This window comes from Arachis hypogaea, chromosome 1 (assembly GCF_003086295.3).
Source record: "Arachis hypogaea cultivar Tifrunner chromosome 1, arahy.Tifrunner.gnm2.J5K5, whole genome shotgun sequence".
In the NCBI taxonomy this organism is placed as follows: Eukaryota; Viridiplantae; Streptophyta; class Magnoliopsida; order Fabales; family Fabaceae; genus Arachis; species Arachis hypogaea.
In genome coordinates, this window is record NC_092036.1 from 85,203,112 (window position 1) to 85,275,200 (window position 72,089).

A 72,089-nucleotide genomic window follows, 5' to 3' on the forward strand; every position below is an offset into this window, starting at 1 on the left:
CAAACTTGAGATATTAGCATTAAAGAACACTAAGTAAACAATATTAAGAAATGGACCCTTGATAGGCAAAATTGTGATTTACTCTTTTCATAACTTGAACAATTCTTAGCAATGGCTCCAAAAAAAATTTGGTGCACACTACTATGGTTCACTCACACTCTTCACAACTTTGCACAACTAACCAGCAAGTGCACTGGGTCGTCCAAGTAATAAACCTTACGTGTGTCAGGGTCGATCCCACGGAGATTGTTGCTATGAAGCAAGCTATGATCATCTTGTAAATCTCAGTTAGGTTGATTCGAATGATTATAATGGATTTTGAAAATAATAATAAATAAAGCATAAAATAAAGATAGAGATACTTATGTAAATCATTGGTGGGAATTTCAGATAAGTGTATGGAGATGCTTTGTTCCTGTTGAATCTCTGCTTTTCTACTGCCTTCCTTCAATCCTTCATACTCCTTTCTATGGCAAGCTGTATGTAGGGCTTCACCGTTGTCAATGGCTACTTCCCATACTCTCAGTGAAAATGGTCCAAATGCTCTATCACAGCACGACTAATCATCTGTCGGTTCTTGATCATGTCAGAATAGAATCCATTGAATTTTTTGCGTCTGTCACTACGCCCAACAATCGCGAGTTTGAAGCTCGTCACAGCCATTCAATCCTTGAATCCTACTCGGAATACCACTGACAAGGTTTAGACTTTCCGGATTCTCAAGAGTGGCCTCCAAAGGGTTCTAGCTTATACCACGAAGATTCTGATCAAGGAATCCAAGAGATACACGCTCGGTCTAAGATAGAACGGAAGTGGTTGTCAAGCACGCGTTCATAAGGACGGATGATGATGAGTGTCACGGATCATCACATCCATCAGGTTGAATTACAGTTAATATCTTAGAATACGAATAAGCATGAATTGAATAGAAAACAGTAGTACTTTGCATTAAAACTCGAGGTACAGCAGAGCTCCACACCTTAATCTGTGGTGTGTAGAAACTCCACCGTTGAAAATATATAAGTGATGGTCCAGGCATGGCCGAATGGCCAGCCTCCACAAATGGCATATGAATTTGAAAATAGGGAAAAGGACCCGTAGTACAATAGTAAAAAGTTCTATTTATACTAAACTAGCCACTAGGGTTTACAGAAATAAGTCTAAGTGCAGAAATCCACTTCCGGGGCCCACTTTGGTGTGTGCTTGGGCTGAGCTTGAGCTTTACATGTGCAGAGGCTTCTTTTGGAGTTAAACGCCAAGTTGTAATGTGTTTTTGGCATTTAACTCTGGTTTGTGACGTGTTTCTGGTGTTTTACTCCAGAATGCAGCATGGAACTGGCGTTGAACGCCAGTTTGCGTCATCTAAACTCAAACAAAGTATGAACTATTATATATTTCTGGAAAGCTTTGGATGTCTACTTTTCAACGCAGTTGAGAGCGTGTCATTTGAAGTTCTGTAGCTCCATAAAATCCATTTCGAGTGCAGGGAGGTCAGAATCCAACAGCATTAGTAGTCATTTGTCAGCCTGAATCAGATTTTTGCTCAGGTCCCTCAATTTCAGCCAGAAAATACCTAAAATCACAGAAAAACACAAAAACTCATAGTAAAGTCTAGAAATGTGAATTTTTCATAAAAACTAATGAAAACATCCCTAAAAGTAGCTAGATCCTACTAAAAACTACCTAAACATAATGCCAAAAAGCATATAAATTATCCGCTCATCACAACACCAAACTTAAATTGTTGCTTGTCCCCAAGCAACTGAAAATCAATTAGGATAAAAAGAAGAGAATATACTATAAATCCCAAAATATCAATGAATATTAGTTCTAACTAGATGAGCGGGACTTGTAGCTTTTTGCTTCTGAGCAGTTTTGGCCTCTCACTTTATCCTTTGAAGTTTAGAATGATTGGCATCCATAGGAACTCAGAGTTCAGATAGTGTTATTAATTCTCCTAGTTAAGTATGTTGATTCTTGAACATAGTTACTTTTATGAGTCTTGGCCGTGGCCCTAAGCACTTTGTTTTCCAGTATTACCACTGGATACATAAATACCACAGACACATGACTGGGTGAACCTTCTTAGATTGTGACTCAGCTTTGCTAAAGTCCCCAGTTAGAGGTGTCCAGAGCTCTTAAGCACACTCTTTTTGCTTTGGATCACGACTTTAACCACTCAGTCTCAAGCTTTTCACTTGGACCTGCATGCCACAAGCACATGGTTAGGGACAACTTGATTTAGCCACTTACGCCTGGATTTATTTCCTTGGGCCCTCCTATCCATTGATGCTCAAAGCCTTGGAACCTTTTTACCCTTACCTTTTGGTTTGAAGGGCTATTGACTTTTTCTGCTTGCTTTTTCTTTTTCTTTCATATTTTTTCCCACTTTTTTTGCAAGCTTTTACTTGGATTCACTGCTTTTTCTTGCTTCAAGAATCAATTTCATGATTTTTCAGATTATCAATAACATTTTTCTTTTTCATCATTCTTTCAAGAGCCAACAATTTTAACATTCATAAGCAACAAGATAAAAAATATGCACTGTTCAAGCATTCATTCTGAAAATAAAAAGTATTGTCACCACATCAATATAATTAAACTAATTTCAAGGATGAATTCGAAACTCATGTACTTCTTGTTCTTTTGAATTAAAAACATTTTTCATTTAAGAAAGGTGAAGGATTCATGGAATTATTTATAGCCTTAAGACATAGTTACTAAATACTAATGATCATGTAACAAAGACACAAACATAGACAAACATGAAGCTCAAAAACCGAAAAACAGAGAGATAAGAACAAGGAAGTTAAAGAACGAGTCCACCTTAGTGATGGTGACGCCTTCTTCTTGAAGGACCAATGGTGTCCTTGAGCTCCTCTATGTCTCTTCCTTGCCTTTGTTGCTCCTTCCTCATAGCTCTTTGATCTTCTCTAATCTCATTGAGAATGATGGAGTGCTCTTGGTGTTCCACCCTTAATTGGGCCATGTCATGACTCAATCCTTCTACAGAAGTGTTGAGTTGTTCCCAATAGTTGTTTGGAGAAAAATGCATCCCTTGAGGCATCTCAGGGATTCCTTGATGATGAGCTTCCTCATGTGTCTCTTGAGATCCATGATTGGGCTCTCTTGTTTGCTCCATCCACTTCTTAGTGATAGGCTTGTCCTCTTCAATGAGGATGTCTCCTTCTATGATAACTCCAGCTGAGTAGCTGATGAGCGGATATTTTATACGCTTTTTGGGGTAATTTCATGTAGATTTTAGTATGTTTTAATTAGTTTTTAGTATAATCTTATTAGTTTTTAGGCAAAATTCATATTTCTGGAATTTACTATGAGTTTGTGTATTTTTCTATAATTTCAGGTATTTTCTGGCTGAAATTAAGGGAACTGAGCAAAAATCAGATTTAGGCTGAAAAAGGACTGATGATGTTGTTGGATTCTGACCTCCCTGCACTCGAAATGGATTTTTTGGAGCTACAGGAGTCCAATTGGCACGATCTCAATTGGGTTGGAAAGTAGACATCCAGGACTTTCCATCAATATATAATAGTCCATATACTTTGTGCGAAGATAGACGATGTAAACTGGCGTTCAACGCCAGTTCCATGTTGCAGTTTGGCGTTCAGCGCCAGAAACAGGTTGCAAGTTGGAGTTCAACGCCAGAAATAGGTTACAACCTGGCGTTCAACTCCAGAAACAGCCCAGGCACGTGAGAAGCTTAAGTCTCAGTCCCAGCACACACCAAGTGGGCCCCCAGAAGTGGATTTCTGCACTATCCATCCTAGTTTACTCATTTTTTGTAAACCTAGGTTACTAGTTTATTATTTGAACAACTTTTAGAGATTTATTTTGTATCTCATGACATTTTTAGATCTGAATTTTATACTCTTTGACGACATGAGTCTCTAAACTCCATTGTTGGGGGTGAGGAGCTCTGCAGCGTCTCGATGAATTAATGCAATTATTTCTGCTTTCCATTCAAACATGCTTGTTCCTATCTAAGATGTTCATTCGCGCCTCACTATGAAGAAGGTGATGATCCGTGACACTCATCACCTTCCTCAATCCATGAACGTGTGCTGACAACTACCTCCGTTCTACATTAGATTGAATGAATATCTCTTAGATTTCTTAATCAGAATCTTCGTGGTATAAGTGAGAACATTTTGGCGGCCACTCTTGAGGATCCGGAAAGTCTAAACCTTGTCTGTGGTATTCCGGGTAGGATTTAAGGATTGAATGGCTGTGACGAGCTTCAAACTCGCGATTATTGGGCGTGATGACAAATGAAAAGGGTCAATGGATTCTATTCCAACATGATCGAGAACCAACAGATGATTAGCCTTACTGTGACAGAGCATTTGGACCATTTTCACTGAGAGGATGGGACGTAGCCATTGACAACAGTGACGCCCTACATACAACTTGACATGGAAGGAGCCTTGCGTGTGTGAAGAGGAGGACAAGAGAAAAGCTGAAATTCAGAGGACAAAGCATCTCCAAAACTCCAACATATTCTCCATTACTGCATAATAAGTATTTATTTCATGCTCTTTTACTTTTTACAATTGAAACTAAAAATTATTATTGATATCATATCATGACTAAGAATAATAAGATAACCATAGCTTGCTTCAAGCCAACAATCTCCGTGGGATTCGACCCTTACTCACGTAAGGTATTACTTGGACGACCCAGTGCACTTGCTGGTTAGTTGTACGAAGCTGTGAGAAATAGTCCATTAATATTGGCATACACAATTTTGTGCACCAAGATTTTGGCGCTGTTGCTGGGGAATACAAAGGCAAAATGCCTTATCCTCAGAAACTCCGCCAAGCGGAACAGGATAAGCAATTTGCCCGCTTTGCAGACTACCTCAGGACTCTTGAAATAAAGATTCCATTTGCAGAGGCACTTGAGCAAATACCCTCTTATGCTAAGTTCATAAAAGAGATCTTAAGTCATAAGAAGGATTGGAGGGAAACTGAAAAAGTTTACCTCACTGAAGAATGTAGTGCAGTCATTCTGAAAAGCTTACTTGAGAAGCTTAAAGATCCTGGAAGCTTTATGATACCATGCACATTAGAAGGTACTTGTACCAAGCAAGCTCTATGTGATCTTGGGACAAGTATCAACCTAATACCTGCATCTACTATCAAAAAGCTTGGGTTGACTGATGAAGTCAAACCAACCCGAATATGTCTCCAACTTGCTGATGGTTCCATTAAACACCCATCAGGCGTGATTGAAGACATGATTGTCAAGGTTGGGCCATTTGCCTTTCCCACTGACTTTGTGGTGCTGGAAATGGAGGAGCACAAGAGTGCAACTCTCATTCTAGGAAGACCTTTCCTAGCAACTGGATGAACCTTCATTGACGTCCAAAAAGGGGAAGTAACCCTGAGAGTCAATGAGGACGAGTTTAAGTTGAATGTTGTCAAAGCTATGCAGCATTCAGACACCCAAAATGACTGCATGAGCATTGATATTATTGACTCTTTGGTAAAAGAGGTCAATATGACTGAGAGTCTCGAATCAGATCTAGAAGATATCTTTAAAGATACTCAGCCTGATCTGAAGGAACCAGAGAGAATCATAGAACCTCTGAAAATCTCTCAGGAAGAGGAGAAACCTCCTAAACCCGAGCTCAAACCATTACCACCATCCCTGAAATACGCATTTCTGGGAGAAGGTGACACTTTTTCTGTAATCATAAGCTCTACCTTAGAGCCACAGGAAGAGGAAGCACTAATTCACGTGCTAAGGACACACAAGACAGCTCTTGGGTGGTCCATCAGTGATCTTAAGGGCATTAGCCTAGCCAGATGCATGCACAAGATCCTATTGGAGGATGATGCTAAGCCAGTGGTTCAACCACAGAGGCGGCTAAATCCAGCCATGAAGGAGGTGGTGCAGAAGGAGGTTACTAAATTACTAGAGGCTGGGATTATTTATCACATTTCTAATAGCCCCTGGGTAAGCCCTGTCCAAGTCGTCCCTAAGAAGGGTGGCATAACAGTGGTTCATAATGAAAAAAATGAACTGGTTCCTACAAGAACAGTTACAGGGTGGCGTATGTGTATTGATTACAGAAGGCTCAATACAGCTACCAGAAAGGATCATTTTCCTTTACCATTCATAGACCAGATGCTAGAAAGACTAGCAGGTCATGAATACTACTGCTTCCTAGATGGATATTCAGGTTATAATCAAATTGCAATAGATCCCCAGGATCAAGAGAAAATAACATTCACATGCCCATCTGGAGTATTTGCATACAGAAGGATGCCATTTGGTCTGTGCAATGCACCTGCAACCTTTCAAAGATGCATGCTCTCTATTTTCTCTGATATGGTGGAAAAATTTCTGGAAGTCTTCATGGATGACTTTTCAGTGTTTGGAGACTCATTCAGCTCCTGTCTTGACCATCTAGCACTTGTTCTAAAGAAATGCCAAGAGACTAATCTGGTTTTAAACTGGGAGAAATGTCACTTTATGGTGACTGAAGGAATTGTCCTTGGGCACAAAATTTCGAACAAGGGAATAGAGGTGGATCAAGCTAAGGTGGAGGTAATTGAAAAATTACCACCACCTGCCAATGTTAAGGAAATCAGAAGCTTTCTGGGGCATGCAAGATTCTATAGGAGGTTTATAAAAGATTTTTCAAAAATCACCAAACCTCTGAGTAATCTGCTAGCTGCTGACACGCCATTTATCTTTGATAAAGAGTGTTTGTAGGCATTTGAGACTCTAAAAGCTAAGCTGGTCACAGCATCAGTCATCTCTGCACCAGACTGGACACTATCATTTGAACTAATATGTGATGCCAGTGACCATGCCATTGGTGTAGTGTTGGAACAAATGCATGACAAGCTTCTGCACGTCATTTACTATGCCAGTCGTGTTTTAAATAATGCACAGAAGAACTACACAACAACAAAAAAAGAGTTACTTGCAGTGGTTTACGCCATTGACAAGTTCAGATCTTATTTAGTAGGATCAAAAGTGATTGTGTACACTGACCATGCTGCTCTTAAATATCTACTCACAAAGCAGGATTCAATACCCAGACTCATCAGATGGGTGTTGCTTCTGCAGGAGTTTGATATAGAAATAAGAGATAGAAAAGGGACAGAGAACCAAGTAGCAGATCATCTGTCCCGAATAGAACCAGTAGAAGGGGCGTCCCTCCCTCTTACTGAAATCTTTGAAAACTTTCCAGATGAGCACCTCTTTGCCATCCAGGAAGTGCCATGGTTTGCAGACATTACAAACTACAAGGCAGTGAGATTCATACCCAAAAAGTACAGTAGGCAGCAAACAAAGAAATTGATCACGGATGCAAAGTACTATCTTTGGGATGAACCATATCTCTTCAAGAGATGTGCAGATGGAGTAATCCGTAGATGTGTACCTAAAGAAGAAGCACAGAAGATCCTCTGGCACTGCCATGGATCACTGTATAGAGGACATTTTGGAAGTGAGCGAACAGCTACAAGAGTACTCCAATGTGGCTTCTACTGGCCTACTCTCTATAAAGACTCCCGAGTGTTTGTACTTAATTATGACAGTTGCCAAAGATCTGGCAATCTACCTCACAGTTATGCCATGCCTCAACAAGGGATCTTGGAGATTGAGTTGTTTGATGTATGGGGTATTGACTTCATGGGACCTTTCCCACCATCATACTTAAACACTTATATTCTGGTGGTAGTAGATTATGTATCCAAATGGGTGGAAGCTATTGCAACACCCACTAATGATACTAAGACAGTGCTGAAATTCCTCCAGAAACACATCTTCAGCAGATTTAGTATCCCTAGAGTACTAATCAGTGATGGGGCACTCATTTCTGCAATAAACAACTTTACTCTGCTTTGGTTCGATATGGAGTTAGCCACAGGGTAGCTACTTCATATCATCCACAGACAAATGGGCAAGTTGAAGTCTCTAATAGAGAACTTAAAAGAATCTTGGAATAGACTGTGATTAACCATAGAAGGGATTGGGCAAAAAGCTTAGATGATGCTCTGTGGGCATACAGAACAGCATTCAAGACACCTATATGAACTTCTCCATACTAGCTGGTGTATGGAAAAGCCTGTCACTTGCAAGTGGAACTGGAACATAAGGCCTATTGGGCAACTAGATTCCTAAACCTTGATGCCAAGTTAGCTGGAGAAAAACGATTGCTCCAATTAAATGAGCTAGAGGAATTTAGACTCAATGCTTTCGAAAATGCAAAAATTTACAATGAGAAGGCAAAAGGATGGCATGATAAGAAACTGTCATCCAGAGTCTTTGAGCCAGGGCAGAAAGTTTTGCTGTTTAATTATAGGCTCAGATTATTCCCCGAAAAATTGAAGTCCCGGTGGAGAGGTCCATATGTTATTACAGGTGTATCACCATATGGATACGTGGAGCTTCAGGATAATGATTCTAACAAAAAGTTAATTGTTAATGGACAGAGAGTTAAACATTATCTTGAAAGCAATTTTGAGCAAGAATGCTCAAAACTGAGACTTGATTAAAGCTCAGTAATAGTCCAGCTAAAGACAATAAAGAAGCGCTTGCTAGGAGGCAACCCAGCCATTTACAAAGCTTATTTGTTAATTAATTGATTTTTACAGGTTTATGTCAATTATCTTCAAGGTAAAATAGCAATTGCTTGAGTCCACAGAGTTACAGAAGGATTCAGAGGATAAAACAGCAAAAAGAAGCTCACTGGTGCGAAAAAAAAAGCCAGTAAGAGCTGTTTTGGGCGCTGAACGCCCAAAAGAAGCACTTACTGGACGTTCAATGCCAGTAAGGATAGCCATCTGGGCGTTAAACACCATAAAGAAGCATCTTCTAGGTGTTGAACGCCAGAAAGAAGCACCTTCTGGGCGTTCAATGCCAGATTTATAGCGTCCTAGGCGTTCAGAAAAACGCCCAGTGACAAAGGAGTTCCTGGCGTTCAACGCCAGCTAGAAGCAACAGCTGGGCGTTGAATGCCCAGGAGAAGCTGCAAATGGGCGTTAAACGCCCAAAACATGTACCGTTTGGGCGTTTAACGCCAAGATTATGGGGAGGAGGTTATTTCGTTTTTAATTCACATTTTTCAAAATTTTTATATTCCAATTCATGATTTCTTGCATAAACATGTTACAAACTCTCATCCTTCAATTCCAAAAATTTTAAATCCTAATTTCTAAAATCCCTTTTTCAAAAATATGAAATGTATCTTAATTCATAAACACAAATCCTTTTCAAATCCCATCCAATTCCTTTTCAAATAATTTTTTTTAAAAAAACTCAATTATCTTTTAAAATTTTTTTCAAAATAAAAATTCAGATTTATCTTTTTCAAATATCATTCACAACTTTTTAATTTTAAATTATATCTTTTTCTTATCATAATTATCTTTTATAAATCATATCTTCTATCTTATCTTTCTTCAAAATTTTCGAAAACCCACCCCCTCCCTTTAAATCCACATTCGGCCCCCCTCATCTCATCCACTATTCGATACTAGCTCTCCTTCTACCCTTCTTCTTTCCTTTCTTTTGCTTGAGGACAAGCAAACCTCTAAGTTTGGTGTGTTTATCCAAGATCACTAAACCATATCCACTAAGATCATGGCTCCTAAAGGAAAATAACCCACTCCAGGAGGCAAGAAAGAGAGTATTCCAAAACCACTTTGGAATCAAGGGAAGTTCTTAACCAAAGAACATTCAGACTATTACTACAAAATAATGGGTCTAAGGTCAGTGATCCCGGAAGATAGATTCGATCTGAAAGAAGACGAATATCTAGAGATTCAAGAGAAAATTCGAAACAGAAACTAGAAAGTTCTAGCTAATCCTGAAATAAAGATGGGAAGAAACATGGTTCAGGAATTCTACGCTAATCTGTGGCAAACAGACAGGCAGAGAATATCTGGAACTGCCCTCTATGACTATCAGACCTTGGTCAAAGGAAAGATTGTTCACATTCACCCTGACAAAATCAGGGAGATCTTTAAGCTACCTCAGCTGAAAGATGACCCAGACTCCTTTAATAGGAGAATGATGAGAACAAATAAGGGCCTGGACAAGATTCTAGAGGATATATGCATCCCTGGAGCCAGGTGGACCACCAGCACCAAGGGCGTCCCAAATCAACTCAAGAGAGAAGATCTCAAACCAGTCGCTAGAGGCTGGCTGGACTTCATTGGGCGTTCTATATTGCCCACTAGCAACCGTTCTGAAGTCACAATTAAAAGAGCAGTGATGATCCATTGCATTATGTTGGGAAGAAAAGTGGAAGTTCATCAACTGATTTCATGTGAACTTTACATAATCACAAACAAGAACTCCAAAGATGCTAAATTGGTTTATCCAAGCTTAATTTCTATGCTCTGCAAAGATGCTGGAGTGAAGATGGGAATAACTGAGTATAACTCAGTTGAGCGACCAATCACCAAAATATCAATGGAAAAACAACAAGTGCAGGATGACCCTATCAAGAGGAGAGCACAAGAATTCCTCCCGAAAATCCCTCAAATTGAATAATGGGAGCATCTTGAAGCATCTGTTACCAATTTGCAAGAAGCTATGGACCAAATAAAAGAAGAACAGAATAATCAAAATAGCATGCTTTGCAAATTGCTTGGGGAACAAGAAGAGCAAAGGTGTGACTTAAAGGAACTGAAGCGTCAAAAACTATCTCTTGATGGACCAAGCACCCCACAGACTAGAGGAACATCCAGTTCTCAAAATAAAGGTTTTTGAGTCCTAATCTTAGCTTTAATTCTGTGATAGTTGTTCTTATAGGAATTACCTTAGAAGTTATATAGGAGTAGTAGTAATTAGTATATCTATTTTGATTTTATTTCCAATTAAGCTATAATTTATTTTTCTCATCATCATTAAACATGAATAAAATAGTAGATTTTTAGAATAAAGAGGCAATATTTTTTTTCGAGTTCTTAATAAGAAAAATTCTAATTACTTAGATGTGGTGGCAATGCTTTTTGTCTTCTGAATGAATGCTTGAACAGTGCATATTTTTGATATTGAATTTCATGAATGTTAAAATTGTTGGTTCTTGAAAGAATGATGAACAAGAGAAATATTATTGATGATCTGAAAAATCATGAAATTGATTCTTGAAGCAAGAAAAAGTAGTGAAAAAAAAACAAGGAATCATTGGATAAAGAAAAAGAAAAAGCCAATAACCCTTAAAACCAAAAGGCAAGGGTGAAAAGGATCCAAGGCTTTGAGCATCAATGGATAGGAGGGCCCAAGAAAATAAATCCAGGCCTAAGCGGCTAAATCAAGCTGTCCCTAACCATGTGCTTGTGGCATGCAGGTCCAAGTGAAAAGCTTGAGACTGAGTGGTTAAAGTCGTGATTCAAAGCAAAGGAGTGTGCTTAAGAAATCTGGACACCTCTAATTGGAGACTCTAGCAAAGCTAAGTCACAATCTGAAATGGTTCACCCAGTTATGTGTCTCTGGCATTTATGTATCCGGTGGTAATACTGGAAAACAAAGTGCTTAGGGCCACGGCTAAGACTCATAAAGTAAATGTGTTCAAAAATCAACATACTAAACTAGGAGAATCAATAATACTATCTGAATTCTAAGTTCCTATGGATACCAATCATTCTGGATTTCAAAGGATAAAGTGAGATACCAAAACTATTCAGAGGCAAAAAGCTACTAGTCCCACTCATCTGATTAGAATCTGAGCTTCACTTGAAACTCTGAGATATTATTGCTTCTTAATTTCTTTTTTTATCCTATTTTATTTATCTAGTTGCTTGAGGACAAGTAACAGTTTAAGTTTGGTGTTGTGATGAGCGGATATTTTATACGCTTTTTGGGGTAATTTCATGTAGATTTTAGTATGCTTTAGTTAGTTTTTAGTATAATTTTATTAGTTTTTAGGCAAAATTCATATTTCTGGACTTTACTATGAGTTTGTGTGTTTTTATGAGAAGTCCAATTGGCGCTCTCAATTGGGTTGGAAAGTAGACATCCAGGGCTTTCCAGCAATATATAATAGTTCATACTTTGCGCGAAGATAGATGACGTAAACTGGCGTTCAACGTCAGTTTCATGTTGCAGTTTGGCGTTCAGCGCCAGAAACAGGTTGCAAGTTGGAGTTCAAAGCCAGAAACAGGTTAGAACCTGGCGTTCAACTCCAGAAATAGCCCAAGCACGTGAGAAGCTTAAGTCTCAGCCCCAGCACACACCAAGTGGGCCCCAGAAGTGGATTTCTGCACTATCCATCCTAGTTTACTCATTTTTTGTAAACCTAGGTTACTAGTTTAGTATTTAAATAACTTTTAGAGATTTATTTTGTATCTCATGACATTTTTAGATCTGAATTTTATACTCTTTGACGGTATGAGTCTCTAAACTCCATTGTTGGGGGTGAGGAGCTCTGCAGCGTCTCGATGAATTAATGTAATTATTTCTGCTTTCCATTCAAACATGCTTGTTCCTATCTAAGATGTTCATTCACGCCTCACTATGAAGAAGGTGATGATCCGTGACACTCATAACCTTCCTCAATCCATGAACGTGTGCCTGACAACCACCTCCGTTCTACATTAGATTGAATGAATATCTCTTAGATTTCTTAATCAGAATCTTCGTGGTATAAGCGAGAACATTTTGGCGGCCACTCTTGAGGATCCGGAAAGTCTAAACCTTGTCTGTGGTATTCCGGGTAGGATTCAAGGATTGAATGGCTGTGACGAGCTTCAAACTCGCGATTGTTGGGCGTGATGACAAATGAAAAGGGTCAATGGATTCTATTCCAACATGATCGAGAACCAACAGATGATTAGCCGTACTGTGACAGAGCATTTGGATCATTTTCACTGAGAGGATGGGACGTAGCCATTGACAATGGTGACGCCCTACATACAGCTTGCCATGGAAGGATCCTTGCGTGTGTGAAGAGGAGGACAAGAGAATAGCTGAAATTCAGAGGACAAAGCATCTCCAAAACTCCAACATATTCTCCATTACTGCATAATAAGTATTTATTTCATGCTCTTTTACTTTTTACAATTGAAACTAAAAATTATTATTGATATCATATCCTGACTAAGAATAATAAGATAACCATAGCTTGCTTCAAGCCAACAATCTCCGTGGGATTCGACCCTTACTCACGTAAGGTATTACTTGGACGACCCAGTGCACTTGCTGGTTAGTTGTCCGAAGCTGTGAGAAATAGTCCATTAATATTGGCATACACAATTTCGTGCACGAGTAGCATAGATGGCAAATGAGATGAAGAAATGCTAGCCTTGCCAAGGTGGAGGGCTTTTCGGCTACTTTGTAGAGTTCTAGAGAGATGACTTCATGAACTTCTACTTCCTCTCCAATCATGATGCTATAGATCATGATGCTATAGATCATGATGGCTCGATCCACAGTAACTTTGGATCGGTTGCTAGTGGGGATGATGGAGCGTTGGATGAACTCCAACCATCCTCTAGCCACAGACTTAAGGTCCAGTCTTCTCAATTGAACCGGCTTGCCTTTAGAGTCTCTTTTCTATTGAGCTCCTTCAACACATATGTCCATAAGGACTTCGTCCAACCTTTTTGATCAAAGTTGACCCTTCTAGTGTAGAGGCGTGCATCTTCTTGCATCATAGGCAAGTTGAATGCCAACCTTACATTTTCTGGATTGAAATCTAAGCATTTCCATTGAACCATTGTAAGATAATTCTTTGGATTCGGGTTCATACTTTGATCATGGTTCCTAGTGATCCATGCATTAGCATAGAACTCTTGAACCATTAAGATTCTGACTTGTTGAATGGGGTTGGTTAGAACTTCCTAACCTCTTCTTTGAATCTCATGTCGGATCTTCGGATACTCATTTTTCTTGAGCATAAAAGGGACCTCAGGGATCACCTTCTTCTTGGCCACAACTTCATAGAAGTGGTCTTGATGGACCTTTGAGATGAATGTCTCCATCTCCCATGACTCGGAGGTGGAAGCTTTTGTCTTCCCTTTCCTCTTTCTAGAGGTTTCTCTGGCCTTAGGTGCCATAAGTGGTTATGGAAGAACGAAAAAGCTATGCTTTTACCACACCAAACTTAGAATGTTGCTCTCCTTCGAGCAAAAGAAGAAAGAATAGAAGAAGAAGAAGAATATATGGAGGAGAGGGAGAGAGATGTGTATTCGGCAAAGGGGGAGAAGAGAGAGTGGTGTTGTGTGTGAATGAAGAAGGATGGATGGGTTTATATAGTGGAGGGAGAGGGGTTTGGTTCGGCCATTTAGGATGGGTTTGGGTGGAAAAGCGATTTTAAATTTGAAGGTAGGTGGGGTTTATGGGGAAGAGTGGATGGATGTGAGTGGTGAAGAGATGATGGGGAAGAAAGATTGAGGTGATTGGTGAAGGGTTTTTTTGGGAATAGTGTTATTGGATTGTGTAACGAAGAGAGAGGGTGAGCTGAGGTAGGTGGGGATCCTGTGGGGTCCACAGATCCTAGGTGATCCTGTGGGGTCCACAGATCTTGAGGTGCCAAGAATTTATCACTCCTGCACCAATTAGCCGTGTAAAACACCCTCTGCATGCAATCCTGGCATTTAACGCCAGGTTGATGCTTGTTTCTGGCGTTAAACGCCAGCTCAATGCTTGTTTTGGGCGTTCAATGCCAATCTGTAGCATGTTTCTGGCGTTGAACGCCAGTTCCATGCTTGTTTCTGGCGTTTAACGCCAGCTCTCCTTAGGGTGTAATCCTGGCGTAGAAACGCCAGACTGCTACTTGTTTCTGGCGTTCAACGCCAGATTCATGCTCTGTTCTGGCGTTGAACGCTAGCCAGATGCTCCTTATTGGCGTTTAAATGCCAGTAAGCTCTTCTTCTAGGGTGTGCTGTTTCCTTTACTATTTTTGATTCTGTTTTTGATTTTAGTATTTGTTTTGTGACTCCACATGATCATGAACCTAATAAAACATAAAAGAACAATAAAAATATAGATAAATAAAAATTGGGTTGCCTCCGAATAAGCACTTCTTTAATGCCAATAGCTTGACAGTGAGCTCTCATGGAGCTTCACAGATTTTTAGAGCATTGTTGGGACCTCCCAACACCAAACTTAGAGTTTGAATATGAGGGTTTAACACCAAACTTAGAGTTTGGTTGTAGCCTCCCAATACCAAACCTAGAGTTTGATTGTGGGGGCTTTGTTTGACTCTGTATTGAGAGAAGCTTATCGTGCCTCTTTTCTATGTTTACAAAAGAATAGCCTTGGGCCTTAAACACAAGGTAGTCTCCATTCAATTGAAGGACTAATTCTCCTCTGTTGACATCAATCACAGCTCCTGCTGTGGCTAGGAAGGGTCTTCTAAGGATGATACATTCATCCTTCTCCCTCCTAGTGTCTAAGATTATGAAATCTGCAGGGATGTAAAGGCCTTTAACCTTCACTAACACGTCCTCTACCATTCCATAAGCTTGTCTTATTGACTTGTCTGCCATTTCTAATGAGAATGTGGCAGCCTGTACCTTAAAGATCCATAGTTTCTCCATTACAGAGAGTGGCATAAGATTTATACCTGACCCCAGGTCACTGAGAGCCTTCTCAAAAGTCATGGTGCCTATGGTACAGGGTATTAAGAATTTACCAGGATCTTGTTTCTTTTGAGGTAATGTTTGTTGAACCCATGTATCTAGTTCACTAATGAGCAAGGGAGGTGCATCTTCCCAAGTCTCATTACCAAACAACTTGGCATTCAGCTTCATGATAGCTCCTAGATATTGAGCAACTTTCTCTCCAGTTACATCTTCATCCTCTTCAGAGGAAGAATAGTTTTCAGAGCTCATGAATGGCGGAAGGAGGTTTAATGGAATCTCTATGGTCTCTATGTGAGCCTCAGATTCCTCTAGGTCCTCAATAGGGAACTCCTTCTTGTCTGAGAGACGTCCCATGAGGTCTTCCTCATTGGGATTCGTGTCCTCCCCTTCATCTCTAGGTTCGGCCATTTGATTATGTCAATGGCTTTGCACTCTCTTTTCGGATTCTCTTCAGTATTGCTTGGGAGAGTACTAGGAGGAGTTTCAGTGATTTTCTTACTCAGCTGGCCTACTTGTGTCTCCAAATTTCTAATGGAGGACCTTGTTTCACTCATGAAACTTAAAGTGGCCTTAGATAGATCAGGGACTATATTTGCTAAGCTAGAGGAGCTCTGCTCAGAATTCTCTGTTTGTTGCTGAGAAGATGATGGAAAAGGCTTGCTATTGCTAAGCCTGTTTCTTCCACCATTATTAAAGTCTTGTTGGAGCTTTTGTTGATCCTTCCATGAGAAGTTTGGATGATTTCTCCATGAAGAATTATAGGTATTCTCGTAGGGTTCACCCATGTAATTCACCTCTGCCATTGTAAGGTTCTCAGGATCATAAGCTTCTTCTTTAGAAGATGCCTCTTTAATACTGTTGGATGCATTTTGCCATCCATTCAGACTTTGAGAAATCATGTTGACTTGCTGAGTCAACATTTTGTTTTGAGCCAATATGGCATTCAGAGCATCAATTTCAAGAACTCCCTTCCTCTGAGGCGTCCAATTACTCACAGAATTCCTCTTAGAAGTGTACATAAATTGGTTATTTGCAACCATGTCAATAAGTTCTTGAGCTTCTGCAGGCATTTTCTTCAGGTGAATGGATCCACCTGCAGAATGGTCCAGTGACATCTTAGAGAACTCAGATAGACCATAATAGAATATATCCAAAATGGTCCACTCTGAAAGCATGTCAGAAGGACACCTTTTGGTCATCTGCTTGTATCTTTCCCAAGCTTCATAGAGGGATTCACCATCTTTCTGTTTGAAGGTCTGAATATCCACTCTAAGCTTGCTCAGCTTTTGAGGAGGAAAGAACTTAGCCAAGAAGGCCGTGACCAGCTTATCCCAAGAGTCCAGGCTATCTTTAGGTTGTGAGTCCAACCATGTTCTAGCTCTGTCTCTTACAGCAAAAGGGAAAAGCATAAGCCTGTAGACTTCAGGATCTACTCCATTAGTCTTATCAGTCTCGCAAATCTGCAAGAACTCAGTTAAAAACTGATAGGAATCTTCTGATGAAAGTCCATAAAATTTTTAGTTCTGTTGCATTAGAGCAACTAGTTGAGGCTTCAGCTCAAAATTATTTGCTCCAATGGCAGGGATTGAGATGCTTCTTTCATCAAATTTGGAAGTAGGTGTAGTATAATCACCAAGCATCCTTATTGCGCCTCCACCATTGTTATTGGGTTCGGCCATGTCTCTTTCTTTTTCGCGATTCTCTGTAAGGTTTTCTCTGGATTGTTGTGCTTTATCTTCTCTTAGCTTCTTCATCAGAGTCCTTTCAGGTTCCGGATTTGCTTCAACAAGAAAGTTCTTGTCCCTACTCCTGCTCATATAAAAAAGAAGAGAACAGAAAAAGAAGAGGAATCCTCTATGTCACAGTATAGAGATTCCTTAGAATAAGAGAATAAAAGGAGAAAAAGGTAAGAATCCAAACACAGGGGGGAAGAGTGGGTTCGAATTCTTGAGTAGAAGAGAGGTGTTAGTAGATAAAAAAATAGAAGAAGATGAGTTAGAGGAGTTTTCAAAAATTATTTTTGAAAACAGGTTAGTGATTTTCGAAAATTAAGAGAAGAAATAAAATTAAAATTAAAATTTGAAATAATTAGTTAATTAAAAAAATTTTGAAAAAGAGGGAGGAAATTTTCGAAAATTAGAGAGATAAAATTAGTTAGGTGGTTTTGAAAAAGATAGGAAATAAACAAAAAGTTAATTAGTTAGTTGAAAAAGATTTGAAAATCAATTTTGAAAAGATAATAAGTTAGAAAAGATTTTGAAAAAGATATTTTGGAAAAGATTTGATTTTTTTTTAAAATTAAAATTGATTACTTGACTAACAAGAAACTAAAAGATATGGTTCTAGAATTTAAAGATTGAACCTTTCTTAACAAGAAAGTTACAAACTTCAAATTTTTGAATATATCACATTAATTGTTAGTAAAGTTTTTGAAAATCATGAAATAAAGATAAGAAAAAGATTTTGAAAAATAATTTTAAATTTTTGAAAATCATAAAAGAAAAATGAAAAAGATTTGATTTTTGAAAAAGTTTTGAAAAGGTAGGATTTTTAAGATTGAAAATTTGACTTGACTTATAAGAAATAGCTAAGTTTTAAAAATTTTTGACTAAGTCAACTCAGATTTTTGAAATTTATGAGAAAAAAAAGTAAAAGATATTTTTTTTTTATTTTTGAATTTTTAATGAGGAGAAAGAAAAAGAAAAGATATCATTTTTGTGTTTTTCTATTTTTTTTTCAGAAAACAACAAGATTGACACAGGACATGAAAAATTAAGATCAAAACACATAATGCATGCAAAAACACTTTGAATGTCAAGATGAACACCAAGAACACTTTGAAGATCAAGATGAACATTGATGAGAGGGCTTTTGCGTGGTCTAGAAAAATGCGGATAAATCCTCGTTGCAAGTATAGTTTCTAAACCTTCAAAAGTCCCGTCATACAAACGTTTTGGGTGTCACAAGTAACAAACCCCTTTAGAAATTGTTAACCGAGTATTCAAACCTCGGGTCGTCTTCCCAAGGAACTGCGAGGAAGTATGTTCTTATTATTGGCTATAAAGATTGTGAATTCGGGGTTTAGAAGGCGAGAAGCAAGTGATTTAAATGACAAGTAAAGTAAATGGCAATTAAAAATAAATAAATAACTGTAAAACAACTTTTGGCAAGAGAAGGGAATTTAGAGGTCTAACTTAGTTATCTCTCTCAACTATAATAAAAGTTGAATCTAAACTCCACTTGGTCAACCTTTACCAGGGCAAGGAAAGTCAAGGGACTAATTAAATTGACCTATGAATCCTAATTATTTCCTAAGAAAAGGTTGGGATTATTTAGGTGCAGCTCAATTAGCAAGATAACGATTATTAATTACGTTGAGTTCAATAACTGTTGAGTTACTAAATTCTTAATCAGAACCAAAAGGGGAAAAAGTAAAATTGCTGGAATAATAAAAATGTCCTTAGATGGGAAGCAATGGCAACTTAATTCAAAGAGAATAATTATAAACTGAAAATACCTCAATTATCATTAAATAAAAATGTCATCAACAGCCAATTGGGCAACATCAATCGAACATAATAAAGGCTTCAGAGTAATCAAAATATAAAAGAGAAATTAAATAGTAAAAAGGAATATTAAACCTGGATCGAGAGTCACTCTAGAAAGAGAAGTCCTAAATCCCAAGAGAGAGAGAGAGAGGAGAGAACCTCTCTCTCCAAAACTACGTTTAAAACATGAAAAGTAAATTATGAGAGGCCTGCTTATGAATGGATGCATTCCCCCACTTTATAGCCTCTAATCTGTGTTCTTTGGGCCGAAAATTGGGTCAGAAACAGCCCATAAATCACTTCCAACACTTTCTGGTCCGTACAGGTTGCGGAAAAGTGATGCGGCCGCATCGTCTACGCGACCGCGCGGATTGGTTGTTGGCCAGGTCACGCGTCCGCGTGATCCACGCGTTCGCGTCGCCTGGCATCGGGGCAACTATGGCAAATTATATATCAAATCGAAGCCCCGAAAGTTAGCTTTCCAACGCAACTGAAACCGCGTCGTTTGGACCTCTGTAGCTAAAGTTATAGCCGTTTGAGTGCGAAGAGGTCAGGCTGGACAGCTTAGCAGTTTCTCCAACTTCTTGCATTCCTTTCACTTTTGCATGCTTCCTTTCCATCCTCTGAGCCATTCCTACCTTATAATATCTGAAAACACTTAACACACATATCAAGGCATCTAATGATGATAAGAGAGGATTAATAATAAGCAAATATAAGTCCAAAGAAGCATGTTTTCAATCAAAGCACATAATCAGGAAGGAAATATAAAACAATGCAAATAGTATGAATAAGTGGGTAAAGAGTAGATAAAAACCACTCAATTGAGCACAAGATAAACCATAAAATAGTGGTTTATCAAACATCAAGACTTATTTTTGAAAATTTTCAAGAAAAGAAAAATATGCAAGACACCAAACTTAGAAATTTTCAATGCTTAGACACTATGAATGCAAAAATGCATATGAAAAACAACAAAAAATACAAAACAAGAAAATATGAAGATCAAATAAGAAGACTTACCAAGAACAACTTGAAGATCATGAAGAACACATGCATGATTTTTTTCAAAATTTTTTTGAAAAATAAAAATATGCAATTGACACCAAACTTAAAAATTGACTCTAGACTCAAACAAGAAACACAAAATTATTTTTTGATTTTATGATTTTATAATTTTTTTTCAAAAATTATATTTTTGAAAAACGAAAATAAATAAAAAATTTTTTGAAAGATTTTTGAAAATAAAATTACCTAATCTGAGCAACAAGATGAACCGTCAGTTGTCCAAACTCGAACAATCCCCGGCAATGGCGCCAAAAACTTGATAGGAAAAATTGTGATTTACTCTTTTCATAACTTGAACAATTCTTAGCAATGGCTCCAAAAAAAAAAAACTTGGTGCACACTACTGTGGTTCACTCACACTCTTCACAACTTTGCACAACTAACCAGCAAGTGCACTGGGTCGTCCAAGTAATAAACCTTACATGAGTAAGGGTCGATCCCACGGAGATTGTTCATATGGAGCAAGCTATGATCATCTTGTAAATTTCAGTTAGGCTGATTCGAATGATTATAATGGTTTTCGAAAATAATAATAAATAAAGCATAAAATAAAGATAGAGATACTTATGTAAATCATTGGTGGGAATTTCAGATAAGTGTATGGAGATGCTTTGTTCCTGTAGAATCTCTGCTTTCCTACTGCCTTCCTTCAATCGTTCATTCTCCTTTCCATGGCAAGCTATATGTAGGGCATCACCGTTGTTAATGGATACTTTCCATCCTCTCAGTGAAAATGGTCCAAATGCTTTGTCACAGCATGACTAATCATCTATCGGTTCTCGATCATATTGGAATAGAATCCATTGATTCTTTTGCGTCTGTCACTACACCCAACAATCGCGAGTTTGAAGCTCGTCACAGTCATTCAATCCTTGAATCCTACTCAGAATACCACAGACAAGGTTTAGACTTTCCGGATTCTCAAGAGTGGCTGCCAAAGGTTTCTAGCTTATACCACGAAGATTCTGATCAAGGAATCCAAGATATACACGCTCGGTCTAAGATAGAACGGAAATGGTTGTCAAGGACGCGTTCATAAGGACGGATGATGATGAGTGTCACGGATCATCACATCCATCAGGTTGAATTGCAGCGAATATCTTAGAATAAGAATAAGCATGAATTGAATAGAAAACAGTAGTACTTTGCATTAAAACTCGAGGTACAGCAGAGCTCCACACCTTAATCTATGGTGTGTAGAAACTCCACCGTTGAAAATACATAAGTGATGGTCCAGGCATGGCCAAATGGCCAGCCTCCACAAATGGCATATGAATTCGAAAATAGGGAGAAGGACCCGTAGTACAATTGTAAAAAGTTCTATTTATACTAAACTAGCCACTAGGGTTTACAGAAATAAGTTTAAGTGCAGAAATCCACTTCCGGGGCCCACTTTGGTTTGTGCTTGGGCTGAGCTTGAGCTTTACACGTGCAGAGGCTTCTATTGGAGTTAAACGCGAAGTTGTAACGTGTTTTTGGCGTTTAACTCTGGTTTGTGACGTGTTTCTAGCGTTTTACTCTAGAATGCAGCATGGAACTAGCGTTGAACGCCAGTTTGCGTCGTCTAAACTCGAACAAAGTATAGACTATTATATATTGCTGGAAAGCTCTGGATGTCTACTTTTCAACGCAGTTGAGAGTGCACCATTTAAAGTTCTGTAGAATTTATTTCGAGTGCAGGGAGGTCAAAATCCAACAGCATTAGCAGTCCTTTGTCAGCCTGAATCAGATTTGTGCTCAGGTCCCTCAATTTCAGTCAGAAAATACTTGAAATCACAAAAAAACACACAAACTCATAGTAAAGTCCATAAATCTGAATTTTGCATAAAAACTAATGAAAACATCCCTAAAAGTAGCTAGATCCTACTAAAAACTACCTAAAAACAATGCCAAAAAGCGTATAAATTATCCGTTCATCAACCCTCTCATGTTTTTCTTTCTCTTCTTTTCCAAATATTCATTGAACTATTTTATCAATCCTGTCTTGTAGCTTAATGCTAGATGGCTGTGATGTAGGTTCCAATAAAAAAGATAGATATCAATTAAAAGTATAAATTCTGAAACCAACATAAAGAGAGAAATACTTATAGCATTTCGTCGGCAAGTCATTCATGCTCATATACTCTAAAACCTCACTGCCAATGGAGTTTCCAGACAAGAACATAATAGCCTTAGTAGCAGCTTTATTAGCTTCCGAAAGAAAAGATTGAGGTGGAGTTAGTAAGAACTCATAATCACCCAATAGCTATAAGTTGGAAATTAATTCTCCATGACTCTTCCCCAAAGCTGGGTTATCTTTTCTTTGATTGGCAAGGCTACATTCAGCTTCCTCAATCAATTCGCTTCCCTTTCCATCGATAATATGAGTGACCACAAGGGTTATAATGCTCAATAACATACACATGCAAGTATGAATGCGAGGTACAAGACCTTCAGTTGAATCCCTCTCCTAAAATAATATGTGAAACATATAAGTGGCATGAGTTGAAACGTTTGTAGATTCCAATTGCAAAAACTTTTCGGAATCATTCTTTTCCTTTGTAAATAAAAATATTTAATCAATTAAATGTAGAACTATAACTGCCAATACATAAAAAGAAAATTTAAATGGCTTGCCAGCATAACCTTCCCTTATAATAAAAAACAAGATTACATCACCAGCTCATGCACATGAATAAATTCATGAAGCCATTTTCCAATTTAAAACAAAATAAATAATTAGTTTCCCATCCGTTTGTTGTAATCCATACCCTTTGAACCAACCGCAATGCTGTAATGCATAAACCAAAAAATGCACTATGCCAAATACATCCAACAGCATGTAAAACCTACACCAAAGCTGCAATAACAACTTAAAATAAATTTTTTAGTAAAAAAGACTTGAAGTAAATAAAACTACCAAGTACTTCCATATTCTCCATTAGCCAAAAATAGTCCAAACTAGTCTTGTTTAGCATTTATTAATTGTCACTAGAGCTAGAATTAATGAATGCTAAATAAGTCAAGTTTGGACTGATATTTTATTGTATCATTACCGTTAAACAATATCACAATAATCAGACGATTAATAAGCAATTTAAACATAAATGAACCATAAAACAATGCTGTAGAGCAGCTCAAAAGTAAAGTAAATCACTTCCAACAATAGAACACTTGACTAGCATACTTAAATTAAGCTTATTTCCTATTCCAAAATGACTAATAATCAAACCTCCATGATAGCTTTGAACAAATATTCATACAAAACTAAAACACTACCAAACGTTTTTTCCCTTCCATTTCTATCCCCAAAACAAAACCCCAAAACAAAATACAAAAATTTTAGCTCATTAGATCTGCACAAATCATCATCCAAAATACAAAAATTAGAAGGTGTTAGCTAAGGAAAAACAACTGAATAGAAACATAGTAGTTCTTTTTTCACAAAAAATAACAACAAAAAGCAACAATGGAGCAGTTATAGAGTACAAAAGGGAAGATTTGAAGCGCGCACCTAACGAAAATATATCAAATTCACTAATCCTTCTCTTGAGACAATTATTATTAGAGTCAAATATTTCCATTAAATGAAAATGCATGATTGGTGACTGCACAAAAATGATTAACTGATAACAAAACAAAACTAAATCATCTTAACAAATTATTAAATACTATATATGAAAGAATCCAATGTTTATAATATAACATGATCTAAAATATTTATTATGTACCTCAACAAAAGTACCTTTGCCAATTACTATTATTTGCTCAAAATCATTAACTCTAACTTCACTTCTTTAAAGCCTCATATACTCAGTTTCTCTCTTGTCCGAATTTCTGACCATCTCCTCCCGCTCTTCAACTGATATTTGAATTTTCTACACCTTTTCTTGTAGTTCTCTACATTTGAGAACACACCAATAATAAGAAATTAAGATCAATATTTCTTTTTTTTTCTCTTTCATTGTTGCCATTTGGCAATTAGTATGCGATGATGAAGTTGTAAAATTTACTTAAATTGCTGTACTAATCAACTAGTACAAAATTCATATTCAACATGACATTCTTTTTCTCTTTCAATTTACATAAACCAACCAAAGAGAGATAAAATAAACCCAATTACTTATACATAAAATTAATCCCAGACTCATCATTATAGAAACCATTTAACAATACTTACTAGCAAATATTTGTAAAAATTATTCTAACATTGCAAATTGAAACTTGGTTTAGATATTGAATGGAAAATGCTAGATAGATTTTCTATTGAGCTTTCTCTTCTTTTTTGAAGAAGTAGAGCAATTAGATTAGTGTAGAAACCAAAAGCATATCTAGATTTAGAGTGAACAAAAAAAACTCATAACAAATAAAATAAAAAAAACAAACTAAAAGCAAAGGAACATGGCAGAAGTAGGGAGGCATGAGCACCAAGAACATCTAGGGTAGAAGCACGGTTTCAGAAAAGCAAATAAGTGGTAGATGTTAGAGAGTAGCTAGCACAGATCTAAACCTACTGGAAGTGACGGTGGTTGGACTCTGATGCTTGAGCATCTTTCCTATCTTTTCCTAGTGAATTTGCATTTGAATTTATTAAGTTTAATCAAGATTTAAGTATTTTTAAGCCACTATGAATGTCTCTTTGAGTTATGTGTAATTTAGTTTATTTCAGGTAGCATTTGGGCAAGTTTGACAGAGTTCGTGTAGAAAAAAAAGAAGAAAGTTGATGATGCTGTCAACCTTGACCTTTTCGCCCTCCAACGAGCATAACTTGAGCTATAGAGGTCCAATTGACGTGGCTCTAGCGGCATTGGAAATCCAACTTCAAAAGCTTTCCAATAATATATAATAGTTTATATTTTTCTTCTGGAATCATGGTGCCAAACGCCACCAAGTTGGCGCCAAACTTTGCAACCTCAAGTTTAGCGCCGGGATCATTACAAACTCCCCAATCACGCTGGCATGGTGGCGTCAAATGTAACACACTACCACACGGAGTCTTACGCTTAAGTCGTAAAATAGAGGTGGCCAAGTATTATGACCTCTAAAATAAAAGATATACATAATATAGTTGAAAGGAATTTATATTCAAGGAGCCTTGAAAGAAATGCTTAAGCAAAGTCGCAAAACAAAAGGAGCAACGGTCACGTAAACGGAAACTTTCGTACGAAGAAAAGTAGAAACACATATATAATAAGAGCTGAGAGTCAAAAGATACAAAATATTCAAGCTCCGGGCTTAACCTATAAAGCCAAGGCTGGCCGGAGAATATTTATATTCATAATATAAGCATAAGTATATATCCCAAAATTCTTATAAAATTTCGGTAGCACCTCCCCTAAAACTAGAAATTTGCCACCCTTCTCAGGTCCCATCCAAACCACCTTTCAAAACCTTTTCAAGTCATTTCCAATTCTCAATTCATTCATTAATCAACACACACACACACACACACACACACACACACACACACACACACACACACACACACACAGATATATATATATACACACACACACACAACTTAACCAATCCTCAATATTTCATCATCAATACTCACATTCACCAATAATCATTCATCAACTCCCATCAACAACATTAATTAACACAATTTTTACAACCAACTCAACAAAATCATTATTCATTAACTTATTATTAATATAATTCCACATTTCCATCAAGGTTACTAGCATTAACATATTCCCACATTTCCAACCTATCCTATGGTTATCTAGCCTATATTTTCACAAAATATTATATATTATCTACGAGAAACTAAAACCATACCTTGGCTGATTTCTCCCTAATGCCGAAACACCACAAAATACCTTCGATCCTTAAGTGTCCAAAGTCTCGAATCCTTACCGAACAAAGACCCAACCTCCACGGTCTACTTCCTAGTCACCGATATCACCCAATTCGCCTCCAACATCTTCATTATTGTTCCAATTCACATTTACACAACCTAATTTCACACAATTACATACACAACCACTAATTTTACTACCTAATCTCATTTAATTAAAGGATTCACAAGGGTTATGAGTTCCTTACCATTATCCACAAGCAATTGGGCAAAAATTCGATAATTTTCTATTGTCAGAGTTCACCTAAACCATCAAAATCATTCAGTTCTTCAATTATCAAAACCTAACATTTTCAAAACTGAAGAGGGAGAAACTGGGAGCAAAAATGCAGCAGTACTACCTCATGGTTAGAACGGTTTCGAAGAGGATTTCGAGATGAATGCGTTGCCACTAATGGCTCGTCAATCGGAGCTACAAATTGAAAGTTATGGTGAATTAAATTTGGGCAAGGGTTTGAGTTCTTCCCCCTTTCCCCCACTGTTCTGCACTCTCTCTCCCCCTTATCTATCTTTAATGAGCTGAAAGCTCATGGAAGGTGATTAAATAGGTTGGGCCTTGGGCCTGAGCTAATCGGTTTGGCCCCGTTCAACCAATTTTGGGCCAAAACCTTTAAAAGTAGTATTAAAATTCATATTTTAATTATTTCTACCTTATTAAACTATAAAATTTATTTTTCTAATTTTTTTAAATAATGATTAATTTATTGGTTAATTATTTACTAATTACTCGAAGTTTACACCAAGCTTGGGATATCTAAGTTTGGCGCCAAGATCAAGAAAAGACTACAATTTCGCACGGCATAGTGGCGCCAAAATTGGCCCAGCCTAAGTTTGGCACTAGCTTTAGGATTTTGTAGTGGTCTCCATATCTCCACGAGCCAGCAACGAGATCTTCAAGGATTTTTTATTAAAACTTTATATTATTTATAATAGGGAGAGATATTATTTAGTTTTAGAAGATATATTTTACATTAATTAGGATTAGATATAAAAGGAGAAGAGATCTTGGCCTAGGGTTTCTTCTTCTCGACTTCTGCACTTTACACTTTTCTCTGCTAGGGTTTATTTCCTCCATGAGAAACTAAGCCTCCATTGTTAAGGTTAGGAGCTCTGTTTATTTTATGAATTAATACTATTACTCTTCTATTTTAATTAATGTGTTAATTTTAATTTCAAGAATTTGCTTTCGTTCTTCATCTTAAGGATTTGGGTAGATCAAAAGAATAACTCTTATTCTAATTTTGTTCTTGCTAAATCTTGGAAAAGTAATTTACTTGAACCATAGCTTGAAAATAATTTCTCCTTAATCACTAATTATCTGGGCTTAATAGGATACGTGACATATAATCCTCTTATATTTGGGTAATTAGGGTTTTTGTGGTTGATAAACTAGAATTAGACTTAAACCTCTAATTGAAATCAAGTGACCAAGGAATTTGCGGTTAACTAGGTTAGAGGAGACTAAATTACTAAGGAATTAGGGTTTAGTCAAATATAAGTTGCCATGAATTGAATCTTGCATGTTTAAAATAGTTGGTAAAAAATAGAAATCCAGAAGATAAACAACTCCTAAATCTTGACTGTTTTCTCTAATAGTCTTTACATCAATCTACTGTTTGCTTTCTAATATCTGAATTTATTGTTTAATGCACTTGAACTCTCAAAACATCATTTTCTTCTTGAATCACTCAATCATTATTCCTTGATCCATGAATTCTCGTGGGATCGACCCTCACTCACCTGAGGTATTACTTGGTACGACTCGGTGTATTTGCCAGTTAGTTTGTGAATTTTTAAATTCTGCACCAGACTCACGTGCAATAATGCATCATATTCAAACAAATCACTGTACATGAGGAGATGGTGAGCAAATTGATGCAAGAGATGAAGTAGAGGAGCACGATGTCGATCTCGAATCTAGCAGTAACAATGCTTTTTTCGAAGATGGAAAAAGGGGTGTGTGACAGCATTAGCGTGACGAATGTCAGATTGACAGGATGTGAAGGTTCGGGCCTTCGAGGATAGAGAGAACAATGGAGGCTAGGGTTTACTCATTTGGATTGTCGTGTAAGATAACAAACATGAGAATAGGGAGAAAGGAGAGATCTAGAAGAAAAAGGTAGTCTTGTTTCGGTTTCCACTTAAATCGCCGCCAACTGAAAAATATAACTACTAATGATAGTTTTACTACTACAATCACTGTAAAATTTATAGATCGCTCGGTTTCACTTTCCGCCGCTAAATTGTTGCCACTATTTACCGTTTGTTTTGTATTGTAAAATGTACTACAATCAATACAAATTGTTAAGATGGGTGATTGTCTCAAGATCCAAAATAACCAATTAAAAGCTAACACTATATTAATTATTTATAATGACACTTAGAAGTTTTATAGTATTTGTCAATAGTCATAGTACGTACCAATAGTACTCCTATACCTAGGTATTTCTGTAACACCCTAATTAACCTAAGCCTTACCTCGCGTCGTAAAGCAAAGGTTAATCAAAGGTTGCGACAGTTCTACTTAAGCATAAGGTTCAGGTATAGAATAACCAAACATCATAGTAAAATAGTATAATATCATAAGGCAATAGCCACGACTCACGGAGTTTAAGCCGGCTAGCCATATACAGACCATGAGTGAAACCAGACAGTAAAAACAGCTTATACAAGTTTTGTTCTCTCAACACAAGCCTCTAGGCCAAAGCAAAATACAAAAGTGAGAGACAGCTATATATAATAAAGCAAAAGACTCCAAACGATAGCCCAGATCCTCCGCTCTTGTCACCAATCAAACAACTCACCGAGGTGGGTTGCGACCTGCATCTGAAAAACACAACAAAGATATGGTATGAGAACCGGAGGTTCTCAGTATGGTAACAGTGCCCAGTGATGTAGGATATAAGACCCCGGGATGCCAAAGGCAATCCTAGACTCCATAGCCATCACAAGAATTCAACTTAAAGCATACTAAACCAGAACAATATAATATGTAATTCCTTATCACAACTTAAGTCATAGTAGCATAATAGGGTAATCTATCTTAGGGAATTTCTAATCTAATCAATCACCACAGTCCCACAGACTTCACCAACCGATCCGTCATGCGATCCCATCGCGATCGCCTTCCAAACCTCTTTAGCTCCGGTAAAAGCACAAGTATATACAATACAAGTAAAGTACAAGTAGAGGCATATACAGCAATTAATACAAGTAGCAATTAGACATGCTAAACAGATAGGGAAAACAAAATCAAGTCGGCAAAGCATACAAACAGGTAGAAAATGCATATGATGAATGCCTGCCCTACTGGCTATGATATCACATTGTCGGTTCAACTGCCAACCCGACACATCTCCATGGAGATGTTGTCCTTTGGATTCATGGTGTGGGAACCCCCGAGATATAGTGCTCAGATCACTATCCAGGATTTTGCGCTTGTACGCTCTGATGATCCGAAGGGATGCGAGCGGGATCTATTGCCACCGACCTCACATCTAAGCGCAAGCGGGACGAACCATCGCCCTTACGCCGCCGCCGCTACCTCGACAGGCGGGATCGAACCTCGGCCCCTACCGGGCGCATAGTGTCTCATAATCTCAATGAAAAGTGATACAATGGTTTTCAAAAACATTTTTAGTACAAGATGGACCCATTATTTCATTCAGAGTCCTCAACTCTTTCCAACCACTGTTCTTTCACATTTTAGTTCCTAGCTTTCACGTTTCATCCATCAGCCATTCATCACACATCATCAGCCTTCCTGGTACAACAGAAACCTAGTATTCCATTTGCTAACATTTTCCCAATTAATAGTCTCTAAGACCCTTAAATTGTTTCACATATTTGAACACCCAAAAATATGCCCAAAAGTCTTAAGCATGTGTTATAGAAGCTTACAACCTCGTCGGGAAGGTGAAATAGTTGAAAACAAAGCAAAATTTGAGAAACAGGGCGTGTGCGTCCACACAGAGGTGTGTGTGCGCACGCCCAGGAAATTTTTAGAAGTGTGCATACGCACAGGGGTGTCAAAACATAAAAGGGTCTATTCACTCGCACAACTTGTGCGAGCGTCCCCAACAGACTGGCCTCCCCAACGTGTGCGTGCGCACAGGTCTGTGCGTATGCACAGGCTGCAATTTTTCCTTTGATGTGCGTGCGCACAAGCTGTGCCAACGCTACAGGCAGATTGTCTGCCTCTGCGTGTGAGGACGCACAGGTCTGTACGTGCGCACAGGTCGCCATTTACGCAGAGTGTGCGTGCACACAAGGCTGTGCGTGCGCACATACCAGAACACTCAGAATTCTGTAACTTTGCAAAATTTTCAGATTTTCAACACCAACTTTGAATGATCATAACTTCCTCTACAAAATTCTAAATTTCACAAACTTTATATCAATTTAAAGGGTTTTCAAGGATCTTTAATTCTAAACAAATTTCAACAAGTTTTGAAAACCGAGACAAGAGTTATGATAAGACAAAGTTCACCAAAATTCTATTTTTACCTGAAATCACAATTTTCATAGTTACTTGCAAAACACAATCAAAACCAAACCAAACTATTCCCAAACTCCACCCTTCATCAAAATCAACCCTCTATGTCTTACCATACTAAAATTACCACATTTTGCTTCACTTTTCCCCATCCACAACATCCATATCAATATATCTCATATATCAAACTTTATTAACAAATTCCAACTACATTACCAATCAATCAACAACCACATCTCATTTATTAACATAGCTTATTTCTCAATTTCACAATTCATTTATCTCCATCATATCACTATTAATCATCATTTCATCAAACATCATCATACAACCACATCCAACAATTCAACAACCATTCAAATCCAATCCTATCCTATGGGTCACTAGCCTAAGTGTCCATGAATATTATATACTACATAGAGAAAACTGAATCCATACATTGGCCGATTCCCAATATAAACCAAATGAGCTTTCAATCAAAATGCAACCACCAAGGTAGCTCCAACAAGCACCAATAAGCTCCAACTCACAAAAATCAAGCTATATACACATAAATCACCACAAAATCAACCTAGGACTCAACATAAATCAAAGTTCACAAGAGATCATAGCCTCTTACCTTTTCCAACAGATTTGGATGGTAAAACCCAAAGCTAAGCAAGGATTAGAGTGAACCAAAACATCAAGAATCACAAAAACTCACTTAACTAGAGACCCTAGGTACCCGAAATTTTGGAGAGAAGAACTTGGGAGATTTCGAGCTTACCTCTAGAGATTCTTGAATGGATTTTCTAAAGCTCTTCAAAAGGAATGCGTAGCCGCTGACGGCACGCAAATCGAAGCTCTAGAACTCAAGATATGAGCTTGAGAAGATTGAAGTGATTAGGGTTCAACCTCTTCTTCTCTCCCTCTTTCAAATATGAAGTGTGTGTGTGTTTATGAGGCTAGGGTTCATTAAATGAACCTTTATATATGTTGGACTTGGCCCAACTTGGGCCCGATTCAACCTGTTAGCGTTTTTAGCCCGTTTGGCCTAACTTCGAGTCAGACCTTTAAAATTAACGCTTGGTTTTCCATTTCTACTATTTTTCTAAAGTTTTTGGTTGTTTTTACTTTTTTTCGCACAGCACTGGACAAACTTGAACCGGTTCAACCAGTTTAACTGTCAGTTCGCGATTTTTCACGATTTTTCGCAGGAAACACATTTTCTAACTCGGAAAGATCCACTGAGTCCAAAAATAATGTTTAAAACCTCAAATTCTCACCCTAACTTTTCAGAATCAAATTTAAATAACATAACCACTTAATTAACTTGTTCAATTAATTGCGGTTCTTACACTCTCACTTTCTATCCCGTCAAGTATATTGAAATAATTTGTTTAGGAATCACAACTTAAAAGTTAGTATCTTGTATGTAGTAGGTGACATCTCTTTATGCGTGTATTTTGTATTTCTTCAAACAAACGATACTTACTAATTAGCTTGTAATTGATATGTTATTGTTGATTTGTTCCTTCTTCTTTATAATTTTATCAGGATTGTTCAAATTAATTCCTGACAATATTAAAATTTTATAATATCATTTAACTTATGTCATTATGTCTTATTTTATCATATAATTTGTATTTTTCTCTAGACATAATTGACATGAGAGATTTGGCAGCACATAGAGGAGTGGGTACGTAGTAAATAGTACAGTAGGAATCTTGTTTTGGATAAACGCGGAAACATGATTGGCAATAAATAATCAATAAATTAAGGAGGTGTGTGGTTTCAGGATTAATTTTTATGACTAGGAATATCATTACTAGAAATATGATGACTTAGAATAATATTACCAAGTATATAACATTCTTATGTTTGGTTTGAAAAAATAAAATCTATGAAATATTAATAATATGCCTAGGAATGTTTTAGTTTTTGTTTGGTTCATATTTAATATATTTGGGAATTGTGAATATTTTGTCTAAAATGCCCTTATAATTTTTAATTAGAATATTAATAATTAAATTTAGTAAATATATATAATAAAATATAGTATAATAAAATAAAATAATTTTAATTAAATTTTTTACGCTCTAATTTTTTAAATAAATATAAATATAATAAAATATTATTTTTATTTTATTTTTAAATTTACTAAAATACCCCTAATATCAAATATCTTTAATTAAAATTATTATTGATTCTAAATTTTTTTAAATTTATTAAAATATCCCTAATAACAAATATCTTTAGTTAAATTATTTTTTACTCTAATTTTTTTTAAATTTACTAAAATATCCCTAATATCAAATATCTTTAATTAAATTATTATTGATTCTAAATTTTTTTAAATTTACTAAAATATCCCTACTAAAATATCCTTAATAACAAATATCTTTAGTAAAATTATTATTGACTCTAATTTTTTTAAATTTACTAAAATACTCCTAATATCAAATATCTTTAATTAAAATTATTATTGATTCTAAATTTTTTTAAAATTTACTAAAATTAGTTAAATTATTATTGACTCTAAATTTTTTAAATTTACTAAAATACCCTAATATTAAATATGTTTAATTAAAATTAACACAAAATACGTATCTAAATTTTCAAAAATTCCATAATTCATAATTCGTCTCATAATCCATAATTGAACTTATATAAAACAAATCTCAACGATTCTAAACACATACGTATTAAAAAGCTTTACTATTATCCAAATTAAAATTACAAAGAAGCCTCAAAAAGGTAAAATTTACTAACAGACACACAACTCTTGTACAATAACGCAAACACATCAATAAAATGAAATCAATGTTACAATAGACAAATTCATACATAGAAAAATGAACACAATTATCGTGTATGATGTCTTCTCCTCTATTGGTTCAACATTTTTTGTGCAAGTTGATCTCTCCATCTACCCCAAGCATCACTCGTCTCAATATGGTGGATCGTCCCCCCATCTACTTCAAGCATATTTTGATCTACTATCTCATCAATAGGATCCACAACCATCACTCTTCTAATGTGATTATGCAAAAGGCAACATGCAGTTATAATTCTTTCTTGAGTTTTAAAAGGATAAAATGACCTTCCCCTTAAAATTCCCCATCTTGCTTTCAATACTCCAAATGCCCTTTCAATGACATTTCTAGCTTGTGAGTGTTTCATATTAAAAAGTTCTTGGGCTGTACTAGGTTGATTATGTGGATTAAACTCACTCAAATGATATTTTTGTCCTCTATAAGGTGCCAAAAATCCTTCACAATTTATGTATCTAGCATCACATAAGTAATAATGACCTAGTGTGACATACACAATTGAACAAAATTAATGAAAGATCAAATGGTTACTTTGATAACATATTATAGTCTCAATAAAATACCTTGGGGAACACTAAACCCATTGCAAAATAGTGCATCTCGCAATACCTTAGAATCCGCAGCTGAACCTTCCCAACCCGCCAGTACGTAGATAAATTGCATATCGGGAGCAACCACTCCAAGCATATTGGTTGTTATATCACCTTTTCTGTTTCAATATCTAGGCTTATCAGCCTTAAGAACATTGACTTTGATATGAGTACCATCTAAGGCTCCTAGGCAATCCTAAAATCCAAAAAAAAGATCAATTAACTCAATCCTAAAGAACCCCAACCATATGAGATTTAATAACATTAGCAAAATAAATTACCTTAAACCATTTCCATCGTTCATCCATTCTATCCTGGCTAAATGGTTGAGATTTCTTCAATAAGAGATTATGACATCTCAAAATAGCAAGCAATACATCATTAAACCGCCTACTAATTATTTCTTCAGATCTCACAAATTGTCTCTTTATTACTCTAATTTTGACGTCATGTGCTATAATATGTAAAAACATGGCAACCATTTCTTTCACACCCATATTTCTACTTGGTTCTAACCTTCTAACCCTTTTAAGCATGTTACATAATGCATGAAAGGCACATCTATCCATTCTTGTATTTTCTATACATGCTAGATCACTAAAATAAATAATCCTATCAACACTAACATCTCTTATTACTTGCATACTATAACTATCATTCCATTTTCTTTTCTTTTTTTTTAATTGCAATATAATCAAAAATAGCAAATCATCAACAACTTAACCATAAGGTCATTCATTAATTCAAAATGTAAAATCATGCAGGTAATAACTTTCATCTTCTGTTTGGGATCCATTCTGCACCAAAAAAAAATTAAAATATTTAGCTAGAAGACTTAACTATTTATTTATTCTATGTAAACTTTTTCTATCATTTAAAAAATAAAATTAATAGCCATACTTCAAACTTATTCGAAATATTTAAAAGGGAGCATATCTGGCATTCTCAAACTACAGATGAAACTAAATATCAAGGATAGTAATCAAATAATGTTCAAGCTAGCCAATTGGGATTAGCCTAAATAGGGTAGATGATTAGGATAGAGTTCCCCCTTCCCTTGTACCCTGGGTTCAAAACCCCCTTTCTTTGTACCCTAAAAAATAAAATAATAATGTTCAAGCTTCAAATCCCATTTGTCCTATCTTGTCATACTCATAATGATGTTATTTGACAGGAAAAAAGTAGAAATTAAAACCTTTCCTACCATATTAAGAATATTTAGTTAAAACTTACCTCCTTTGTTAAGTGATCTATAGCCAATAGTCCTTGTAATACAGGTCGAACCTTCTCAATTGATGTTGTATAAGCAGCCAAATGTGCCCTTGGACAAAAGTAGCTGGACCTAAAAATATAAACCTTAGATCAAATACTAAAACAAGCTTAGAAAAAGGGCCTCTTAGGACTATAACTAATCCATGAACCAATCAATATTCATATTCCATCTTTAATATAAAAAGCATGTCAAAAGTGTTCAGTGCACCACATGCCTCAACAAGATACGTAATGAGCGGATAATTTATACGCTTTTTGGCATTGTTTTTAGATAGTTTTTAGTATAATCTAGCTATTTTTAGGGATGTTTTCATTAGTTTTTATGCTAAATTCACATTTCTGGACTTTACTATGAGTTTGTGTGTTTTTCTGTGATTTCAGATAATTTCTGGCTGAAATTGAGGGAGCTGAGCAAAACTCTGATAAAAGGCTGACAAAGGACTACTGATGTTGTTGGATTCTGACCTCCCTGCACTCGAAATATATTTTCTGGAGCTACAAAACTCCAAATGGTGCGCTCTTAACGGCGTTGGAAATTAGACATCTAGAGCTTTCCAGCAATATATAATAGTCCATACTTTATTCGTGATTAGATGATGTAACCTGGCACTCAACGCCAGTTCCATGCTGCATTCTGGAGTCAAACGCCAGAAACACGTCACGAACTAGAGTTGAACGCCAAAAACACGTTACAACATGGCGTTCAACTCCAAAAGAAGCCTCAGCTCGTGTAAAGTTCAAGCTCAGCCCAAGCACACACCAAGTGGGCCCCGGAAGTGGATTTCTGCATCAATTACTTATTTCTGTAAACCCTTGTAGCTAGTCTAGTATAAATAGGACTTTTTACTATTGTATTCGGTGTCTTTGACCATTCGGTCTTTGACCATTCGGTCTTTTGACCATAGGTCCTTCTCCCTATTTTCGAATTCATATCATATTTTGGGAGCTGGCCATTCGGCCATGCCTGGACCTTCACTTATGTATTTTCAACGGTGGAGTCTCTACACACCATAGATTAAGGGTGTGGAGCTCTGCTGTACCTCAAGTTTTAATGCAATTACTACTATTTTCTATTCAATTCGATTTATTCCTGTTCTATGATACCATTCGTACTTCAACCTGATGGATGTGATGATCTGTGACACTCATCATCATCTGTCCCTATGAACGCGTGCCTGACAACCACTTCCGTTCTACGAGAGAAAGCTAGAGTGTGTATCTCTTGGATTCCTGATGCACGACGCATGGTTACCCTCGCCTGACAACCGAGCCTTCCATTCCGTGAGATCAGAGTCTTCGTGGTATAAGCTAGAATTGATGATGGCATTCACGAGAATCCAGAAAGTCTAAACCTTGTCTGTGGTATTTCGAGTAGGATTCCGGGATTGAATGACTGTGACGAGCTTCAAACTTGCGATTGTTGGGCGTGATGACAAACGCAAAAGAATCAAGGAATTCTATTCCGACATGATCAAGAACCGACAGATCATTAGCCGTGCTGTGACATAGCATTTAGACCTTTTTCACTGAGAGGATGGGATGTAGCCATTGACAACGGTGATGCCCTACATACAACTTGCCATGGAAAGGAGTAAGTAGGATTGGATAAAGGCAGTAGGAAAGCAGATATTCAGAAGGAACACAACATCTTCATACGCCTATCTGAAATTCCCATCGATGATCTACATAAGTATTTCTATCTTTATTTTCAGTTTATTTATTATTATTATTCGAAAACTCCATAACCATTTATTATCCGCCTGACTGAGATTTACAAGATGACCATAGCTTGCTTCATACCAACAATCTCTGTGGGATCGACCCTTACTCACGTAAGGTTTATTACTTGGACGACCCAATACACTTGCTGGTTAGTTGAGCAAAGTTGTGAAATTATGTTTAGACCATGGTATTGAGTACCATGCTTTTGGGGCCATTACCTGGGAATCAATTTCGAACAACAATTTAAGTATGAATCACAATTTCGTCCACCAAGTTTTTGGCGCTGTTGTCGGGGATTGTTTGAATCACAATTACGTGCAACAACAATGCCAAGTTTTTCTGATCTGGCAACAACACCAAGTTTTTGGCGCCGTTGCCAGGGATTGTTCGAATATGGACAATTGACGGTTCATCTTGTTGCTTAGATTAGGTAATTTTCTTTTTTTATTTTCTTTTCAAAAAGTTTTCAAAAATATTTTTCAAAGATTTTCTCCCTCTATTTTCGAAAAATCCTTCCGATTTTTTAAGAATGAATTCTAGAGTTTCAAAATGGTATGCTGAAGCTTGGCTGGCCATCAAGCTTTAGACTAACCTGGTATGATTCCTGGAATTTTGATTGAGGACTTTGAATTCATTACTTCTCTTTTTCCTATGTTTTTCGAAAAAAATAAACTAAAATACAAAAAAATTCATAAAATCATAAAAACTAAAAATATTTTGTGATTCTTGTTTGAGTCTTGTGTCATGTTTTAAGTTTGGTGTCAATTGCATATTCATCTTGTTCTTGCATTTTTCGAAAAATTCATACATTCATAGTGTTCTTCATGATCTTCAAGTTGTTCTTGGAAAGTCTACTTGTTTGATCTTGATAATTTCTTATTTTGTGTTCTTTGTTGTTTTTCATAGGCATTTTTGCATTCATAATGTCTAAGCATTGCAAATTTCTAAGTTTGGTGTCTTGCATGTTTTCCTTGCATCAAAAACTTTTCAAAAATATGTTCTTGATGTTCATCATGATCCTCAAAGTGTTCTTGGTGTTCATCTTGACATTCATAGTGATCTTGCATGCATCATTGGTTTTGATCCAAAATTTTCATGTTTTGGGTCATATTTGTGTTTTTCTCTCTCATAATTAAAAATTCAAAAATCAAAAAAATATCTTTTCCTTTTTTCTCTCAAAATTTCAAAAATTTGGGTTGACTTAGTCAAAAATTTTTAAAATTAGTTGTTTCTTGTAAGTCAAGTCAAATTTTCAAATTTTAAAAATCTTATCTTTTTTTCAAAACTTTTTCAAAAATCAAATCTTTTACTTTTATCTTATGAATTTCGAAAATTTAAAACTATTTTTCAAAATATTTTTCTTAATTTTATTTCAAATTTTCGAAAATTATGCTAACAATTAATATGATTGATTCAAAAATTTGAAGTTTGTTACTTTCTTGTTAAGAAAGGTTCAATCTTTAAATTCTAGAATCTTATCTTTTAGTTTCTTGTTAGTAAAGTAATCAATTTTAATTTTAATCATATCTTTTTATCTTATCTTTTATATCATATCTTTTTCAAAATTTTATCTTTTTCAAAAATTTGATTTTAAAATATCTTTTCTAACTTCTTATCTTCTTATCTTTTCAAAATTAATTTTCAAAACTTTTTCAACTAACTGTTTGACTTTTTATTTGTTTCTTATCTTTTTCAAAACCACCTAACAACTTTTCTTTCTCTAATTTTCGAAAATACCTCCCTCTTTTTCAAAAATTCTTTTTAAATAATTAATTGTTTTAAATTTTAATTTTAATTTTATTTTTTATCTTAATTTTCGAAAATAATTAACTCCTTTTCAAAATTGTTTTCGAAAACTTCTCTCTCATCTTACTCTATTTATTCATTCATTTACTAACACTTCTCTTCATCTCAAATCACTGCCCCTATCCTCACCCTTGTGTTTGGATTCTCCTTTCTTTATTCCTTTTCTTCTTCTACTAACAATAAAGAACCTCTTTACTATGACATACAGGATTCCTCTTCTTTTTCTGTTCTCTTCTCTTTCATATGAGCAGGAACAAAGAAAAAGGCATTCTTGTTGAAGTTGATCCAGAACCTGAAAGGACTCTGAAGAGAAAACTAAGAGAAGCTAAATTACAACAATCCAGAGACAACCTTGCTGAAATTTTCGAACAAGAAAAGGAGATGGCAGCCGAACCCAACAATAATAATGCAAGGAGGATGCTTGGTGATTATACTACACCTACTTCCAAGTTTGATGGAAGAAGCATATCAATTCCTGCCATTGGAGCAAACAATTTTGAGCTGAAACCTCAATTAGTTGCTCTAATGCAACAGAACTGCAAGTCTCATAGACTTCCATCAGAAGATCCCTACCAGTTCTTAACTGAATTCTTGCAGATCTGTGAGACTGTTAAGACTAATGGAGTAGATCCTGAAGTCTACAGGCTCATGCTTTTCCCTTTTGCTGTAAGAGACAGAGCTAGAACATGGTTGGACTCTCAACCTAAAAATAGCCTGGACTCCTGGGATAAGCTGGTCACAGCCTTCTTGGCTAAGTTCTTTCCTCCTCAAAAGCTGAGCAAGCTTAGAGTGGATGTTCAGACCTTCAAACAAAAAGATGGTGAATTCCTCTATGAAGCTTGGGAAAGATACAAGCATATGACCAAAAGATGTCCTTCTGACATGTTTTCAAAATGGACCATGATGGATATATTCTATTGTGGTCTATCTGAGTTCTCTAAGATGTCATTGGACCATTCTGCAGGTGGATCCATTCACCTAAAGAAAACATCTGCAGAAGCTCAAGAACTTATTGACATGGTTGCAAATAACCAGTTCATGTACACTTCTGAGAGGAATTCTGTGAATAATGGGACGCCTCAAAGGAAGGGAGTTCTTGAAATTGATGCTCTGAATGCCATATTGGCTCAGAACAAAATGTTGACTCAGCAAGTCAACATGATTTCTTAAAGTCTGAATGGATGGCAAAATGCTTCCAACATTACTAAAGAGGCATCTTCTGAAGAAGAAGCTTACGATCCTGATGCCAGGGCATCTTGGCCAGTTTCACTGACCTTTTCTTTACTGTTTTTAAGGTAGTTTCATGCATTTCCTTAGGAAATAAGCTAGTTTTGGGTAGATATTCACTTACACCTTGATTCAATCATACATTGTGAATTTTACATGATTTCATGAGGATTTTGCATGAGTTTAGTGACAAATTGTATATTGTATTCACTCTATTGCTTGATTTCAGGACCAAAGGAAGCAAGGAAGAACCACTTAGCAGTCATGTTAATCTAATTAATGTGGCCACTAACGTGGAATGGGAGGTAACTTGCAAAGTTAATGAGAAAAGTGATTGCCAATAACGCTCTCGAAGCCATCATTGCCCACGTTAAGAGTCACATTAACTAAGTTAACGTGAACTCTAACGTGAAGAAGGGGACTTTGAGCCAACGTTAGTGACACTTAACATTATCACTAACATTGGCCAATGATCATAAGTGGCCACGTTAGAGTCAAGTTAACGTGGCCTCTAACGTTAAAAGGGGGAAGGAAGCAAACGTTAGTGACATTCAACATTGTCACTAACGTTGGCCTAAGGTGCAATGTACCACGTTAACGCCCACGTTAACTTGGTTAACATGGGAGCTAACGTAAGAGGCAAGGGTGGTCGACAACGTTAGTGACACCCAACATTGTCACTAACGTTGGAAGCAACCACAAAACCCCATGGAGCCACGTTAACTTTCACCTTAACTTAGTTAATGTGGAAAGCTAACGTTGATGAGTGAAAGATGAGCCAACGTTAGTGACACTCAACATTGTCACTAACGTTGGGGATGGCTAAGAATGGCCACGTTAAAAGCCACGTTAACCTAGTTAACATGGGACTCTAACGTGAGACATAGGGGTACACTGGAACGTTAGTGACAATGTTAAGTGTCACTAACGTTCTCGAAGGTTGGCAAGGCCACATTAGAAGCCACATTAACCTAGTTAACGTGGGCTCTAACGTGAGGCAAAGGGGTACATTGGAACGTTAGTGACAATGTTGAGTGTCACTAACGTTCTCGAACTCATACTTTCACTAAAACGTTAACACCCCTAACGTCCTGAGCTAAAGTCTCGGCCCACTTCACACTTTCTCTCTGCAAGTAAAACCAAGCCCAAATGAAGAAGAGAACTACTTCAAAGGTCAAGCAGGCAAGCCCACAATTGTCAAACAATCAAGGCCACAAGAAGCATCTAGAATAGGAATTTTCATTTAAGTGTAATTTGCTTTTAATTTCATTTTGTAATTTAGGAGAGCCTATATAAAGGCCTTAGTTTTTACATTCAAGTCATTCTAGAATGGTGGATTGGACGGAAGGAAATTCTGGAATGGGGGATTGACGAGGGGTCTTCGGACTCCCTCCCCTCACACACTTTTCTTTCTCTTTCTTTTCTTTGTACTTTTCATTTTTATGAATTTTGAAGTTTCAATTTCAGTTTTATACACTTTCTTTCTTTTCTTTTTTTTAGAGCAATGACCGACTAACTCTTTTCATTGGGTTAGAGAGCTCTATTGTGATTCAACAGATTAAGTGTAGTTCTTATTCTTCTTCTTCTATCTTTTCTCTTGATTTTGCTTGAAAGCTTTCGATCTTCATCCAATTGGGTAGTTATCTTGGAAAAGAAGCTATTCATACTTGGATCTCTTCTGAACCTTGGAAGAGGAATGAAGAGATCATGCTAGAAATGCTTTCTCATGTTGTACCAAATTGGGTTTGGAAGGATATGTGACTATAATCCTCCAACACTTGATTTGGGAATGCATGTGGTATAATCAGTGACCATACTTCATCTCTTCTCATGAGCAATTGACCAAGGAATTGGCTATTGATCAATATTTGAGAGATTGAATTGCAAGTAATTGTAATTCGATCACTTAAGATTGCCAAGGAGATCAATGAATGATTGAGGAAGAGATGAGAATGAACTTAATCCGGAGGATTGCAATATCTCTTGATCCCAATGTTCATTTTATTTTTAGTTCTTACATTTACTTTTCTTGTCATTTTACTCCTCTGCACTTTATTGCTTTCTTTACTTTTCTGCCATTTACATTTCCTTGTTACCTATCACTCCAATATGATTCGTCTAACTAGGATAATCAATTAACCATTGATTGCTTAATCCGTTAATCTCTGTGGGATTCGACCTCACTCTATTGTGAGTTTTACTTGACGACAATTTGGTACACTTGCTGAAGGGAGATTTGTTGAGAGACAAGTTTCCACCTGCATCAAGTTTATGGCGCCGTTGCCGGGGATTGATTGTGCATCAAGAATGATTAAATTAGGGGATCACTAGATTGAGCATTTTTGTTTTGTTGATTTAATTTTCTGTTTGAGTAATTTACTTTCTGTCTTAGTTAACCTCTCCCCTTCCCCCTCTACTCTTTCGTGTTCTTTGTTATTTACCATTCAGTTTTCTAACCCACTAACTGTTTGTGATATTGCCTCACTGGGAATTTCCTCATCTGTGACAATGGAGATTCCAATTTCTTTTGGTGATTATTGTTTGAGATAGAGCTCTCTATAGGAAAGAAAGGAGCATCCATCATATTTTAGTCAATCAAATTTCATGGGAAACTCTCCACCACCACAGAATGATTCACTTTACTATGCTCATGGTGGGTGGGAGTATCAAAAACATGAAATGGGGTACTTTCCAAAGCTACAAAATGATTCATATTTTGGTGAAATTGATCACTACTCAAGTTGTGGCTGGGAAGATCATAATCAAAGAGATTTCACTTATTCATACCCCATTCATCAATAGCCATCACCTCTCAATTATACAACCTCACCTCCAAGTATTATATGCCTAAATTCTTCATCATTTGAGTATGCCTCAGCACAAAAGTCTTTACCAAATCCATACAACTCATTTCACCATCCACAAAACTCAGTCCACTACCCACAAGAGTCATACCACTTTCAGAACACACAACCACAAAACAACCAATTCCATTCACAAACCAACCCCGCCCAACCATTACAACCTACCCAACCACCTTTAGATAGACTTGCTAGGATGGAACTCTTCATGGAAAAGCTCAAAAGAAGTAGATAAGAAAAGAGACTCACTAGGATAGAACTCCTCCTTGAAGAAATAATGAAGACAAACGAAGAGGAGAAAATAGCAAGAAGGGACCATGAAGAAAAATTGAGACAGAATGCACAACTCTATTCTGAAGAACAATTCATTGAAGAGCTGAGAGCACAAAGAGAGACCACTTCACTCTCTCCAGAAACAAAGGAGTTCATTCAAAGGTCAAGAACAATGGAGGAAGTCAATCAAGGGAGCCCACACTCCAATGAAACAGAGAGTTGCATAGAGGATGAGTTCATTGAACCACCAATTCAAGAAGTTCTTGATGAAGAGGATGCTCCACCCATCATACAATACCCAAATCCTGAAATCAAGGTGGTAAAGGCAATCAACATGAACCCTAACAAAAGGATGGTGACCAAGAAAAGAAGGACAACATTCATGAAGAAGAAAAGGTCAACCAAAAGCCATCCCACCCCTACCCCAACAAGCAAGTTTACTCAAGCTAACAACAGAAGAAGGCTTGCTGGGGAGAGGCACTCAAAACAAGGGGCATTAACTGGATCCTCTTTCCTCTTGAAGTCATTCCTTTTAACAAACTGGAAGAAGAGGAAGAGAGTCGTGAACAACATGTCAAGCTAATGACATTAAAAAAGCGCTTGTTGGGAGGCAACCCAACCGTAGGTAACATTTCCTTGCTTTGCTTAGTTTACTTTCAATAATTTGGCATATGATTGCACTCTAAGTTTGGTGTTGCCATGCAACAATTTGAATTTCAATCTTCATTGGGTACTTGCAACATTTTAGATTGACAGTGGCACACTAAGTTTGGTGTTGCCACTTAACTTTCATGCAAAGTACCATGCCAACACCACTTATTAATGCAATTAAAATGTCTCTGTTTGTATCTCTTGTGTCCTTATTGTATCCTTAACCCTGCTTGCTGAAACACATGCATACGTACACTTCATTCTAAGACATTCATGATCCATCATGAACCCCATCACCGCTGTTTTAATTGTTGCTTGAGTATAAGCAATCATTCTATGTCTGGTGTGGGAAGGGGAAGAATAGGAGGAAAAAGGCAACAACAATGAAGATAAAATACAAGGTGGTAAAGTTCCTTTCTCCTCTTACTTATTTCCAGCACTTTAATTTGCATGATTGTCTTCAATGTTCTTTGTATGTATGTGTGCTTGCTCCTTGTGAATAAGCATGTCAAATCTGTCTTTTAAACTTTTTATTGATTAAGGCTGTGTTTTCTAGTCTGAATGTCATTACTGCATCCTTACTTTGCTTACTTGTATGCTTGTCTCTTTTGAATCAAATGAAAAAGAGAATGATTTTTCTTTAAAAGACCATAGTGGAGTTCATGATATGGAGTAAGTTTCTGAGTTTGTGGTGTAGTCATAAGTTAGCTAAGTTGGTTCAACCATAAGGTGGGGATGACAACTATCTAGCCTGAATACTATACTTTGAATATACCCATGAGACTAAGTAAATAACAAGATCCTAATAAGAGAAAGGGAAAGAACACTTAAAGTAAAAAACAAAAGAAAAAGAGTAAGCAATAAGGCTAGGCACCAATGGTTTTAATCTTGAGGCATGTGTCTGTGGTGTTCCTATGCGATGGATTTACTTGGATGAATAAGCTCTTAGGGGTGCCTTATCACTTGGTAACTTGGGTTAACTAACTCAGGATTATCAGCTGAAAGTCCACTATCAAGAGTAACCCTCACTACAGAGCATTTAGTAACCCAAAGAGGTGCTGGACACCAAGGTCTCAAGAAGGAAAATAAATGAACCAGATGCCTGTGGTGTGTATGTATGGGGGAGAGACTTGAGGGAGTAAGTCCTTAGGGGTGTCTCAACACCTAGCACCTTGAACCAACTGGTTCGGGAGTGTTGGCTGAAAGCTTATCTTAAAGAGTTGCCCCCTTACAGAGCACTTAGCTTGAAGAACATAAATAAGCCCTGGAATGACAATAAAAGGATCAATAAAAGTCTCATGGGATGCAATCACAGTGAGTATTCTAGGACATGATAAAGGTCTGAAAGCCAGGAATGAACCTAAGTTGCTATGAATGAAACCACCATAAAATCAGTGACATGACGTCCACAAGAATGACTCATTTCTCTTGGAATTTCATTCATCATTCTCTTGTTCCAGTACTTGCTTAGGGACAAGCAAGCTTTAAGTTTGGTGTTGTGATGCCAGGGCATCTTGGCCAGTTTCACTGACCTTTTCTTTACTATTTTTAAGGTAGTTTCATGCATTTCCTTGGGAAATAAGCTAGTTTTGGGTAGATATTCACTTACACCTTGATTCAAGCATACATTGTGAATTTTACATGATTTCATGAGGATTTTGCATGCGTTTAGTGACAAATTGTATGTTGCATTACCCATGACTTGGACTAGAACTTTGATGCACTCTATTGCTTGATTTCCAGACCAAAGGAAGCAAGGAAGAACCACTTAGGAATCACGTTAATCTAATTAACGTGGCCACTAACGTGGAATGGGAGGTAACTTGCAAAGTTAATGAGAAAAGTGATTACCAATAACGCTCTCGAAGCCATCATTGCCCACGTTAAGAGTCACATTAACTAAGTTAACGTGAACTCTAACGTGAAGAAGGGGACTTTGAGCCAACGTTAGTGACACTTAACATTATCACTAACATTGGCCAATGATCATAAGTGGCCACGTTAGAGTCCACGTTAACTTAGTTAACGTGGCGTCTAACGTTAAAAGGGGGAAGGAAGCAAACGTTAGTGACATTCAACATTGTCACTAACGTTGGCCTAAGGTGCAATGTACCACGTTAACTCCCACGTTAACTTGGTTAACGTGGGAGCTAACGTAAGAGGCAAGGGTGGTCGACAACGTTAGTGACACCCAACATTGTCACTAACGTTGGAAGCAACCACAAAACCCCAAGGAGCCACGTTAACTTTCACGTTAACTTAGTTAACGTGGAAAGCTAACGTTGATGAGTGAAAGATGAGCCAATGTTAGTGACACTCAACATTGTCACTAACATTGGGGATGGCTAAGAATGGCCACGTTAAAAGCCACGTTAACCTAGTTAACGTGGGACTCTAACGTGAGACATAGGGGCACACTGGAACGTTAGTGACAATGTTAAGTGTCACTAACGTTCTCGAAGGTTGGCAAGGCCACGTTAGAAGCCACGTTAACCTAGTTAACGTGGGCTCTAACGTGAGGCAAAGGGGTACATTGGAACGTTAGTGATAATGTTGAGTGTCACTAACGTTCTCCAACTCATACTTTCACTAAAACGTTAACACCCCTAACGTCCTGAGCTAAACTCTCGGCCCACTTCACACTTTCTCTCTGCAAGTAAAACCAAGCCCAAATGAAGAAGAGAACTACTTCAAAGCTCAAGCAAGCAAGCCCACAATTGTCAAACAATCAAGGCCACAAGAAACATCTAGAATAGGAATTTTCATTTAAGTGTAATTTGCTTTTAATTTCATTTTGTAATTTAGGAGAGCCTATATAAAGGCCTTAGTTTTTACATTCAAGTCATTCTGGAATGGGGGATTGGACGGAAGGAAATTCTGGAATGGGGGATTGACGAGGGGTCTTCGGACTCCCTCCCCTCACACACTTTTCTTTCTCTTTCTTTTCTTTGTACTTTTCAGTTTTATGAATTTTGAAGTTTCAATTTCAGTTTTAATCTTCATCTTTACTTTTATACACTTTCTTTCTTTTCTATATTGTTAGAGCAATAACCAACTAACTCTTTTTATTGGGTTAGAGAGCTCTATTGTGATTCAATAGATTAAGTGTAGTTCTTATTCTTCTTCTTCTATCTTTTCTCTTGATTTTGCTTGAAAACTTTCGATCTTCATCCAATTGGGTAGTTATCTTTGAAAAGAAGCTATTCATACTTGGATCTCTTCTGAACCTTGGAAGAGGAATGAAGAGATCATGCTAGAAATGCTTTCTCATGTTGTACCAAATTGGGTTTGGAAGGATATGTGACTATAATCCTCCAACACTTGATTTGGGAATGCATGTGGTATAATCAGTGACCATACTTCATCTCTTCTCATGAGCAATTGACCAAGGAATTGGCTATTGATCAAGATTTGAGAGATTGAATTACAAGTAATTGTAATTCGATCACTTAAGATTGCCAAGGAGATCAATGAATGATTGAGGAAGAGATGAGAATGAACTTAATCTGGAGGATTGCAATATCTCTTGATCCCAATGTTCATTTTATTTTTAGTTCTTACATTTACTTTTCTTGCCATTTTACTCCTCTGCACTTTATTGCTTTCTTTACTTTTCTTCCATTTACATTTCCTTGTTACCTACCACTCCAATATGATTCGTCTAACTAGGATAATCAATTAACCATTGATTGCTTAATCCGTTAATCTCTGTGGGATTCAACCTCACCCTATTGTGAGTTTTTCTTGATGACAATTCGGTACACTTGCCGAAGGGAGATTTGTTGATAGACAAGTTTCCACCTGCATCAGATACTGAGAACCCTGCAATAGTAGAGGTAAATTGTATGGGTGAACCTTATGGAAACACCTATAATTCATCATGGACAAATCATCCAAATTTCTCATGGAAGGATCAACAAAAGCCTCAGCAAGGATTTAATAATGGTGGAAGAAATAGGCTCAGCAATATCAAGCCTTATCCATCATCTTCTCAGCAACAGATAGAGAATTCTGAACAGAGTACCTCTAACTTAGCAAATTTAGTCTCTGATCTGTCTAAGGCCACTTTAAGTTTCACGAGTGAGACAAGGTCCTCCATCAGAAATTTGGAGGCACAAGTGGGCCAGCTGAGTAAGAAAAGTAACTGAAACTCCTCCTAGTACTCTCCCAAGCAATACTGAAGAGAATCCAAAAACAAAGTGCAAGGCCATTGACATAATCAAAATGGCCGAACTTAGGGAGGAAGGAGAGGACGTGAATCCCAATGAGGAATACCTCATGGGACGTCTTTCAAGTAAGAAGGAGTTTGCTATTGAGGACCCAAAGGAGTCTGAGGCTCATATAGAGACCATAGAGATTCCATTAACCTCCTTCTACCATTCATGAGCTCTGAAGACTATTCTTTCTCTGAAGAGGATGAAGATGTAACTGGAGAGCAAGTTGCTCAATATTTAGGAGCTATCATGAAGCTGAATGCCAAGTTATTTGGTAATGAAATTCGGGAATGTGAACATCCCTTGCTCATTAGTGAACTAGATACATGGGTTCAACAAACTTTACCTCAAAAGAGACAAGATCTTGGCAAATTTGTAATACCCTGCACCATAGGCACCATTATCTTTGAAAAAGCTCTGTGTGACCTGGAGTCAGGTATAAATCTTATGCCACTCTCTGTAATGGAGAAGCTGGGAATCATTGAGGTACAACCTGCCATGTTTTCATTGCAAATGGCAGACAAGTCAGTAAGACAAGCTTATGAATTGGTAGAGGACGTGTTAGTAAAGGTTAAAGGCCTTTACATCCCTGCTGATTTCATAATCTTAGACACTAGGAAGGAGGAGGATGAATGCATCATCCTTGGAAGACCTTTCCTAGCCACAACAGGAGCTGTGATAGATGTTAACAGAGGAGAATTAGTCCTTCAAGTGAATGGAGACTACCTTGTGTTTAAGACCCAAGGGTGTTCTTCTGTAAACATGGAGAGGAAGCATGAAAAGCTTCTCTTAGTACAGAGTCAAACAAAGCTCCCACAATCAAGCTTTAAGTTTGGTGTTGAGAGGCCACAGCCAAACTCTAAGTTTGGTGTTGAATCCCCACATCCAAACTCTAAGTTTGGTGTTGGGAGTCTACAACATTGACCTGATCACCTGTGTGGCTCCATGAGAGCCCACTGTCAAGCTATTGACATTAAAGAAGCGCTTATTGGGAGGCAACCCAATTTTTATTTATCTAATTCTATTTTTATTTTTATTGTTCTTTTATGTTTTATTAGGTTCATGATCATATGGATTCACAAAATAAATACTAAAATTAAAAATAGAATCAAAAACTGCAGAAGAAAAAGCACACCCTAGAGGAGGAGCTTACTGGCGTTTAAACTCCAGTAAGGAGCATCTGGCTGGCGTTCAACGCCAGAATAGAGCATGGATCTGGCGTTGAATACCAGAAACATGCAGCAATCTGGCGTTTAAACGCCAGGATTGCACACTGAGGAAAGCTGGCGTTCAACGCCAAAAACATGTTGCAGATGGGCGTTGAATGACCAGAACAAGCATAAAGCTGGGGTTTAACGCTAGAAACAAGCATCAATCTGGCGTTAAACACCAGGATTGCATGCAGAGGGCGTTTTACATGCCTCATTGGTGCAGAGATGTAAATCTTTGACACCTTAGGATCTGTGAACCCCACATGATCCCCACCTACCTCAACTCACCTTCTCTCTTCTTCACCAATCACCTCAATCTCTCTTCCCCATTACCTCTTCACCACTCACATCCATCCATCTCTTCCCCACCCAATCCCACCCATATGGCTGAAACATACACATCTCCCCCTTTCCTCCATATCTTCTTCTCCTTCCATTCTTTCTTCTTTTGCTTGAGGATGAGCAACATTCTAAGTTTGGTGTCGTAAAAGCATAGCTTTTTTGTTTTTCCATAACCATTGTTGACACCTAAGGCCAGAGAAACCTCAAAAAAAAGAGAGAAAAGGAAAGACAAAAGCTTCCACCTCTGAGTCATGGGAGATGGAAAGATTCATCTCAAGGGTCCATAGCTCAGTAGTAGAGCATTTGACTGCAAATCAAGAGATCCCTGAGATACCTCAGGGGATACATTTTCCTCTACACAATTATTGGGAGCAACTAAGGATAGGAGCACCAAAATCACTAGGGATCAAGTAACAAAGGTAAGGAAGAGACATAAAGGAGCTCAAAAAGCACCATTGGTCCTTCAAAAAAAAGCGCCACCCTCACTAAGGTGGACTCATTCCTTAACTTCATTGTTCTTATCTCTGTTTTTCGATTTTTATGCTTCATGTTTGTCTATGTTTGTGTCTTTACTTCATGATCATTAGTCTTTAGTAACTATGTCCAAAGGCCATGAATAATTCCATGAATCCTTCACCTCTCTTAAATGAAAAAAATGTTTTAATACAAAAAGAACAAGAAGTACATGAGTTTCAAATTTATCCTTGAATTTAGTTTAATTATATTGATGTGGTGACAATACTTTTTGTTTTCTGAATGAATGCTTGAACAGTGCATATTTTTGATCTTGTTGTTTATGAATGTTAAAATTGTTGGCTCTTGAAAGAATGATGAACAAAGAGAAATGCTATTGATAATCTGAACAATCATGAAAATTGATTCTTGAAGCAAGAAAAGGTAGTGAAAAAGTAAAAGCTTGCGGAAAAAAAAATGGCAAAAAAAAATTTAGAAAGAAAAAGAAAAAGCAAGCAGAAAAAGCCAATAGCCCTTAAAACCAAAAGGCAAGGGTAAAAAGGATCCAAGGCTTTGAGCATCAATGGATAGGAGGGCCCAAAGAAATAAAATCCAGGCCTAAGCGGCTAAATCAAGCTGTCCCTAACCATGTGCTTGTGGCATGCAGGTCCAAGTGAAAAGCTTGAGAATGAGTAGTTAAAGTCGTGATCCAAAGCAAAAAGAGTGTGTTTAAGAACTCTGGACACCTCTAACTGGGGACTTTAGCAAAGCTGAGTCACAATTTGAAAAGGTTCACCCAGCTATGTGTCTGTGGCATTTATGTATCCGGTGGTAATACTGGAAAACAAAATGCTTAGGGCCACGGCCAAGACTCATAAAAGTAGCTGTGTTCAAGAATCAACATACCTAACTAGGAGAATCAATAACACTATCTGAAATTCTAAGTTCCTATAGATACCAATCATTCTAAACTTCAAAGGAGAAAGTGAGATGCCAAAACTGTTCAGAAGCAAAAAAATACAAGTCCCGCTCATCTAAATTAGAATTAATATTCATTGATATTTTGGGATTTATAGTATATTCTCTTCTTTTTATCCTAATTGATTTTCAGTTGCTTAGGGACAAGCAACAATTTAAGTATGGTGTTGTGATGAGTGGATAATTTATACGCTTTTTGGCATTATTTTTAGATAGTTTTTAGTATAATCTAGCTATTTTTAGGGATGTTTTCATTAGTTTTTATGATAAATTCACATTTCTGGACTTTACTATGAGTTTGTGTGTTTTTTTATGATTTCAGGTAATTTCTGGCTAAAATTGAGTGACCTGAGCAAAACTCTGATAAAAGGCTGGCAAAGGACTGCTGATGATGTTGGATTCTAACCTCCCTTCACTCGAAATGGCTTTTCTGGAGCTACAGAACTCCAAATGGCGCGCTTTTGACAGCGTTGGAAAGTAGACATCCAGTGCTTTCCAGCAATATATAATAGTACATACTTTATTCGTGATTAGACAATGTAAACTGGCGCTTAACGCCAGTTCCATGCTGCATTCTGGAGTCAAACGCCAAAAACACGTCATGAACCAGAGTTGAACGCCAAAAACACGTTACAACTTGGCGTTCAATTCTAAAAGAAGCCTTAGCTCGTGTAAAGTTCAAGCTCAGCTCAAGCACACACCAAGTGGGCCCCGGAAGTAGAATTCTACATCAATTACTTACTTTTGTAAACCCTAGTAGCTAGTCTAGTATAAATAGGACTTTTTACTATTGTATTCGGTGTCTTTGACCATTAGGTCTTTGACCATTTGGTCTTTTGACCATAGGTCCTTCTCCCTATTTTCGAATTCATATCATATTTTGGGGGCTGGCCATTCGGCCATGCCTGGACCTTCACTTATGTATTTTCAACAGTGGAGTCTCTACACACCATAGATTAAGGGTGTGGAGCTCTACTGTACCTCAAGTTTTAATGCAATTACTACTATTTTCTATTCAATTCGATTTATTCCTTTTCTAAGATACCATTCGTACTTCAACCTGATGGATGTGATGATCCGTGACACTCATCATCATCCGTCCCTATGAACGCGTGCCTGACAACCACTTTCGTTCTACGAGCGAAAGCTAGAGTGTGTATCTCTTGGATTCCTGATGCACAACGCATGGTTGCCCTCGCCTGACAACCGAGCCTTCCATTCTGTGAAATCAAAGTCTTCGTGGTATAAGCTAGAATTGATGATGGCATTCATGAGAATCCGAAAAGTCTAAAACTTGTCTGTGGTATTCCGAGTAGGATTCTAGGATTGAATGATTGTGACGAGCTTCAAATTCGCAATTGTTGGGCGTGATTACAAATGCAAAAGAATCAAGGGATTCTATTCCGACATGATCGAGAACCGGCAGATGATTAGTCGTGCCGTGACAGAGTATTTGGACCTTTTTCACTGAGAGGATGGGATGTAGTCTGACGTTAGGATTTTTGCTAGTAAAGAATTTTATAAAAATAGTCGCGTTGTAGATATAGTTTCTAAACCAACAAAAATCCTTTCGTGCAAACGTTTTGGTTGTCACAAGTAACAAACCCCTTTAAAATTGATAACCGAGTATTTAAACCTCGGGTCGTCTTCTCAAGGAACTGCAGGGAGGTATGTTCTTATTATTGGCTATGAAAATTGTAAATTTGGGGTTTCGAGAATGAGGAGTGAATATGGTAATTATTTTAAATAGCAATTAGAATAAATAAATACTGTAAAGCAAACTTTTGGCAAGGTATGAGAAATTGGAATCCCAGACTTAGTTATTCTTATCAATAATAATGAAAGTTAAAATTTTAATTCCACTTAGTCAACCTTGGCTAAAGCAAAGGAAAGTCAAGGGACTAATTAGTTGACCTTCGAATCCTATTTATTTCCTAAGAAAAGGTTGGGATTATTGAAGTTCAGTTCAATTAGCAAAGATAACAATTATCAATTATGTTGAGCTAAGATAACTCCTGAGTTACTGATTTCTCAACCAAGACCAAAAGGAAAGAAATTAAATCTGCTGGAATAAAAATTGTCATCAGATTGGGAATAATCAATGGCATAAATAAAGAAAGCAATATTAAACTAAAATACCTCAAATAGCATTAAATAAGAAAATCATAACATGAATGTAGCATAAGCCAAATAGGCAACATAAATCAAATACAAATGAAAGCTTCAGAGTAAAAAAAAATAGAAGAGAAATTAAATAGTAAAAGGAATATTGAACCTGTGATGAAGAAGACGAAATCCCTAATTTCTAAAAATCCTAATCCTAAATCCTAAGAGAGAAGAGAGAACCTCTCTCTCTAAAAACTACATCTAATCCTAAAATTATGAATTATGAGAGCATGATTATGAATGGATGCATTTCCCCACTTTATAGCCTCTAATCTGTGTTCTCTGGGCCGAAAACTGGGTCAGAAATAGCCCAGAAGTCACTTCCAGCGCTTTCTGGTCCGTACAGGTCGCGGAAAAGTGACGCGGCCGGATGGATCACGCGGCTACGCGGGTTGTGTTCCTGCCAGGTCACGCGTCCGCGTGACTCATGTGTTCGCATCACCTGGTGTCAGAGCAGCTATGGCAAATTATATATCAAATCGAAGCCCCGGACGTTAGCTTTCCAACGCAACTGGAACCGCGTCGTTTGGACCTCTGTAGCTAAAGTTATAGCCGTTTGAGTGCGATGAGGTCAGGTTGGACAGCTTAGCAATTTCTCCAACTTATTGTATTCCTTCCACTTTTGCATGCTTCCTTTCCATCCTCCAAGCTATTCCTGCCTTATAATATCTGAAAACACTTAACACACATATCAAGGCATCTAATGGTAATAAGAGAGGATTAATAATAAGTAAATATAAGATCAAAGAAGCATGTTTTCAATCATAGCACAAAATCAGGAAGGAAAATGTAAAACATGCGAATTGTATGAATAAGTGAGTAAAGAGTTGATAAAAATCACTCAATTGAGCATAAGATAAACCATAAAATAGTGGTTTATCATAGCCATTGACAACGGTGATGCCCTACATACAGCTTGCCATGGAAAGGAGTAAGAAGGATTGGATGAAGGCAGTAGGAAAGAAGAGATTCAGAAAGAGCACAGCATCTTCATACGCCTATCTGAAATTCCCATCGATGATATACATAAGTATTTCTATCTTTATTTTCAGTTTATTTATTATTATTATTATTCGAAAACTCCATAACAATTTATTATCCGCCTGACTGAGATTTACAAGATGACCATAGCTTGCTTCATACCAACAATCTCTGTGGGATCGACCCTTACTCACGTAAGGTTTATTACTTGGACGACCCAGTACACTTGCTGGTTAGTTGAGCGAAGTTGTGAAATTATGTTTAGACCATGGTATTGAGTACCATGCTTTTGGGGCGATTACCTGGGAATCAATTTCGAACAACAATTTAAGTATGAATCACAATAACTTTTTTAGGTAAAATAACATTTTTTTCCTGATAAAAGAAGAGTATCATTAAGATGTAGAGAAGAATCAAACAAGATGACAGGATGATAAGAGATCCTCCCTGCAAAAAAAAAAAAAAAAGAAAACACTGTTGATGAAGTGTAACTGTTCATCGAGAGAACAAAACCACCTAAACTTAACCCTCCTAAAAAGGGAGTTTGAACGCTAGATTACCAACCACTCTAATAGTTGCATGCTTCTTTTGTTTTTGAATCTTTTAGACTGAGCTAAACATGAAATATACTCTTACTGACAATCAAGTCCCGAGAACCTGATACCCAGAACATTAGTTGGTAACTTTGAAATTGTTCAAGTCTATCCTTTAGTTAGTAAATCCCAAATTGATTAAACTATATCATAGAATTCATTCAATGGATTAGAAACTTAAACATTTCATTATCTTTATAAAATATTCCACTTTTAGCTCCGTAACAAATTCTACGGACACTCGCTAGCAAAACTTTTTACATAACTTGGAGGAAGTAGTTATATATATATGCGAAGTAAGTTCTTGAACACTAACTCATAATAAAACCAATTTTATTGTGAATATGTGTAAATTTGAGGTCATGGAATAGTGTCTATCTAAAACTTTCAAATTCTGGCCAACTCATGCAATGTATATGATCTCTGCTATGTTAGGAGGATCTAGCTCTGGTTGCCGGAAAGCTTGCAGAGTGCCAGAAAACAATAGCTTCCCTAGGGAACCAGTTAAAATCCCTAGCTACACTGGAAGATTTCTTTATTGACACTGCTAGCATTCCAGCAAGTCCATCGCTTGTTGCTCAAAAAATCATAGTAACTTTATACTAAAAAAATGATCATTTAAGTGAAATATACATTGTCATTTTAAGTGAAATTCTATATCATTATTTAATTTTAATGAAAGGTAATATCCAATAAATTGAATGCTACAGACATGCTTTATATAAATTAGAGAACTTCAATTCTAATCCGAAACAGCTTGAAGTTTGATTGTAGGATATCAACAAAAGAGAATCAAAAGCATCATAGTTAAATAGAACACAAGTAAAAAAATACAAAAGCATAATAGTTAAATTGAGTTGATTAAATTCAAGTTCAGCTAACAAAATTGTAATAAAACAAAATTATCTTTTTTTAGCCCTCAGCGACATAATTGCAAATATCTGGCAGAGTAAAAGAATTGCAAGCAATTTTGGTTCTTGAAAAATAATGAAAAACAACAAACACATGACTAAGTTATGTGCTCCAAAACTCAATCACTAATTCACCATCTAACCTTCATTTTCTCCCCTTAAATTTCAAACACCACAAAATCAAGAGCACTCAATGTGGAAAACTTAACAACGATGTTAACTTTTCAACTTGTGACCTTATGCAAACTTAACAACGATGTTAACTACCTCAGAGCAGTGTCATCATCAAATCATCAGAAATTTGGTGTCAAAAATATTGTAATCATCAACTTACATACCTTATTCGAAGTGTAGCCCCTGTTTCCAGCATCAATAGCAACCAATTTGCTCTTATTTAGTATCCCCTGCAACCAACAGAAGAAAGTGAGAGAGGGCAAGAGAGAGAGAGAGATCGAAAGAGAGAGAGAGAGTGATCGAAAGTGAAAGAGAGACAGAGGGAGAGGGAGAACCGTATGCGAAGCACTGGAGAAACGGTGGCAAAGCTTCCTCGTCGGTGGCAAACTCGATGCCAAGCAAGAGAGTGACGGAGAAGAGAGACCAAATGCGAGCACGCGACGCGAAGGATCCGGCTAGAGGCGCGGCAGCGACGACGGTAAGCATACAGTCACAGTGAACCGATGTGAGCTGCGATGATGGAACACAAACGCAAACGAACGATTGAAGTGAATTTCCTTCTAGAATAAGGTGAGGGGTGGTCGTGCAAACTCAAATTGGCGGCGAGATGGTGCTGACGCCGGTGAAGCCTCCATGAATTTGGGGAAGAAGCTCGGCTAGGTTTTAGTTTCCATGGGAGAGGGGCTCTGCTAGGGTTTGAGTTTCTGATCAAATGAGGAGTAAAAATCTGAAAAGAAGGGTTGGAGTGAAATTAACAAGGGTATTTTGGTCTTTTTACTTTATTATACACATTCCATTCCCATTGGAATTAAAGACAACCAGGGGGGAGATGGGAATGAAATGGGTTGGATTTTGATTTCAGAAAATAAAACATACACAGGAATAATTTTTTAAATCTTGAACTAAACATGGGAATAAGATATTCCCATCTCAAAATTTCTGGGAATATACTTGTATTCCCTCCAACCACACACACCCTAAGAGGATTTGATAGTACGGGAATATATCCCGTATCCGGACTTAATCGTGCTTCATTCGCCAGTTGGCTCAGAATGTAAACGTTAAAGCATAGTTTAATTAAACAACAATGTGGAAGTAAAATTTTGATTTGGATATGCTATATTAGGGCTGTGCAAAGAAAAATAATAATATAGATTTTGAATTTTAAATCCAATTCAATCCAAATTATTTTAAAAGAATTAATTTTAGATAAAAACAAGTCTAAATTAAATTGTATCTATTTTATAATTTAGTTGTTTAATCTAAAATATTTAAACAATCTCAAATTTGGATTCAAATCCAAATTAAGATCCAAAATAAAAAAATCCTGATTTGAGATTCTAGATAACACAGTCTCTTGCTATTCCTTCTTGATCTTCTCCTTTCACTTTTTTCAACGTGTTGTCTTTGTTGTCCATGTTTATTGTTTCTACCGTAACCAGCACCGGAGTAGGCAGCTGAACACTTGAATAGCCTCTGCTAGTCTTGTCTACTCTATCATGATCGTCTCCCTCATCTCCAAAAATGTGTCCCCTTCCTCTCTTATAACATCCTTATTATCAATTTACACATTATTTTCAAATAAATGCATACTTTAATTAAATAATTAGAGATAATCAAATTAATTTTCTTTAAAATCACAAATAAAGTTCAAAACTAAATATTCAAATTAAAGAATATAAAATTCTTATTACTTTTTAATTACTAAAACATTAAATCAATAATAAGAAAGTACTCAATTAATATAAAAATCTCTGAAAATATATTCTCGAATAAATAAAATATCATAAATAATTTATTATTTAATTTTAAAAAATCTGAGGTCTTACATCTCTCAAAGCTAGCTTGAAGTTGTGAGTTTCTCTATCCGCCACTCTACGAGCTCTGCTGTCCTCTTGTTGTCGTCTTCTGCCTCTCGTCGCCATCGCTTTAGCCCTGCTCGTCTCCAGCTCCATCCCTTCTGGCATTCAAGTATAGAGCACGACTTTGTTAATTGATTCAGTTCTTCAGCATCTCGTTGCTGATTGTTCTTCTTCCACCTCTGTTAGTTGTTCTTCTTGTCGCTAATTCTTGTTGTTAATTGTTATGTTATTGTTGTTCCCCAATTGTTGCTTGGTCTTGTTTTCTTTTGGCTTAGTTGATGATTGAGTCTAGAAACCTTGCTAGAACATTGGGTATTTTTTATTTGCGTTACTTTTGTTTTTTGTTTTACTTCTGGTTTTAGATGATCATGTGATTAGTTTCTAGCTATGTGAGTTTTTAATTCTTTTTGTTTTTTTACTGGATTATTTCAATGGAATTTGCATCTGTTCTGAATTAATTTCATAAATGTTTATATGCTTCGTCTTTATATTGGAATATTGTATTTTATATGATTTTTAAAACTAGCATGTTTTTTGGTGATTTTTATTATCACTATTAGGGACAAAATTTGAATTGAGATTGGAGATGCTGTTGTATGTACCTGAATATTGTTGATAGAGTACCTTACCTGAACATTATTTTTATATTGTTCATTACCCTATGTTCTTACTGATTAGTGTTATCATTTGTTATATTTTAGTTGAATTTAGGGTTTATGGAGTACTGATTATTCCTAATTATGAGTGTAGGGCTAGAGGACTAATTACTATAAAAATACTTAGACATTAGAAATAATGAAAATTAATGTGTAGTTGGAATCTAAGCTGGGTTGTTGTGTAAGGGAATCAACAATAATTAAGTAATGTGATTAGTGAGTGATTAATATTCTATTATTATTATTATTATTATTATCCCTTTGTTCTTATTAGATATGTTTTGACATATTTTGTTATTTACAGATATATTTTAATCATCTTGAGCATCTTGATATTTTGTGATGGTTGTTTTGGGGAGGTTTTGCCATGGATGCCTTGTTTGCCAGTGATCTAACCAATATAACTGATTCTTGATCTGCAAGGGAACTATGAATCTGAGTTCTTGAAGGCATTTTTGTTTCTTCAAGTAACTTGTTTTAGAAACAAAAGCCAGGAAATGCTTTTAAATTGTATTGTTTTCATTTTCTCAACCTGAATTGTTATTACAAGGTGTTTAAATTTGGATGGTGTATGATGTACGAGTATGCTAATTTTTGTTGAACTAAATCATTGTTATATGAATTAATTATTGTCATTAAATTTATAAAGAACTAAATTCTAGGTGTAATAAACCTATATAGTTTAGAAAGACTTTAGAATTAATTTTACTTTAAAAAAATTAAATTTCAAACTTTTCAACAAAAAATCAATTTTAAAACTGGATTTTTGGTAGAAAAAGTATGGTTTTGGAAACTGAATTTCTAAAAACAAGTTTTAAAATTGAATTTTTAATTAGAAAACATGATTTTGAAACCTAATTTTCAAGAAAATTGAATTTTAAAATTGGATTTTAAAAAAAATCAAAGTTAAAATCGGTTTGTAAATAAAACCAGATTTAAATTTTAAAATTGATTTTTTTTAAACCAATTTAAGATCAGTTTTCCTCTTCAATTCGATTCTAGTTTGGTTTCATAAACTACAAAATTGATTCTGAAGTGGATGCACTTTAAATTTTTAAAAATTGAAACCACGCCCACTCCTACACTATATATATTTATTTATGATAGAGAGGTGGCTCAAAAGCATACGGAATCAGAAGCTGGAGACCCAAATGTAAGTAGCAACTCATGATGAAAGGGTTGGACCAAAACCGAGAGCTAGAAGTGAGAAGCCTAAGATCCCACCCAAATCGATGAAAGACTTTATGAAAAAATAGTTTGTGCCACACTAGATAATTCCATACGTAGTTAGTTACTAAACATATTGTATAAGATCTAGGAGAGAAAGATAGAGAATTACATAGATTTTGGATTCATCCTTGGAATTCCTCCTCTGACTCAAAGGAGGGGTGTCATGTGTTTTCATCACCATTTTATTACAATCAATGCAATAATCCATTCCTCAATTTCTTTCTATAACTCTCACTACAACAAATAAAGATTTTTGCAATGGTCGAAAATTGTTGCTATAGATTGAAAAACTGTTTCTAAAACTTTAGGCAATATTTTGACAACAGTTTTTTACCTAAGGCAACGATAACCAAAAAATCGTTGCCATGGTTACTGGCTTAGACAACGATTTTGACAACAATTTCTAAAGATCGGTTTAGAATCATTACTGGATAGGCAACGATTTAGAACTGTTCTCTTTCATGACGTAACGATTTAAAACCATAACGAGATAGGCAACGATTTAAGCTATTGTAGTTTTGTTATTTACAAAAACAATGGTTTAAATGCATTGCCTTTAGTGATTTTTTGCAATGATTTTAATACCATTGCCATTTTGTAGCTGTCTTTGACAACTTTGGCCTTTTGTGACTTTTGACAATAGTTTTTCTGTAATTATATAATTCTTTATTTACAATAATTTTCTCATGTTGCATTGAAATTAGTTCTAATTATTTTTTTAATTTAGTGTCAATAAATAACCTTAACTATTTGAATCAAATTACTAAAGAAAAATAATTAAACATTTACCATTAAATTTAATTTATAAAGTATTATGTAAGATCCACAATCACATTATATCATCATTGTAAAATACCATAATACTAGTCTAAGTCATAACTACTTCTAATTATATTATCACCATTTTTCAAAATATAATAGCAAGGCATAATCTTAAGTGAAAATATTAATTCATTTTGAACATGCAATGCTGGAACTTAAAAATTATTACAGGCAAATTTTTGTGTCAACGTAATTTGACTAAAGAAAAATATACATAATAAAGAAAAGTAGTACTCATTGCTTTGCATCGTTTTACAACTTAAGACATAAAACGAAGAAGCTTTTGATGGAAAGTTGTCAAAGCACCCATTACTTGTAAAACCCGAGAGAATAGTAAATAATTAGTGAATAAATTAATTATTAATCAAGAAAATTAAAAATGTGATTTTTATGGTTTATTATGATAGAGAAAATTAAAACAAAAATTTTGACACTAATTTTAAAAGATTTGGCCCAAAATTGGACTGAACGTGCCGAATCGATTAAACCGGACCCAAGTGGGCCCAAGCCCACAGTCAATCCCCATGTATAAAAGCAAGCCTCAGCTCTCTCTTTCCCGTTCATTCATTCATTCCACCGTGGGAAGAAGAGAAAGGGTGGAAGCCAAGACCTAAACCCACATTTCCTCAACAATTTTCAAATCCTTCTAACTTTAAATTCGGAGCTCCGATTGACGAGCCATCAGCGGCCACGCGTTCGTCTCGAAATCTCTACAAAACCCACAAGAAAATTTGGTAAGAAACTTGAGTTTTCTATCCCAGATTTTCTCATCTCAGTTTTGAAATTTGTTGAGCCTTGGTGTTGATTTAGTGAGTTATATGTGATAATAGATTAAATTATATGTTACGGAGGCACTTGATGGTGTTAGAAGCTTGAGGTCGGATAATTTTTGTTGAATTTCTGTTTGAAAGAGGTTTGGAGCTTTGGGTATTTGCAGAATGGCGATAATTTGTGGTATTCCATGCATTAGCGAGAAATCGGCGAAGGTATGGTTTTGGTTTCTCGTATTTAACATGTAATGTCCTGTAAAATCATAGGCTAGGTGACCATAAGATAGGAATGAATGCATGTGTATGTTAAATTGTTTAGTGCCTTGAGACTAATTGTGAATTTAATTGAGGGTTGGTTTTTGTTTGAGAGTGGAAAAGAAGTATGGAATGCATATGATGCTTTAATGATGATTGTTAATGTGATAAGAGAATTGTATATGTGTATATGATGAATGATTGAGGACCTTATTAGTTAGTTGAGGAAATTTATGTATGAAATGGTGTAAAATTGAATTAAGACTAAATGTGGTATGATGGTGGGGAATTTAGTGCTGTGTTGGTATGCCATGTTATGTTCCTAAACTGAATACGGATATATAAATTTGGAGTTGAGTTTAGCTTTTATTGAAAATTGAGGTTTGAAGGTTTTTGTGAAAAATTGGTTTTCAGTCGGGATGTGTGTGTGGCCAGAATGGTCGAGATGTGTGTGTGGCCGGAATGGTCGAGAGGGCAAGATTTGGGTGCGACCCCGCTTACTCATTAACTTGAAAATATACTCGGATGGCAAGTTGACGACAGAAGTTCCCTCTCTTGTCATGATGAGGGTGTGGGGAAAGTGGAAATGTACTCTCCTTCCTATTATTTCTCCCACATTCTTCTTTGGTTGCAAGGTGGAAAGGCACGCTCTTTCGATGTGGAAAGGCACTCTCCTTCGTATATCCTCCAGGAGAAGGTGGAAAGGCACACAGCTTCGACGTGGAAAGGCACTCTCCTTCGTTTATGATTATCCTGGAGATGCACAACCTGGAGACCAATGTATGGGTTAGCTATTAGATGTGTCGGGTGATGAGAGGATATTTTATACGCTTTTTGACATCACTTTCATATAGTTTTTAGTAGTTTTTATTTAGTTTTATTAAGTTTTTATAGGTTTTAGTGTTAAAATCACATTTTGGATTATACTATAAGTTTTTGTATTTTTGGGCAATTTCAGATATTTTCTGGCTAAAATTGAGGAGCTGGCACAGAAGTCTGATTCAGACACAGAGAAAGCACTGCAGATGCTGTCCAAATCTGATATGCCTGGATTCGGAAAAGCTTTTCTGAAGCTACAGAACTCTAAATTGAGCGCTTTTAACGGATATGGAAAGCTGACTTCCGGAGCTTTCCAGCAATATATAATAGTTTATACTTTACTTCAGACTAGAAGGCCCAAAACTTGCGTCCAACGCCAGCTACCTACGCTATTCCAGGCGTCCAGCGCCCAAAGAGCAGAGCCCAGCGTCCAAAGGCCCAAAGAGGACCCCCTAGTTGGTGTTCCACGCCCAAGGAGCCTCATAGCACGTTGATCTCACTAAAGCTTAGCCCAAACACTCACCAAGTGGGCTCCAGAAGTGGATTTTAGCACTAAATAGACTGTTTCACCCTAACTAGTCATTGTTTAGTATTTAAGGGATTTTATTCATGTTATTCGTACAACATTCATCACTTTTTCTCATTATTTTCATTTTTCATTGTTTTCTACCTCAGTATGAGTTTCTAAACCTCCTAGGTTGAGGGGAGGAGCCCTGCTGAGTCCTATGAATTAATAAATGTACTATTTCTTCTTCTTCGATCCGTTTCTGATCTATCTCTAAGATGTATATTCCGATCTTCATCGTGATGAACAGGATGATCTAACCAATTAGCTGTGTTCATCATATTAAGATGAATGTGCCTGACAAACACCCGTGTCTACTTGGATTCGTGTGAGTACCTGGAAGAAAAGCACGACTCAACAGCTATGTTTATGCATATTTCAGACGGTTAATCCACGATTTTGTTGGGGACTTCTCGAGATACCAGTTAAGCCGATCTTCGGAGAGATTAAGGTCTCTGTGGTATAGGCTAGATTCCAAAGAAGTAGCATTCTCTGATCCGGAAGATTTGACCTTGTCTATGGTGTTTTGAGTAGGATCGCCAGGAGAATGACTTGCTAAGCGCTTCACCCTCCATTGGATTGAATGATCAAGGTACTTGACATTCATTCTGTAGCAGAGGAGATCAAAGACCATTGGCATGGCTTTTATCACTTACAGTCTGCCATAGAAAAAGGTCAGTCACAAGCAAAGAAGATAGTAGTACCAGAGTTACTTCAGAAAGACAAAGTAACTCCGACTCTCAACTTAATTCCCATCATATAATTCCTATTATTGCATGATACTTCATCTAACTCCATATACTTAATCCAAAAACTTCTGATCCGCTAGACTAAGACCTGCAAGACAACCACAAGCTTGCTTCAAGCCACAATCCTCGTGGGATCGACCCTGACTCACTCAGGTATCACTTGGAAGACCCAGTGCACTTGCTGGTACTACTGCTGTACGGAATGTGTGGAGGATTGCGTACGGACGCACCATCGGGTTCTGATGATATAACCGACACGTGAGCTAACGGCTATTAGGATAGGCATGCACCATGTTGCATTTGTTTCTTTGTTTGGGTGTGCATACTTAATTTTATTTGCCTATCTAATAAATTATGTATAACTGGTAACTGTGATACTTGCTGTAACTGTTCTTTTAATATGTTTACCTTGCATTTGCTTGTGTTTGTGATTGTCTTTATGTTTTGAGTACCTTGGTGGTAGACAGGTGATAATGTTGATTTGCTTTGAAATGGGCCAGAGGTCGGGTTGAGTTTATTTGGTGTCAAAGGCCGAGCTGGTTTGATTTGGGCCATAAGCCGTGACTGGTTGGGTTAGTGGTAAGGGTTAGAGTTAAATGAGACAGAAAGTAAATTGCAGGGTTAGAGATATATCGTTATTTGGGTACCTTAAAGAGTTTTACCAAATTTATGATTTAGTTTATTCCTTGAGGTTTTATAATCAAAGTTCGGCATTCTAGGATTGCCTCTGGCTTTCCTGGGACCTTATTTATTATATATGTGGGCACCTTAACCATACTAAGAACCCCCGGTTCTCATCCCATATAATATTGTTATTTTTCAGATGCAGGTTGAGAAGCACCACTTTGTATTCTAAAGACTGACGAAGCGAATAACTCTTGGGGCTCATGGTTGTGTTTTTACTTATATTTATATATGTATTAAGATTCTCCACCTTGTATTGTATGTTTGTCCCTCTGGCCGGTTTAAACTTCACAAACCGAGTCAAGAGCTTTGCTTTCTGTATCCTTGAAAATCTTCTAGTATGTATATATATTCTTGCCATTTTACTCTTACCCTATCCAGTTTACGTTTATCGTCCATGGGAGCGTTATGATTTTTGTTTTAAACTTTCCTTCAAAGGCTTCTTGATATAAAATTCCTTTCAATTATTATTGTGTATATATTTTACTTTTAGAGGTCGTAATACCTCACCACCTCTGCTTTACGACTCGAGCGTAAGGTTCTGTGTGGTAGGGTGTTACATTATGGTATCAGAGCAGTTCGTCCCCGTAGAACCTGGGAGATGGAATGACTATGCTTCTGAGCATACTCTGGCTGTGTTTACATGCTATTTAGGATGTCTGCTTGACATATATAGCATAAATTTTCATGAGTATTACCTTTAGAGATTCGAAGCACTAGACTTTGGAGATTAAGATTGATCACCTTAATATCAATTGTTCGGTGTGGACAAGACCCAAATGGCATCTCGTGGGTGCGAGTGAGGTAATACTGTTGATTTTATGACTGCTGCTGTGCAAGATTCTATTGAAGGGATGGAGGCAATAATGGACCTAGCGATGAATGAAACCAAGGGATTCAAACTCGTGCAGCTAGAGCGAATGTCTATAATATTTAGTTAGAGAGATGAAGAGATTCAATGAGAATTCTAACAGAGTAAATGAGTGATTAAGTCCTTAATGGTTTAGAATCAGAGTTGCGCTACAGAAGTGCAGTGAATTTGGTGACTCTAGAATAGTAGAGATGAGAGAAATGAGACTGAGGATATAGAATGATTTCGAGGGCTATCGTAAGGTTAGAGATGGAAAGTGAGTGTGATTTAGGTTATAACAAATTGTGTTAGACTAAGATATTGGAGAATTGATTAGTTTTTGAGATAGTTGAGAAGGACTAGAGATGGATTTGATTTAGATGGGATCCTTGGAGGGTAATGGAGTTTGTAGTCAATGAGGAAGAGTAAGATGAAACTAAGAGTGAAATAGATGGATTTAGCTTTGGCTTGAAATGGGAATAGGGTGTTAAATTGATGTTGGAGAATGACAAAATGAATGATAAGTGGTCGGTTAAACATGCGGGAGCGTATGCGCAGATTTGAGAGCGAATTTTCGAGGGCAAAAATTTCTGTTAGGGGGGTAGGATGTAAAACCCAAGAGATTAGTAAATAATTAGCAAATAAATTAATTATTAATCAAGAAAATTAGAAATGAGATTTTTATGGTTTAAAAGATTTGGCTCAAAATTGGGCCAAACGAGCCGAACCAATTGAACCGAGCCCATGTGGGCCGTTGCCCAAATTCAATCCCCATGAATATAAGCAAGCATCGGCTCTCTTTTTCCCGTTCATTCATTCATTCCACTGTGGGAAAAAGAGAAAGGGTGGAAGCCAAGACCTAAACCCTCATTTCCTCTCCATTTTTCAAATCCTTCTAACTTTTAATCCGGAGCCCCGATTGACGAGCCGTCAGCGGCCATGTGTTTGTATCAGAATTCTCTACAAAACCCATAAGACGATTTGGTAAGAAACTTGAGTTTTCTATCCCATATATTCTCATCTCAGTTTTAAAATTTGTAGAGCCTTAGTGTTGATTTAGTGAGGTATATGTGATATTAGATTAAATTATATGTTATGGAGGCAAATCAATAGAATCGGTGGACAATTGATGGTGTTAGAAGCTTGAGGTCGGGCGATTGTTACTGAATTTCTGTTTGAAAGAGATTTGGAGCTTTGGCTATTTGCGGAATGGCAATAATTTGTGGTATTCCATGCATTAGCGAGAAATTGGCCATGGTACGATTTTGGTTTCTCGTATTTAACTTGTAATATCCTATGAAAACTTAGACTCGGTGACCATAAAATAGGAATGAATGCATGTGTATGTTAAATTGTTTAGTGCCTTGAGACTAATTATGAATTTAATTGAGGGTTGGTTGTTGTTTAAGAGTAGAGATGAAGTACGGAATGCATATGATGCTTTAATAATGATTGGCAAGGTGCTAAGAGAATTGCATATGTGTATATAATGAATGATTGAGGACCTTGTTAGTTAGTTGAGAAAATTTATGTATGAAATGGTGTAAAATTGAATTAAGATTAAGTGTGGTATGATGGTGGGAATTTAGTGCTGTGTTGGTATGCCATGTTATGTTCCTGAACTGAATACGGATATAGAAGTTTGGAGTTGAGTTTAGCTTTTACTGAAAATTGAGGTTTGAAGGATTTTGTGAAAAATTGGTTTTCGGTCGAGATGTGTGTGTGGGGCCGGAATGGTCGAGATGTGTGTGTGGCTGGAACGGTCGAGATGTTTATGTGGCCAGAATGGTCGAGAGTTCAAGATTTGGGTGCGATCCCGCTTGCTCATTAACTTGAAATGGAAGTTCCCTCTCTTGTCATGATGAGGGTGTAGGGAAAGTGGAAAGGCACTCTCCTTCGTATTGTTTTTCCCACATTCTTCTCTGGTTGCAAGGTGGAAAGGCACACTCCTTTGATGTGGAAAGGCACTCTTCTTCGTATATCCACCAAGAGAAGGTGGAAAGGCACACTCCATTGATGTGGAAAGACACTCTCCTTCGTTTATGATCCTCCTGGAGATGCGCAACCTACTAGAGACCAATGTCTGGGTTAGCTACCAGATGTGTCGGGTTCTGACAATATAACTGACACGTAAGCTCACGACCAGTAGGACAGGTATGCATCATGTTGCATTTGTTTGCTTTGTTTGGGTGTGCATACTTACTTTGGTTTGCCTATCTAAGAAATTCCGTATAATTTATAACTGTGATAGTTACTGTAATTGTTCTTTAAATATGTTTACCTTGCATTTGCTTGTGTTTGTGATTGTCTTTTTGTTTTGAGTACGTTGGTGGTGGACGGGTGATAATGTTGATTTGATTTGAAATGGGCCAGAGGTCGGGTTAAGTTTATTTGGGTCAGAGGCCGAGCTAGTTTGATTTGGACCATAGGCCGTGACTGGTTGTGTCAATGGTAAGGGTTAGAGTTAATTGAGATAAGAAGTAAATTGCAGGGTTAGAGATATATCGTTATTTGGGTACCTTAAAGAGTTTTACCAAATTTATGGTTTAGTTTATTCCTTTAGGTTTTATAATCAGAGTTCGGCATTCTAGGATTGCCTCTGCCTTTTCTGGGACCTTATTTATTATATATGTGGGCACCTTAACTATACTGAGAACCCCCGATTTTCAACCCAAACAATATTATTGTTTTTCAGATGCAGGTTGAGAAGCACCACTTTGTATTCTAAAGACTCTGACGAAGCGAAGAACTCGTGGGGCTCAGGGTTGTATTTTTACTTATATTTATATATCTATTTAGATTCTCCACCTTGTATTGTATGATTGTCCCTCTTAGAGATTGGCTTGGAGAAATATGTTGTTTGTTTTCTATTTTGGCTTATATATATGGCCGGTTTAAACTTCACAAGCCGAGTCAAGAGCTTTGCTATTTGTATCCTTGAAAATCTTCTAGTATGTATATATATTCTTGCGATTTTACTCTTACCCTATCCGGTTTACGTTTATCGTCCATGGGAGCATTATGATTTTTGTTTTAAACTTTCCTTCAAAGGCTCCTTGATATAAAATTCCTTTCAATTATTATTATGTATATATTTTACTTTTAGAGGTCGTAATACCTCGCCACCTCTGCTTTACGACTCGAGCGTAAGGTTCTGTGTGGTAGGGTGTTACATTACTCAACATTGAATGACTTATAATAGAATAATAACATAACACATAATGCACAACTATAGCCATCATAATCAAATTGCAGAGACACCTACCTCTAGAAGATTTTCCTACTATTGTTCGTGCATGTTGCCTTATGTATCGACTTATCTCCATCTGTCAACATGAACCACATAGTTACATCCACATCAATCAATTAATAATTCATCAAGATATCTAACTTATAAAGTTTGGACACGTACATCTATAGCACCTCCACTAGCAACTACAGTTGAATTTTTCTAAGCCCTCTGATGAGCAGATAATTTATACGCTTTTTGACATTGTTTTTAGGTAGTTTTTAGCATGATTTAGTTAGTTTTTAGTATATAATTATTAGTTTTTATGAAAAAATGATATTTCTGGACTTTACTATGAGTTTGTGTGTTTTTCTATGATTTCATGTATTTTCTGGCTGAAATTGAGGGACCTGAGCAAAAATCTGATTCAGAGGCTGAAAAAGGACTGAAGATGCTGTTGGATTCTGACCTCCCTGCACTCAAAGTGGATTTTCTGGAGCCATAGAAGCCCAATTGACACGCTCTCAATTGCGTTGGAAAGTAGACATCTTGGGCTTTTCAACATTGTATAATAGTCCATACTTTTTCCGAGATTTGATGGCCCAAATTGGCGTCAAAATGCCAGTCAGAGACCCTTTTCTAGCGTTAAACGCCAGAACTGGCATAAAAGCTGGAGTTAAATGCCCAAGTTGGCACCAGAGCTGGCGTTTAACTCCAAAAGAAGCTTATGCACGTGAAAGCTTCAATGTTCAGCCCAATCACACACCAAATGGACCCCGGAAGTGGATTTCTGCATCATTTACTTATTTCTGTAAATCCTAGGTTACTAGTTCACTATAAATAGGACCTTTTACTATTGTATTTTCATCTTTTGATGATCTTTGATCTTGGAATCAGGTCCTTGAACCCTTTTTCAATTGTTTCATGTTATTTGGGAGGCATGTCACTTATGTATTTTCAGCAGTGGAGTTTCTACACCTCATAGATTAAGGTGTGGAGCTGTGCTGTTCCTCATGAATTAATGCAATTACTACTATTTTCTATTCAATTCAAGCTTATTCTTATTCTAAGATATCCATTTGCACTTCAACATGATGAATGTGATGATCAAGTGACACTCATCACCATTCTCACTTATGAACGCGTGCCCGACAACCACTTCCGTTCAACCTGAAAATAAGCTTGAATGCATATCTCTTGGCCTCCTGATTCACGATGTATGGTTGCCTCTCCTAACAACAGAGCCTTCCATTCCGTGAGATCAGAGTCTTCGTGGTATAAGCTAGAATCAATTGGCAGCATTCTTGAGATCCGAAAAGTCTAAACCTTGTCTGTGGTATTCTGTGTAGGATCTGGGATGGGATGATTGTGACGAGCTTCAAACTCGCGAGTGCTGGGCACAGTGACAGTGCTCAAAAGTATAATTGGATCTTATTCCGACACAAGTGAGAACCGACAGATGATTAGCCCAACGTAACCCGTAGCCGGACCATTTTCACTGAGAGGACGAACGGTAGCCATTGACAACGGTGATCTCCCAACATACAGCTTGCCTTGGAAGGGAGTACGCATGATTGGATGAAGACAATAGGAAAGCAAAAATTCAGAAGGAACATAGCATCTCCATACGCTTATCTAAAATTCCCACCAATGAATTACATAAGTATCTCTATCTTATTTCATGTTTTATTTATCTTTTAATTATCAAAATCTCATAACTATTTTGAATCCGCCAGACTAAGATTTACAAGATGACCAAAGCTTGCTTCAAGCCAACAATCTCTGTGGGATCGACCCTTACTCACGTAAGGTATTACTTGGACGACCCAGTGCACTTGCTGGTTAGTTGTATCGGAGTTGTGTATCACAATTCCGTGTACCAAGTTTTTGGTGCCGTTGCCGGGGATTGTTCGAGTTTGGACAACTGACGGTTCATCTTGTTGCTTAGATTAGGTATTTTTCTTTTTATTTTGTTCTTCAGAATTTTTAAGAATGAATTCTAGAGTTTCAGATGATGCTTTTATCATCACAAGAGCCAGTTGATTCCCATCAATTTGGCTGTTGTATGTAATGTCTTGCTGAAGCTTGTTTAGTCTTGTCTAATCTCTTTAGACTGAAGCTTTAGACTAACATTGCATGATTCTTGGAATCCTTATTAAAAATTTTGAGTTTCTTATTTTCTTTTTCAAAATAATTTTCGAAAAAAAATCAAATTTCAAGTTTATGTTTCTTGTTTGTGTCTAGTATCAAATTTCAAGTTTGGTGTCAATTTCATGTGTTTAGTTTTCTTTCATTTTTCGAAAATATATGCGTTGTGTTCTTCATTGATCTTCAAGTTGTTCTTGATGATTTTCTTTGTCTGATCTTTAAATTCTCTTGTTCCGTGTCTTTTGTTATTTTTCATGTGCATTCTCAAATTGTTAGTGTCTCTAGTATGAAATTTTCTAAGATTGGTGTCTTGCATGTCATTCTTTTATTAAAATTTTTTTTTTCAAAAATATGTTCTTGATGTTCATTATGATCTTCAAAGTGTTCTTGGTGTTCATCTTGACATGCAAAGTGTTCTTGCACACATTCCATGTTTTGATCTTAGTTTTTCATGTTTAATTTCATTTTGTTATTTTTCCCTCTCATCATTAAAAATTAAAAAAATTCAAGATTATTTCTTTTCAAGTCAATAATACAGAGAATTGAAGATTCAGAACATACAATAGAGGAATCACAGAGAAAAAGCTGGGCATTCAAAACGCCCAGTAAAGAAGGATTTCTGGCGTTTTAACGCCAGCCAGGGTACCTGGCTGGGCGTTTAACGCCCAAGGAGGTAGCCAAGTGGGTGTTAAATGCCAGAATGGATACCATTCTGGGCGTTTAATGCCAGGATAACACCAGGGAGGTAATTTTGTTTTTAATTCAAATCTTTTTAAATTTTTCAAGTTGTAAAACTAATTTTTCAAAATCTTATCTTTTTCATATCCTCTCTTATCAATCATATCTTTTTCAAAATCAAATCTTTTCCATTTTTCTTTCAATGTTTTTGAAAATCCTTGCTGACAATTAATGATTTGATTCAAAAATCTCAAGTTTGTTACTTTCTTGTTAAGAAAGGTTCAATATTTGAATTTTATAATCATATCTTTTAAATTTCTTGTTAGTCAAGTTATCAATTTTAAAAATCAAATCTTTTTAAATTGTCTTTCAATCATATCTTTTTTAAATCATATCTTTTTCAAATTAAATCTTTTTTTTCTAATTTCAAAATCTCTTTCTAACATCTTATCTTTTGAAAATTTATTATTTCTTATCTTTTTGAAAACAACCTAACAACTTTTTCACTTCCAATTTTCAAAAACCATCAACCACTTTTTCAAAATTCTCATTTAATTATTTTAAAACTTATATTTTTAGTTTAATTTAAAAAATTTGTTTTCGAAAATTCCCCCCTCTCATCACCTTATATTTAAGCACTAACATTCCTCCTCTATTAGCAATTCGGACTCTCTCTTTCTTTATATGTTCGAATTCTTCTCTATTGATGAGCGGATAATTTATACGCTTTTTGGCATTATTTTTAGATAGTTTTTAGTAAGTTCAAGCTACTTTTAGGGATGTTTTCATTAGTTTTTATGTTAAATTCACATTTTTGGACTTTACTATGAGTTTGTGTGTTTTTCTGTTATTTCAGGTAATTTCTGGCTGAAATTGAGGGACTTGAGCAAGACTCTGAAAAAGGCTGACAAAAGGACTGCTGATGTTGTTGGAATCTGACCTCCCTGCACTCGAAATGGATTTTCTGGAGCTGCAAAACTCCAAATGGCGCGCTCTTAATGGCGTTGAA

At 36.6% G+C, this 72,089-nt stretch overlaps 2 non-coding genes across 2 annotated transcripts; one reads left to right on the plus strand and one right to left on the minus strand.

Moving 5' to 3' along the window:
- The first annotated feature begins 16,741 nt into the window (after positions 1–16,741).
- On the plus strand, positions 16,742–16,849 carry LOC112714375 (small nucleolar RNA R71). The gene has a single exon (XR_003159223.1). It is a non-coding gene; the product is annotated as a small nucleolar RNA R71 (small nucleolar RNA).
- Positions 16,850–39,508: 22,659 nt separating this feature from the next.
- LOC112715538 (small nucleolar RNA R71) lies at positions 39,509–39,612 on the minus strand. The gene has a single exon (XR_003159800.1). It is a non-coding gene; the product is annotated as a small nucleolar RNA R71 (small nucleolar RNA).
- Positions 39,613–72,089: the final 32,477 nt, after the last annotated feature.